At 41.5% G+C, this 71677-nt stretch overlaps 5 protein-coding genes across 6 annotated transcripts in view; 1 reads left to right on the forward strand and 4 right to left on the reverse strand.

The window, feature by feature from the left end:
* Positions 1-1140: 1140 nt before the first annotated feature.
* Positions 1141-9087, reverse strand: ndufs7 (NADH:ubiquinone oxidoreductase core subunit S7). 2 transcript variants are annotated; one of them, XM_085372153.1, is made up of 9 exons: positions 9042-9087; positions 8191-8227; positions 5897-5968; positions 5678-5798; positions 4480-4659; positions 4123-4169; positions 2976-3064; positions 2201-2302; positions 1141-2025 (listed from the first exon to the last, which is right to left on the reverse strand). In XM_085372153.1, exons 1-8 carry the CDS (start codon positions 9055-9057, stop codon positions 2205-2207), a joined length of 660 nt encoding a protein of 219 aa, XP_085228279.1. In that variant the 5' UTR covers positions 9058-9087; the 3' UTR covers positions 1141-2025; positions 2201-2204. The 2 variants fall into 2 exon arrangements, with proteins under 2 accessions (XP_085228279.1, XP_085228278.1); XM_085372152.1 differs by having other exon boundaries at positions 1141-2302.
* Positions 9088-12609: 3522 nt separating this feature from the next.
* On the reverse strand, positions 12610-18268 carry LOC146617895 (uncharacterized). The gene is made up of 4 exons (XM_085373442.1): positions 17995-18268; positions 15327-15887; positions 14571-14784; positions 12610-12841 (listed from the first exon to the last, which is right to left on the reverse strand). The coding sequence occupies exons 1-4, from the start codon at positions 18266-18268 to the stop codon at positions 12610-12612; spliced, it is 1281 nt and encodes a 426-aa protein (XP_085229568.1).
* Positions 18269-22297: 4029 nt separating this feature from the next.
* Positions 22298-41244, reverse strand: ctdspl3 (CTD (carboxy-terminal domain, RNA polymerase II, polypeptide A) small phosphatase like 3). Its single transcript, XM_085372944.1, has 11 exons — positions 41021-41244; positions 38635-38749; positions 38377-38520; positions 38024-38138; positions 37492-37603; positions 26873-26959; positions 25076-25138; positions 24850-24929; positions 24534-24660; positions 24011-24106; positions 22298-22579 (listed from the first exon to the last, which is right to left on the reverse strand). The coding sequence occupies exons 1-11, from the start codon at positions 41150-41152 to the stop codon at positions 22514-22516; spliced, it is 1137 nt and encodes a 378-aa protein (XP_085229070.1). The 5' UTR covers positions 41153-41244; the 3' UTR covers positions 22298-22513.
* On the forward strand, positions 30099-32414 carry LOC146617897 (uncharacterized). The gene has a single exon (XM_085372824.1). It carries the CDS (start codon positions 30099-30101, stop codon positions 32412-32414), a length of 2316 nt encoding a protein of 771 aa, XP_085228950.1.
* A 9179-nt stretch (positions 41245-50423) lies between the features above and the next one.
* The window catches only part of arid3a (AT-rich interactive domain 3A), a 41958-nt gene continuing 20704 nt past the window's right edge, over positions 50424-71677 (reverse strand). Inside the window, exons 4-9 of the mRNA XM_085372403.1 lie at positions 58550-58622; positions 56247-56430; positions 55242-55489; positions 53415-53702; positions 52245-52334; positions 50424-50999 (exon numbers count right to left, since the gene is read on the reverse strand). Coding sequence (XP_085228529.1) covers positions 50842-50999; positions 52245-52334; positions 53415-53702; positions 55242-55489; positions 56247-56430; positions 58550-58622 — 1041 coding nt within the window. The 3' untranslated portion in view covers positions 50424-50841. The remainder of the gene's footprint in view (positions 51000-52244; positions 52335-53414; positions 53703-55241; positions 55490-56246; positions 56431-58549; positions 58623-71677) is intronic.

Below are 71677 nucleotides of genomic sequence, written 5' to 3' on the forward strand. Positions count from 1 at the left end.
TGGAGGACTTGGTCAGAAGCTTTGCAGCAGCGTTCTGAACAACTTGCAGACTCTCCAAAGAGGCTTTACATAAACAAGTAAACAAAGAATTACAATAGTCCAGACGAGATGAAGCAAATGCATGAATGACAATTTCTAATTCGGAGCGCGACACAATGGGACTCAGCTTAGCAATGTTTCTCAAGTGATAAAAACAGGAGCGAACCAGAGATTTTACATGGGCATCCAAAGTCAGAGCTGAGTCAATACTAACACCAAGGCTCCTGATAGACGGTTTTGCAAATGTAGCAAGTGGACCCAAGTTTTCCATAACAACATTTTTAGGAGCACAAACAAGAACTTCAGTCTTCTCCTCATTTAGTTGATGAAAGTTTCCAGCCATCCAACATCTAATGGAGTCTATGCATTTTTGCAAAATCTGTAGGATAGGTGTTTCAAGATTTAATAATAATAATAATACATTTTATTTATAGGCGCCTTTCAGACCCTCAAGGTCACCTTACAAAAACACAATTTAATTTAAAATCATTTCTTTGCTGTTTTGTTTAGACACAATGTGGGTTCATCCCTCGAGTTAGGTGCCTTTTTTATGTTTGAATGATTCATAGGTCAGTGTTAAGAGGCTTAATCGATAACAAAAAACATTCCTCAAAAGAGTTGTCTACAAGGACTGAACTGGAGATGAATAAAAAAGCCAAAGTCCAAAGAAAATCTTTAAAAGACCTTTGGAAACCTTTGGAGAGCTATTGCTCAAGACCACTTTAAAAATGACAAAAAGTCTGGCTCCCTGGCAGCAAAATAAGTAACCTGCTCAAGAGCTTTACACATGATCACCCCCTGTAATATATCAAGGCTAGTATAGCAATTCAACTGTTGAGGATATTTATTTCAGAGCTTCCTGAAATTTTAGTTTTGTTTTGTGCTGCTGTAACTGTTGATGACTTAATAACTAAATATCAGATGAACCCGTGGACTACAACGTGTTTCAGCTCAGTGAGACTAAACAACACAACCTGCAGAAATGTTTTTAAATGGTTGAGCATCCTGCTGCCTTTTATTGAGCTTCATTATTTTGGTATACGTTATATAGATACACACACAAAAAAAAAAAAAAAAAACACTGCTCATAAACATGTAACCTGTTTTATTTTACTTTTGTGGAATTGAAACAATCAGATTAACAGAAGAACATAAAACAAAGATCCTGAAGTCACAGTAAAGAATGTCTGCATACTTGTGTTTTGATTGCACAGTGGTAGAGCGGTCTCAACAACCAGGTTGTTGGGTTTCCTCCCAGAGTTTAAAAACATGCATTTCAGGTTATATTGTGACTCACACTTGGCTGTCGTGGCTGCACGGTAGATAACCATAAAGTGAATTCATGTTTGAATTTTTAGGAAAAAATTTAGGACACCTATGATAGGCGATTTTCACCCACGTAATTCTCTTTGTTTTAGCTTTAGAGCCATTTTATAGGTTACCTTTCTTCAGTTTATGAGATGTTGTAGAGGCAAAATAAAATAAGAGTAATTCAGCTAGACATGTATTTTAATATATACATTAAAATATTTAATGCACATAAGGGTTAAAAGGGTTATAAGGGTTCAAATATACCTGATATTAGTGATAGTGTTACAAAACTGCAAATTAGTGCTCTAGCGTTAATGTCAGCCTATTCCATTTTAGCAGTACATGCAAACATACACTAACCTTTTTACTCCTTTGTGTGTGTTTTAAAAGACCAAACTCAGAGCGAAACAATCAGCACACAATAAAAGTGCATTTTGATTCCAACCACTGCAGAACATCCACAAACACCAGTGAAGGTCAGGGCTGGCGATCACAGGAGCCCCCTGGTGGCCGAGACTCGGCTCTGGCGTTCACAGCATCAGAAATGACAACAGCTGGCATGGGACTTCACGTAAGCTCAGTTTATTGAAAATAACACTTAAGATTCTGAAATATGCCACTCATATTCTATTTTCATGAATGACTGATGAGATATACAGTTTTTCTGATGGCTACTTGAAGACATGAATTCAATTTAAAGCTGTAATTTAAATACACAGCGTGTGCCGTCTGTAAATTACAACAAAGACTTTAATGAAGTTCGTTCCTGCAGCTCTACATTGAGGAGGAGCAGCGCTCCAAATGCAACCAGAATACAGTGTTTACAAACAGACGCACACACATATACAGATTGTTCACTTCCTGTACCAGATCTTTAATTTCTTCTCACGCTTGATTTTCTTCTGCAGCTGTAAAGTCCCGTAGAGAAGAGCCTCTGCAGTGGGCGGGCAACCTGCAAGGCAAAGGTACTGATAATGCATATTTCAACAGAAACACGAGGCCACATTACTGCACAATGACATTAGCACTGCGCAGTCATCTCCTATTTAAAACAATCAAACATCTATATTTGATTACTGCTGATGACACAATTACTAGTTTTCATACTGCAGCTACAGATCAAGTACGAGTGCTTCTCTCCCCTTCCCCAGCCAGCAGACTCCAGGCTGCCGTGTTTATAAATTATTACTATGAAAAAGATGTTGATCTGGACTAGTGTGGATGGGGAACACAAGACCACAGACTGAACACACCAACAAATGTGAGAACAACATCTCTTTGCAAAATCTTAATCTATCATTCAGCAGCAGAAGCACGAGTGAGGTCAGCCACTGGAGGCCTACAGGCGTTTTCATAAAGGTTGACTTGGTTTATTGGCTCAAATCTAACTGATTGCCAGTTCAGCTCCACTCCAGCAGAAAATATATGAAGATGGAAAAGGTCACAGATTGAAGAGGCTTGCAATATGGTAGCAGAAACCCTTAATTTGGTAATTCTTAATAACCAGACTACAGAAATGGCAATCCACAAATATCTCTCCACTAACTGGGTGTCTAGACTACATTTTCCACTTTCATTAATAAGAAAATGTGCAAATTTTATCCTTTCTCTGTAATAAACTCTACCTGGAACATAAATGTCCACCGGTACGATTCGGTCACAGCCTCTGACGACAGCGTAAGAATAGTGGTAGTAGCCTCCTCCGTTAGCACAGCTGGAAAAGAAAAGAAAAAAATCCAATCAGCTCTCTTTAAACGTTACACCACATCAGCAACATTTCACGTCAACGTCACAGCAGTAATAAAGACACTGCCGAGTTTCACGTTCAGCCAAATTATGGGTTCCTAATGACACAGATGTGTTGTGTCCTAAAACCCAGCGTTGCTTTGATTGTGCTCGACCTTTTCCTCTGCAATCTCTGATTGTGTGATTGGCTGAGCCTCAGAATGCAGCTCAGTCTGCTTCCCAGCTGCTGTCTGAACACTGAGTGGAGACAAGCCCACTCCAGCTTTTCCACCACACTCATGTTTGCTTTATTTACATAAATCATCTCTCTCCTTTGATTATAGCGATAATCCTGTTGTTGTAATTAGTGTTTGTACTTACACGAAGTACTCATTTCACTACCTGGGACAGGCTTAGTTTTACCTGGTTGACAAAGTGTTGTTAGGTGGTTAATTTTATTTCTTTTCAATCACTTCTTCAGTTCTTTAGTGCTTTATTAGTCTTTTGACTTCCTTTACTCTGATTTTGCTGCAACTTTTTTGCCTCTTTCTTTGCAATTAAAATAAAACCTCTGCTAAGACAGCTGCTTTTATGCTTCTTCTCTCATTCCTAGCAGAGCTGATCATTAAAAAGCTCATTGTGATGATCCGAAGATGTCGGGATCCTCAAATCTTTTTTCCCCCCACCCACCTCAGCCTGCTAGTGTTGCAGTGAGGGTCTGACTCTACGACATCACAATTTAAGAGTGTGCAAGAGTAAAAATTACAAACGTGCCAGATTATTTGTCTTTGTAAGACTGAAAAGATGGGTGCACACACCAGCTTCTAAACATCGTTTATCGTTAAATCAAAAGTGAATAAATTGCAACTCAAAATTTCATAGGTTGGAACGAGCAGCTTCAGCACTTTGATCCTGTCTCTTTATCACAGAAGCCTAATATTTCTTTAACTGCCCCCCCACCCCCCACCAAAAAAAAAAAAAAAAAAAAGGAACGACTTGATCAGTGGTTGGAATAAAAAGATTAGAGGAGATCTCTTCAGGACTTACCTTCCCATGGAAATGACATATCTGGGCTCAGGCATCTGGTCATACACCTGTTGGGAAGAAGAAGCGGTTCAGACACTCTTATATAATGTCTAACTAAGTCTAATCTGTAGATTCAGCTGGAGGCGGCTTCATGCCAGTCACTCAATCCACCGGCAGGCTGCTCATAATCCAGCCAGCGTTTGCTCAGCTATCCTGCAGACAGACAGCACTGACTATGTCTACAAGCTGTGAGTGAAAACACATTTTTTGTTTCTCCTTCAATTCCCAAACCCAAGTCAAACCTCACACTTCAGCTAAACAGTTAAACTGCAGTTAGGTGAAAGTGATGATGATGATTAGTGGAGGCCCTTTTCTCACCTTGCGCAGGGCTGGAGCCATCTTATTGGTCAACGTTCCTGCCACGATCATGACATCTGCCTGCCGGGGACTGGCTCTGAATACGACTCCAAAACGGTCCATGTCGTAACGGGGAGCCGCCATGTGCATCATTTCCACCGCACAGCAAGCCAGGCCAAAGGTCATGGGCCACAGAGAGCTCTGAGGAGGAAACAGCAGTTATCGTTTGTGCAGTTTCTGGGCAATAGGCCGCAACGTTCACAGGGTTATCAAGTTTTTGAGGACGTTTACTGTCTCAATCTGTACTTAGCTCTGTATGTGCATTATGTTAACGTGACAGCAACAAGTCTGCAAGTTACTTTTGGCCCTTTAACCCCCATAGTCACGCTGTAGTGTCTAAATCACGTAACTGATTTAAGATGAAATAGCAGCAAGATGCAGCCTCGCTGAGTCTCTGTTTCAACTCGTTTTGAAAGCCTGGACTTCAAACTGTATACTAGTTTTTAAACTCTGTTGATAAGCCAGAAAAAAAACAACAGAGTTATGATAAACAACTTGCACCATACTTTCTCCTGAATACTGTTGTAACAGATGTTGCATCAAGAAAAAAGGACAGCCCTCGAACAAAGACAAAAGAAAAAAAAAAAAAAAGGACACCCCCTTTCCTATTGGTGGGAAAATGCACCACATCAACCAAACTAAATTATATGACAACACGTGGCATTCGGTTGCTTAGAAAGAGGGGAAAGTTTGGGGAGTGACGGCAGAAAGCAAGAGCAATATTGATAGTGAGTTTTGAGTGTGTTTGGAGTGAATGGTTAGTGTGTAGTATTCTAGTCATTTGTTTGATTTTGTGTGGCAAAACAATAAGGTCACTGAAAATAAGAAAATAACTGAACAGAGAAAACCGAGGTTGTACTGAGACGAATGATATCAAACAAGACAAGCTCAATAGTTTTTAAAGGTGAAATATAAACAGAAAATCAGAAGTAGTCGACCCCAGGGGGTTAAGATCCATAATACCCCAGTTACAGTGTCACATTTACAACGTTCTTCAGCTGATGGTGGGGTCACATCACATGCTGACAGAGAACTTGGTTTTATTTCTAGATGTGTACTTTATATCAGACTGCTTTGTTCTCCATTTGGCATGTAATGAAAACACAGCGCACATACTCATGAGCATGTTAACACAGCTCACGGTTTCTCATCTACTCACCCTGCGAGCCCAGTTAACCAGGTCGTCCAGCTTGGTGATCACATACTCGCCCTTGCTGCTGGCTGCAGACGTCGGTTTGGCTGCAGCCACCGCCGTGCTTTTCTCTCTAGCCGGCACCACGCTGCAGCAGCAGGAGGAGGGAATGAGAGAGAGTAGAGTTTTACCATGCGCATTAGTTTGAATGTATCTGTTACCACAGAATCTCTCTCATAAACTCACCTTGTGCTGTTGTTATCATTTTTAGCAGTGCTGTGCAGGCTCTTGTGCTGAAGAGCAAAAACTGAAATGGGCCTGCGGGGACAGAAGTAACAGTTAGACATAGCGGGATGTTAAATGTTAAAGCCACTCCTAACAATAAAATAATGCACCACAAAAGCTCTCAGCTTCACAAAAAGACAACATTTGAAATGCTATCATCATTTGATGGTACCGGGTGACGGACAGATGGGGGGGATTTCTTTGAGGGCGATGCGATGGCAATTTTGCCTGAGCCTTCAAAACCTGGTGGTGCTTTAAAGGATTAACTCGCAGGCTGGCTGCTGCTGCTTGCCAGTGTGGAGGAATAAAACCTAACAGCAAATGTTTCAGTCTTTGTTTTTTTCTGGAGGTTGCTTCATCTTGTTATTTTCTCCAATAACAAATTCAGAACGTTGAGAAGTAAAATCGGGTCTACTCCAGGCACGCGCAGAGGGGGGGGGCTAGAGGGGCTTGAGCACCCGCCCCTTTCCTGATGGGTGCCCAAAGTGCCCTTTTGTTGAGGCAACTAAAATTTTATTTATTTATTTTTAATGTGTGTGTGCGTGCGGACTCCTGTCTGTGCCCCTCAACAATAATATTTAACTATTAATCACAGTTTTGCTAAATACGTAAAAGGATCTGGCTTGCATCAGTCACATGATCACATTTAACCAATGATCGCCCTTGACGGCAGAACGCGCTGGTTATGAGCCGGGAACGAGCTCATAAAGAGCACGCGCATTTTTTGTTGTCCGGAGCTGTAGGAGAAACACAAGTTTACTCAGAGACACAGACTGATGCAACAAAACCAGTAAGTAGGTGTACAGCGTACACTGTAGTGTGTAGCACACAGGAGTATCAGCTTATTACGTACACGTTGGTAAGCTGTCTTGTTGCAACTGACGAACTGAAACAAACGAGCGTGCTGTGTGTGCAACAGCGCGACAAACATTACCTGTCCTTTTATTAACTGCACATGTAGTGCTGGTCATAGCTGCTGGCTACCTGTGTAAGGCTGTCATGGGTCTGTAGCTCTGTCACCGTTTTAGGGAACATATTTAGTTTTAAAGTAAGTTTCCGGGCTTTTCCTGCCTTTCTGGAGGGATTATATTTCACTAAAAAACGATCTAATATGCATGTCCACATAATTATGCATTATTATAATTATAATATATTAAAAAACACACGCTGTATTTTAAAAAACATACATTAAGAAGCAGATTATATTAGATTTATATTTTAAATAAGACAAAATTTGGATTTTACAGCAGTAAAATTATTGTATCTCTACAGTTTAAAAAAGTAATAAGCTTTGCCCCTGCACAGAGTGGATAGTGAAACAAATGGAATCGTCATAAATACATTACTTCATATTTATTACTTCCCCCTCCTCATTGCTTTATTATTGTAGCTCTAGTAATAAATAATAATGTAAGGATTCTGGATCAGCACCGTGATGCCCATAGTATATACAGTATTCTGAAGAAGGTCTAAAATGTCACTGTGTGTGCGTGCATGTGTGTGTTTTATGTATATGGATTATTTTAAATTATTACTCATGATATAACATTGTCCAGACATGCCTGGTAAGGACATGAGGAGGAAACAGCAGGAGCTGTGTGAGGCTACTAAAGGCAGGGCTATAACATTTTTCTGTCATCATTTTATTATAGATTAAGTGCAAGAGTTGTTAGGTGTGGATAATTAGATTATAGTTTATTGCAATAGCAAGTTGTGCCTTGTTCTCAGATAGACAGCAAGTGGAGAGTGATAGATGAAATGATGGGATGGAAGGAAGAAGAGAAGCAAAGAGTGATTCACAGGCAGAGCCTAAATTATTTCTCACAGTTTTTTTGTTGCCTTATGGTTCCAAGTGCTGTCACCAATCTTTGCATTTTGTTATTATCTCATGACACTTGTTTAATCAGCTACCATCTCTCCTATGGACTTTTTAATGTCTACAGTCTCAGATCAACACAGCCCTGCCCTCCCATATTAGATTCTTGATGAATGTGTGTTGTTATTCAGCCTGGTTCAATGTGCCCCTTTTTAACTTTGAGCACCCGCCCCTTTAAACCTCTCTGCACAGCCCTGGTCTACTCTATATGTGTGACTACCTTTTGTTATTTGTTTTTAAGATGACCGCATACAGAATGCATTTGTACACAAGTATAAAGAGAACCTCTTATGAAGTGTGATGCTGTAACAGCTGTAAGCAGGACAAGGCCAGATTAGCATCGGTTTCAATACAAGGAACCAGATTAGAAGGTTCTTACCTTGTTGAAAAAGAGCCAAATATGGCCAGGCGAGGTGCTGCAAAATAAATACAGAACGCATTATTACACAAGGTGAAGAAACTTTAACAACTAGAGAGAGTGCAAGAGCTAGAGGTGTATAAATGGGGCCTTTGCTCAAACTATGCAAAGAAGGATTTTTGCAAGCTATAGGAGCAGCACCATGTCTGCGCACGAAAAACACTTTCTCTGCATGCCAAACTACACTGCAACATCTGTTCACTTAAAGTAATGTCAGCACCCAGCTGTTGACAATCCACCAGAAACAAAGTGTAACAGGAATAGAAGTAGGAATAGAAATGTATTAGTTTTCTTGCTGTCTGTAACATATCAAATCAAAGCCGAAAAGTAGTAAATTTCTGCCTCTTTTCAAAAAGTCTTTAACTTGTGCTTCTCAAGCTGTGGTGATCGCAAACTCGGGTGACAATCCTAAAATTGTAAAGTTTTTACACCAAGTTTGGTTCCATGATCAGCACTTCGAACCTGTCGTCTTGCACTGGGAGGCACCAGCTTTAATCCAGTATGGAAGCAGTCGTTAGTAAACTAAAATAACAGCAGTCTGGGTGGTTTAAACACGACATTTGTCAAAGCCTGTTTTAATACCTGTTTAATGTGACTGCTGCACGCTAACATGGCTAGCCGTTATGCTAACACAGACAGAGCAAGGTCAGCGGCGCTTTCCTTAAAAGTTACAAACCGGCCGTCAAACGCAGCCAAGTCGCTGTGCAGTTCACTCCCCTGGGCTCATTTTTAAAATACTCAGAGCAGCATGAGTATAAAAAGACACCAACGACTACAGAAAAGCGTGTAGTTTCAGTCAAAACATCACTCACCTACCAACGCCGCCATCTTTGGAGGTTCTGGTTACGTCAAACGGGCTCTTGTCGTGTCAGAGCGCGAGCTGCTGAGGGCGCTACTGCTACATATTCGAGCTGCGCACTTTAAACCAGCTCAAATCCTCAGAGAATCATAATCAAAAACCAAAATAACAGACAAACAATAATCCCTAAAAGTACTAATACAATACTGGGGGAACATTTTTGGACTTTGACTTTTAGAAATACTGAATTTTCGTGTCTAGATGTCTATATATTATTAAATAGACTGATCACAGTTATTGAGTCTTTAGGTAGCTGTTTGGCGCCTCCAGTGGAGGCACATTGCTACTGACAGACTTGAACGTCTCCAAGGGTGATTTATGACTGTGGTTTCTCATGTATATGTGTATGTATGCATTTGTAAAAACCTCTGCGATGCTAAAGAGTATCCACAGATACTGTCACCGTGACACATTCAGACTGAGGTTAACTCACTGAGCCTCACACGTTTTCTGAAATGCCCCACATTTGATGCAGGATTTTATCAGTTACATCCCACCCACAGTGGCTCCATGTCCCATCACTGGGGCCCACCCCACAGTTTGAGGTGCAACTTAAGTTTCTGTGCAGAGGAAACAAAAAGTAAACCGTTTGAGGGACATAATTTATGTCATTAGTCAATAAAACATTTCCATTTTATTTAATTTATTTATTATTTTATCTATTTTTTAGAGCAAAACCACACAACACATTTCTGTTTCATTACTGGCCAACTACACTGTACTTCAGAAATCGTGAAAAACACCAGTGGGGTTGTGGCTACTCTTACTTTGGAGATTATTAGAGTGCATTAACAGAGCTTTGACTTTCACTTACATGTCAGGTAATCAGAGCAGCAGCAGGAACAGCCTGGCTCTACTGGTTGAGCTGCATTCAGGAGCATGTTGTCATAACAAATACATTTATTAAATCAAATTTATCACACTCGAATAACGCTGTCATGTTACCAGGGCTGATTTATATCTGCTGCACTAACACATATGATTGTGTGTGTGCTTGATCATATTTAAAATATGTCCGTGTTGACTCTTTTTTTTATTACTTTACGATCACAGATGAAGTTGAACTTATTGTCTCCATTCATGTGAGTGTTGCACCATGAAAACAGAGCACAGCCATGCCAAAGGTTCGCACCAGCATGAGAGCACAATAACATCAAACACTGCAGGAGCGCCTGACTTATTATTGGAGCTGCTCAACGGCTGAAAGCAGCAGTCTGTGGTTTCAGTTTGATAGCAGAGAGCGAGAGGTCCTGCACGGTCTAACCTGTGTTTCATTAATCTCCTGATCCATCTCTGTAAACAGATTTAAATGTCTAAAAGTGTTTAAATGGTTAATATTCTGTTCATTTGCTGACCTAGAGTGATGGTTTGTTTCCTCTTGGTTCCATCAGGAGGAGGATGGAGATGATGAATGGGAAGCTAATCTAACATCTTTATGTGCAGATTTAAAATAATTTATCTCAAATGAAATGAAAGCAGAACAGACGAGAAGCAGCGCAGCAAGCAGATCGTCGATTAATCTCCAATTTATTTTACTATGAGTGTGAAAAAAGAAGCTCAAACTTGAATTACTTTGCTTGCCAAAAAAATCCAGAACTTCAGCTGACTCTCAAAGCAGCTTGCAGGAAGTTTGTAACAGATGAAGTTTATTCAAAGTTGTTTGGAAACATGTTGAGGAAATCCCCAAATTTGATGTTATATACAGTCCTGTGCAAAAGTCTTGAGCTAATTTCTTTGTATTTTGCTCGGAAAATGGGAAATAGGTGAAACATCTGCAAACATGCATGGAAATACAGAAGACAGAAAACAGTTTGTACAATTCTATTTGGTGTTGTCTCATTTCACTCTGTACTGTACCACTGTACATGGTTGATTTGACTTATTCTTCAACACAGTCCGAACTCTCAGGCAAACTTTCTTTCTTCTGGAATATTTCTCCAGACTTCTCAAAGCTCTTCTTTGGATGTCGACTTTCTTTCGTTCTGTTTTCTGATTCCATAGAGTTGACATACTTTGACATACCACTGCCTTTTCTTCCCGTTTCCCTTTCTTAAGAATGGTCCATCCTCCCACTGAGACCACGTCTGATGGTCAGTAGATGGACATGACTTCTTCTTTAGTCCCCCATTTGTCCTGTTTCTGCTCACCATGCCCAGTTTCTGGCTCGTGGCTCTTTGGGATTCACTTTGTTATGGCAAAAATGTTACTTTCTTTGGATTTTTTTTGTGGATTCAACTAAAGAAACTGGAACAAATTATGAGTTATTGTAACATTCTGCTACTAAGATACAATTTCTTTGCCAAGTGTTACATTTAAACAATGCAGGTTCATCTGCTGAGTTAGGTGCCTTTTTATCACTTTGAAAAATGACCAGACAGTCTGGCTGCTTGGAAGCAAAATATTTTGAAGAAAAACAAAAGAGTGGTGGCTCAAGACGTTTGCACATTAATTTATAAGAAAGGAAATTAAAGGTCTTTTAATAAACAGTCATTTGTAAAGTAATTTCAGGCATTCATTCTGAAACGCATCAAAACGTCTGTGTTCCCCTCTCACCGTGCTCTGTGCTCAGATACCTTTAGAGCCGGTTATTTAGTCTGACGCTGACAAACCTGTGTGCTGGTTGTTTGTAACGTGCGTGAGTGTGGTTCAATCTTTACTGCTATTTGGAAAACTCAAATAAATCTCTGGATTTGACGGTGAAAAATATGCATTCAGATTCAGTGAATACCTCGGGTCAACACTGCTGTAATTATAGTAATCTGGATCCCTGGGTATTCTTCAGTTGAGTGTCAGTTGTCAGACGAAACGCACTGCGTCTCATCTCGTTTTTGTTTTGGCCCCGTTTTGGTGCCACAAACCGAGCAAGTTCATCAGCAGCAGCGAGGACGCCAGCAGGGTGGAGATGGAGCACGTTATTATCACATAATGACAGTCCCAGCTCTGAAAACGCGCGCCGCCGTCTCTCCAGGAATAGACGCCCAGCCAAGGCAAAAGCAAAGAGCGGTCAATGGAAAACCAACAACGGGAAGACATTTTTTCATTTGGTTTTTTTTTTGTTTGTTTGTTTTTTACAAAATGGCTTTTATTCTGTCTTCATCATGTACAAACTTTGTCAAATAATAATAAAGTCTGACAACTGCAGCTGCTTTGCTCGTGTTTCGGTCAAACCAAATCCAGCCATATATATGTATGTATATATAGCTTTTAAGTATTTAGAGTTCAAAACATTAAATGTAGGCACAGGAATAGCTTAAAAGGACAAATGTTTTATGACTACAGCATTGTTCAAAGGCGTCCCCAGCCACTAGCAGGCGGAGCTCTTGCATTTCAGATAATAAGCATGAATCCACATAAAAGGTTGTGTATAGGGAGGAGCAAGAAAACACAAGTCAAGCCGTCACAGAGTTGGAGGTTGCAGTGGCAGCACGGGTAGCTGTGCTGAACTGCAGACCACAGGAATGGGCTATTTTTGGAAAGATCTCCTCCTCTCGGAGAAGGAAGCAGGCAGCTCGCCTCCCTCTTCACTGAGCGTCCAGGATGTCTGGTGTGGCACTCGGGCTCTGTGATGACCAGGAAGAGGGGGTGACCTGATTATAGAGGACGTCCTGAGAGCCAAAAAGTGGCTCTCTGAGATGGAGCATGTACACAAGGAACAGATTAAGAGCCACCATGGCGAGGAGTGGGAAGACGCTCAGGCCGGAGCCGAAGCCTCGCCAGGAGACGCACGTGTTCAGGGCGACCCAGTAAACAAGCCTGAGGAGCACGAAAAGAAAACATCAAACAGGAAATCAGACACTCACAGCTTCCCCACCAGCGTTACCTCCAATCGGCTAAGCTCAGTCTGCCAGACATGTTTAATAACTCCATATTTTTAAATAAAGTCTCCCAAAATACATATACGCCTTTCACTGCACTGCAATAAATGTTGCTACAATCGATTTGTAGGCTCATAAATTGACCTTTTTTTGGGAGTGGGTGCAATAACACAAACAGCTCTCAGCAGTTTATAGCAACTTTCGAAACCACAGTTTTACTGGGGTGTTTTGTACTCTCGTTTTTTACTGGCCACAGCAGACAGCTGCTCAGCTTTAAGAACTAACTGAGTAATACCCGTCCAGCATCAAACAGCAGTGCAGACGCAGTCAGCGACGGGCTGTTTAAATGAGCAGGTTAAGAGACAGATGCTGCATTTCACTCAGATCTTAGAGACCAAAGTAAAGGAGACAAAACTTCAGGAGGTCACAAATGAGGCCTAACTAATATCTAATAAGAGGGTTGATAAATCAGATGCACAAACCAACTTCACTTTGTAAAACTGGCAAATTTTGAGGCTCGCAGTCTGAGCTCTGCACCGCTCTGTGACGCAGAGCCAGAGCTTCTCTTTGGGTTTGTTAATGACAGTGGTTGTGTTCATTTTTAGCCCTGTCAGTGGCGTGGCTCTACAAACGGCAGTGTCAGCCTGTCAGTGCATCGCTTTGGACTAAAATAACTATCTCAACGCCATCGCCGTCATTTATGGTGCACAGAGGATAAACTCCTTTTGGAGAAAACGTGTGTGGTTGTCACACTTTTGCGTGAACTACTGATCACTGAAACATCTTTCAATAACCTTTCCTTAAAGTGCTGGCTCAAAATGGGTTTCCTTTTTATTTTTGCAACTGTAACAAAAAGTCATTAACCTTTTGGTCTTGGTCCCCTTTACCTCTGTCTAGTTTCAACATGGGGTTGGCATTTTGCACTCTTCCTATTCAGTGTACTAACTCTGGACTTTTCTCAATTCTGGTCTGTGAAGCAGAAAAAAGTGTCACTAATTAGCACGTTTGCACACTGATGACAACACTGGGCTCACAGGAAAGCCTGGCTGCCAGCATGGCTAGAAACTCTTAGGTTGTTGCAGGTGTAATATTCAATAAAGCCTGTCTTTATCGACTTTTCTGCCAAATAAAAAAATAAGATATTAAATATTAATCTCCATATATGGGTTTTAATTTATATCGTATTTGCCAAATCCACTATTTATTACTTAAAAATGTGTTACTGGTGATGTAGAGGTCTCAAAAAGTCAAATATGATACACGTGGCGTTACAGGGTTAACTCTCCGTGGGGACATCACGGTCTCATCTTAAAATGTCAGAGTTCTTTGCTGGGAACAAAGTGATCTGTGTGTAACAGTTTGGAGTTATTCTAGACCTGACTTTTAGGCGGATTTATTGGTCCTTATTTGTGTAGCACTCCGGCTACGCAGATAGAAGGATTATGGAAATTCAGCTGACGTGGAGGCTGCTGAGACGTTTATGTAAAGTCCTCCAACAAGCCAGCAGCTAGCAGGCCCATCCACAGTGGGTAATTCAAATGGCTAGAATGGGGAAGAGAGTGACCACAGAAGGGGAAGAAAGGAAAAACAAATCGTGCATCCGGTAAGGTCGGACCAACCCCACTGGCTCACAGGAGCTTTCCACCTTTCTCGCTTTTGAGCCTCACCTTCCAAAGATGAACATTATGACCAGGATAGGCACCAACTTCAGCTGGTCTTGAGGCAGTAACGCAGCCATAACAACAAGGTTCAGGACATAGAGGAGTAACTGCTCCAGGGATGTGGTGACGAAAAGCTGCTGAACCGCACCTCTTCTGGGAAACGACTCCTGCAGATCGAAGGAGCCGTTGCAGAACTGGCAGGCTGCACCCATGAGCATCGCTGCGAGGGATAAAGGAGCAATAAGTCAGTTAGCATCTTGAATCTGGGCCATCTTTCCGCAAACAGCGCGCTCATCCTGACAGCACACTTTGTTTTTGCAATTCCATCATTTGAATGTGAAGCAAACGCCAGTAGACTGGCCCACATGCAAATGCTCCTCACAGCTACCAGCCTGACCTTTTTTTTTACCACCTGCCCTCTTATTCCGAGTCACTCTCGGTTGGGAAGTGATTAAAATGTTCTCGAACAATTAGGCCACAGCCTGGGAGATGAAGGACACAGCCAGCCTCTTACTGTAGTTTCCATTTAAAGCTATGTGAAGGAGAAGGAAATTATGCTTCTCCCCAGAGGCCTGGGAGACGTCTGCTGCTACTGAGGCTGAAAGCGCATGAAATTAAAGAGGACAGGAGACACTGAAGCATTCCAAGACAAAGCAGCCAGACAAACCAAATCCTTTCTTAATCATTATCTTTCATTCAAGGCTCTCACATGGCTGTTTTTGAATGTCAGCGTGCAGGTGTGTGTGTTTGTGAGACGCATACCGAGCAGGATGGGGACAGCGGCCACCACACAGCAGCACAAGGTGAAAACGATGCGGCTGGTTACGTCAGGGAAGTCAGGGGGTTTGATGGGCACGTAGAAATAGAGTGCATAGAGGATCCCGGACGCACACAGAAGCGAGGCCAGCACCGAGAAGAAAGCGGGGACTCGGCTGCTCTGACAGCATGTGCACTGGCAGCAGCGGCATTGCCCCCGATCCGAAGCCTCCCGCGCAGCCACGCAAGTCTCTCCCCGGCCCTCGGAGCTCCACACAGCCAGCTCCACGCTCTCCGGCGGCGGCCCTATCAGAGGCCGACCCTCGTCCACAGTGCAGTCCAGATTGGTGGATTCTGGACTCCATCTCGGTGCGTCTGTGCCGTTGGGAATGTCTCCCTGAGAGGCCGGGGTTGGAGGGCCGACGCAGTTTTCCGTGGCGGCGTCCAAATTGCGCGCCGTGATGATAGGACTGGAAAGAGTTTGATCCAGCTCCCCCTCCTCCCCACGATGCGCTCGAGGCTCTTGTGGGAGACTGACGCCAGACTGCTGGTGGCAAGGAGCAGAGCCTGTTCGAATCAGAGCACATTTAAAAAAAAAACATCAAAAGCAATCAGCTGCAGACTTACTCCAATCAATCATTCACTTTCTTACTTTCAAAATACAAAGCAGAGTCGAAATACTCATATAAACTGTTCTTACAAGATTAGCAATTAGTGGCACCTCTAGTTTACGTGGTTGAACTGCGGTGCTTACACACTAATTACATTTACTATAAGGCTGGATTTCTGCAGGCTGTTGGCCTGCTCATAAATGACTGTTCATAGTTTAGTATTCGAAGCATGTAAACAGTAGGTAATATTAGCCTAATACACAGTGTCCTTAACAGGCTGGCTTTGTGTACACATTTGTGAAATCTATATTTGAAAGGTTTGTTATTATGTTTTATTTATTTCTCTAGTCATTTCAATGCTACTGAAAATATGTGTGGAAAAAAAGATATATCAAAACATTTAAATGAACCAATAAAGAGTCTAATAATTGCTTTGAACTTTAATTCATCTTTGGTTGAGCTGTAGTAATGATATATGCATTCACGGGCCATTTTATTAGGTCAATCACATGGCAGCAGCTCAGTGCATTTAGGCGTGAAGACATGATCAAAACCACCTGCTGAGGTTCAAACTGAACACTAGGATGAAGAAAAGGTGATTTAAGTGACGTTGCATGTGGCAGGATCGTCGGTGTCAGACAGGCTGATCTGAATATTTCAGAAACTGCTCATCTGCTGGGATTTTCTTGCACAACACAATGGTTTGACGAAGGGAAGCAATCCAGTGAGCAGCAGCACTCTGGATGGAAATGCCTTGTTGATGTCAGAGGTGACCTTTTAGAGCGCTCCGAGCTGATAGATAATCAGTTCACTGCACTCAAACAGCCTCCAGAGTCACCAGATCTCAATCCAATAGAGCACGGGAAATTGATGTCATGGATATGCAGCCAACAAATCTCAATCAAACTTCAGCACCTTGTTAAATCAATGCCCTAAAACAACCAGAAGACAAAAAAGGGCCCCAACCTGGTACTAGCAAGTGTCCCTAATGAACTGGCCTGTCTTACACCGGAGCCAAAGAGATCTGAAGGTCCAGATCCAGGAAGGAGGAGAAGGAGAGCCTGGACGGGTCAATGTGAGTGTATTTGCATTACTGTCAAATAATCTAATGAAAAGGACCAAAACAACCAACAACCAGTGAAAGGAATTAAATTTTCTGTATACTAAAAGTGTGACATAGTTTAACCAAAGGGTTGTGTTTTAATACACAGAAAATAGTCCTGTACAGATGCTTCTTTAAAAATCTATCTAAAGTGTAGACGGTCGCACCAACTCGCTGTTGGTTTTGGTCTTTAAATGGGATTTGTTTATAAAAAGTAAAGTCGTACATCATGAGGTGCATCCCGACTGCCACAAAAACCACGTGTCATCTTTAATTTTCATTACATTTCATTCACTTCTAATTAAGCATCTGACGGGTGCGATATGCAGAAGAGAGCCCAAAGACCAACAGAAGCCCTCAGACACAAATTAAAGCTCTAGAAAAATGGTTTGGACCGAAACGTAAAAACATCCAGACCGCCGCTGCTGCAAGGACACAAAACAGCACACATTAAACACCAGAAGCTGTTGAGAAGGGTTACAAACATCTGGACACTTCACATTACAGATGGGAGTCACACCAACACCAACTTTAACTGTTTCCCTCACAGCTTGGACTTGGTTCTCTCACACAAATATTAAATCTAACTATAAGAATGTTTGTCTTGTTTACAAAAAAAAAGCTCCTTTTCCTAAAACACAACTCAAGTTTTTATGATATTTTACCCAGAATTCAAAGCTGATTTTTCCAAAATCTGACTAAAGTCAAGGATTTTAAAAGTTTTTTCTCTTCTGGAAAATGACTTAACTTGTTTTTTCTTAATGTTTTTGTGATATAATTGCTCTTAGCTTATTCCATTCAACACAAACAATGCTTTTTTTCCTCTGCAGACTCTGTCCTAACTCTATTTGGATCCAGCCTGTACTCAATCCGACTTTAGCTTTTGCTAATTTGCTCTGGCCTCCCTTCAAATCCTACAGCTCCGACGAGGAGACAGTAAAAAGCAGCGGTAATAACTCACTCCTTGGCTGATCCGTCGCTGGTGGCGGTTCCAGCGAGCGCTGGGAGCCGGAGACAGAGTGGGAGGACGAGTGCAGCTCCTCCACCGAAGACTCGGGGCTGTCTGACACCGGAGCCAAAGAGATCTGAGTGTCCAGATCCAGGAAGGGGGAGAAGGAGAGCCTGGCCGGGTCGATGTCCTGGAGCTGGTTGATGATATCGCTGATGGATTCCTTCATGCTGTCGAGCTCCTTTGCATTCTGCCGGTTAGTGGCCTGAAGCCCCGAGGTGCTCATAGTCACAGAGCCTGAGAGGAGCAGGAAGAGGTCCAGGTGGAAATCAGGCCAAGATCAGTTTAAAACATCAGACTGCAGAAAGAGACAAGAGGGAGAAAATCACCTTAATTCCCCAAAGTGTCAGAAAAGCTTGATTAATACACACGTCTGAAAAAATATCCCCGAGAAAACACAGTGATTCATCTTTATTTTCCCTTAAATATCGTCAGTAATCCGCTTTCTTTCAAGCCTCTGCTGTCTTTGCGCTTTTCTTCTACCTGTAAGGCCCAATTTATATCCTGCTTCAGGAATCTGTTTGTCTTGACCAGAACAGCCCTGACCTCAGGGGAAAGGTCAGCGCTGAGGGAGACGCTAACACTCAAAAACTTCACTGGGACTTTATGCGGGCTTTTTTGGGGGGGGAGGATAGAGGAAATTATGGGTTTATGCACATGGTTATACAATAATCATCACTGACAGGATGTCAAAGTTTATCTTCCCCTGTTTCTGTTGGGAACACTTTCTCATCAGTTTTGAATCCCTGTCAGTAGAGAAACTCAGCAAATCAGCACACGAATGCGTCACACTCTCGTGCACACCGAAGCACGTCACAATAATCACAGACTCCAGCTTTATGATCTACAGCGGGAAGTCCAGAAGGTGGCTGGCGTGCACCGTGCTGTTGCCCTGCATCCTTTAAACATATCACACATGAGACTGTGTGAATCTGCAGGTTTCAACACTTTGGAGGAAGCTTATTGTTAGTTAAAATCTTCCTTTTGGCTCGTATTTCGCAGCAGGATGACTCAAATATCTATGTAGTAAAATGGAAAGCACTGCAGAGGTGTAATAAATATGCTTTGACCGTTTTCACCTAAAAGGAGCAAATCGATATTTTGGGAGATAAGAAGTCCAAAACCATGAAGCTACAGCAAACAGCTGACCTGCCGAGCAAAACTGAAACAGGGAGAAATGTTAAATGTGTATTTACTCACATACTGATTAAACAAATGAGACATAATGTGTTTATTAACAAGATTTAAAGGCACTGGAAGTATTCACATAACGTCCCCCCTGTTTCTAATCTTTCTTGAGCAAAGTGCTCCGACTGCTCAGTGTGTCACCATCAGGGATCTCTAAAGTTATATTTTGAAGTGTGGATGTCACTACACGTCCCTTCAGTACTGATAATCAGTTCTCGGCATCTTGTGAAAAGTATTTCCTGTCCTGGCAGCTTTGACCAAAGTTTTAGAAGCTACAAATTTTAAAAACACATATTTCAAATCCAAAAAACACAGGATTATAACACTGATGAGATTTCAATTCAGAAACTCGTGGATTCATGGAAAATCTTGTGTTACATTGCTACTGTGAGGTCAGACTTTAGCTTTCTTCTAAGAGAACTCTGGAGGATGAAACAGGGCAACGTTTCACCTGTTCCCATCTCATGATGTGAAACTGAACCAGAGGTGTTCAAGTTAGTTAAAAAGGTCTAAAAAAGCACAGAAGCAGCTTACTGGAACATCTCCTTTATGGCTCTTCATGGACTACTTCAACTCCACTATTGATATCACAAATAATCCTAAGCAGTTATTGTAACACTGTACCTTTTCCTGTATTACAACAGTAAATACAATCTATAAATACATATTCATTTATGACTGTTTTCTACACATATGCATACACACGGACGAATGTTTCCAGCACTTATGAACTCTAAAGCACATAAAATGCACTTACTGGACAAAAGCGTCTGCCAGGTGTGCGTAAAATAACATCAGTCACGCGCCTTTGTCTTCAAAGGCTTCATTAACATCTGCAGATTGAATCTGGAGCATTTTTCTCTGGGTTTTCTTGGCGCACAATCAACTGTGGCGCAGAGCGGGCGCGCACGGCGACGTTTCTCCAAACAAGCGAGGACCTTACCATGTATAGAGATCAATTAGGAGCCACGGGGCTTGAAGGTCTGGAGGAATAAATGTCGGTGGCGGTTATCGGAGCTGGCCTGGATGTGGCGCGTAGGGGGCGGAGAGGGGTATGTGGCTTTAAAACCCGCTGAAAAATAACTTTCCCTTCAGTGTTGAGCCACTCTCTGAAAACAAAAACTTTATACGATGCCTCCTCCACGAAGCTTCTCGGGCTCAGTGTAGCAGCTGCAGGAAACACCTCATTTATTGATAGATAAATAAATCAAATGAGGGGAAAACGCACGCGTGAAAGCTACGCGTAAAGGACGGGTCATTCACAAATCACGAATCGTGTATTTTGTGGCATCCAGCAGCAATTAAAGCGATTCATTTCATTTCACAGACAAACCTGCCTCACTTTGGCGAAACGAAATGCCCAAATGTGCTGATGAGCGGAACAAGAAGCGTTACTCTTATAAATGAACTTACTTTAGTCGGAGGTTGCGGAGTATTTGGGTGAGTTTACTCTCCTCGCAGTTTAAAAAAAACCCTCCGTCCTCGTCTGCCTTTCTTCCCTCCCCCTCCGTTTGCTTTTTGTCTTCCAGGATCCCGAACTTCTGAATCAAATTTCAGGACGGACAAAATACTAGGCTTTTTCCTCCGCCCACACAAGTTTTTTTTTTCCTTCCTGGGTACCATGTCAAACACCATATGGAGCAAATAAAGGCAGAGGAGCGGCAGCAGCAGGAGGAGGAGGAGGAGGAGGAGGAGGCACTTACTTTTAGTTTACCTTCAAATTCAACATGAACAATCACATCCATCACGAACACGAGTGCATCTAAACAGGGCAGTAAATATTTACAATGAAACCAAACCTCGGCGCGCCTCTGATATTCATATACAGGATGAGCGCGTGAACTCCAAGTATATTAATGCTCACTCAGACAGCATCAGCTACTACAGACAACCCGTTTATAGAAAGTCTTTTCACTCAATAATAAGTGATGAACTTTTCAAAATTAAGGTTATAGAGACGTCATTGTGTTTTTGCTGATTTTGTTGGGCTTTTCATTATCAGTCACTCCAACTTCCAACAGTCCACTGATAACTCCTCGGTGGCCTCGGGCGCGACGAACAGACGCCAAACATTTTCGGATTGTGTGTAACTTTACTGCACATGCCCCATTTTCTCTAAACATCTGATTCCTGGAATTTCTCACCAAATAGATAAAGAAAAGCGTTTAACATCTTTGCCCACAAACAATACATAAAAGCCACTGGTGAATGAAGTCTGTGACTCACACATGGATCCTGGGATGCTTAATGTGCTGTCAGTGAATATCAGATTACCAATGGTAATAAAGGAGTGATCTAGGAAAGGTGTGCGCATGCGTTACCATCTTTCCACTTGCCCTTGTGATACTTCCATTTCCTCCTTAACAGGAAGTGATGAGCAGGGTTTGCGCATTAAGTTATTGTGAATAGAAACAAGTTTAAAGCTCTGCTGCAGCGGTGCAGATGTTCAAAGGGTTACAGATACCTGCAGAGGCAGTGCAGAGAGCAGCTGAGATTTTTGAAAATCTATTTATTTCATGCCTGAGAAACAAATCTTTTGAAAATCCTATTACAGGATGTTTCCTTAGAGGAAATTCTCACATCGCTGCTTTTCGCTATGTTGAGGAGCGTTTCCTGGAAACATAAGACTTTCACCCTTGAAAAATAGGGAGACCTGAACGTGGAATGATTGGAATTCAATTTCCATTCAATCACCTCAACTTTATTAATATTTCTTTTTGTCTGACTCTCTTTTAGTTCAGCCTCCTTGAGCCCATGTGTTCTCCAAACATGTAGCTTCCTCCTCTTCCTCACAGTCGTCTGTATGCTCAATGAAAAATTTCAACAACTGAAGATAAGGTGATCATATAAAATAACATAATCTAAATATGAAAATCAAATGACACCTAGGCACGAATGCTTTATTTTCCCCAGTTATTATCAGGGATATTTTATTGTATAAGAAAACATTTTAAAATATACAGATAACAGCTGTAGATTTGCAATATAGTTAATAAATTAAAAAAAAATCAGGACTATAAACAACATATTTTGGATTCTGAGCTGTAAATATATATATACACAGATATGAGTTTATTGCTTGTGTAATCTGTTGAGCGACCAGCAGCATGTCTGAAACACCGCTCTGCTGTCATTTCAAGCCAACGGGAGGACGGGGGAGGGCACACAGGTCCACCACGAACCAACAGTCTGCAGGTTACCTAGGTCCAACTGGCTTCTGCCTTTTCGCCAAAGCAAACATGGGCTGTGAAAGTCACATTAAGCAGTCAAAGTGGGGGGTTTGTCAGTCCTCTGACAGCAGCCTGTGGACGTGATCCTTCCTCTTCTTCAGCACCTCCCGAAAATCCTCCTGAAAAAACACCAGCGAGAGATATTCAGATATTCAGAGTCAATCATGAAACCGGGAGAGGAAAGACATCAGGCAGATGCTTCTGCAGATAACCAGCTGTTTCACTCACAGCTCACTGACCGGGGAATCAGCAACAACCCTAAAAGAAAAGGAAAATCCATTTTCTCTATGACAATCTGAGTCTGTAGCACTTAGCCTGCCCGGCATGCCCAGAATATCTTTTCACTATCTGTCCTCACCAAACCACAAGCACGGTGACGCTGAGCAGCTACACGACAAGGTTATCAACTCAGCGAGCCAGCCCGGGCCTCCCCGCTCCAGCCATCAGCATGTTCACATAAAACAGGACGCGAGCGCAGCATGCGACTCATCCCAAACACGGACAGGTTTATGCAGCAAAGTTTTCAAACAAGGGGCCAAATTATAACGCTGACAATAAAAAAAAACTAAACCCAGAATGGATCCGCCCAATATTACAACATGTATCCCACCATATTCACGTGTCCAGTCTGTGAGGCACAAATGAATGCGAAGCATAAATGAGACTTGTACTAGGGCTAAGTAGAAATGTGCTGTAAGAGAACCACACCAGTTACCGTGCATTCTTACAGCCTCAACTATTAATATAAATCAATCATTGTATTAAATGGTGAAGATTTTCTAGTTTATCGAATGCGAGCATGTGAGAACTCTTTGTTGTACATGATAGATTAATAGTTTATGACCATTATTAACTGCAGCTACATAACAGACAGAAAAAACACACTAGCATGTTTGAATCTCGTGAGATTAAAGACAGACAAACGCTTGCATCTTATCACAGGCACCATCACACATAGACACGATTAAACATTTGTTTAACAAAACCGATGCAAATGAGCTCTGAGTCGATTAAGTGTCCGCCTGCCACACATCTAAACGCCTGTATAGATCGCAGGAAGCAGGCTCACGGACGAGAGGCATTCACTAAAGCTGACGATCAAAGCTACTTATCTGAATTTTATATTCATTTTAAAATCTTTTTTGTTAACTGTAACTCACGTAACAAGGTGAGTGGCCACTTGGCGGCAGCCGAAACAACGCTAGCATACAGTTCGACTTGATGCGGACCTTAAAGCTCAATCCTTTTATTTTGGTTGGCGCTTGTGTCCAGCTGACTACTGTAACTCACACTTTTACTCTCAAAGATCTGCTCTCGTTCTCTCATAATCTCTAAAGTAAACGTGAGGCACTGATAAATGCCATCTGTATGGGTTTGCTGTCCGGTGCAGAGCAGCACCTGCAGAGCAGCGGGGTTTTTCTCTGAAAACAGCCGCCTGCCGGGACCAAAAACAATGATGCTGGTGCAGTGAAGGAGGAAGCACATGTTGTTGCCTCTGAATCCATTTTAAACAAGCGCACAGTAAACACAGAAGATGTAAGCAGACTTACAGCTGCAGACAGTTTCTCCATGTAGGGGATGAGCTTCTGCAACTCTCTGTCATCAGACTCCCCAGACCAGCTCTTGATGGGAATCGTGTTCAACAACTACAAAAAACAAACAAACATGTTATTAAAAGTTAGTAACAGCAACAAAGTGCTGACAGAGCAAAACAAAGTAATTAATTAAGGATGTGTGCGAATAGTCAACAAGATGAATAATCGCCACTACTGTCAGTCGATGCCAGACGTAGTCGTTTAGTCTAATTATTAACATTTTAATTGATGCCCAGTTACCATAAGTTGTTGTGCCATAAATGTTATGCAGCCATCTTCCACCAGATGGAGCTAAAGTCCCAGTATCTAAGCCTGGTCTCATTCTTTATACTGTTACTGTTAGCTCGAAGAATGAGATAGTGGATACAATCGGTGCAATGAGCTTTCTCCGAAGGGTGGACGGGTTAGCACAGGGTGAGAAGTTCAGTCATTCAAGTGGGGCTCAGAGAAAATCAAAGAACACAGCCTTTAAACTTACATTATATGGATATGTGTGGGGTGCATTATCCAGAACCACCGTCTTCTTCAGATCCCTCCCGAGGATGCTGAGATCTTTGATGTAGTGGCCAAGAACACAGGCACAGTCGTCCTGATACAGCCGGTGTCTACCAGAGAAATCACAAGTGAAACTCACATTTACCGTCCTCATTGTATGGCACGGGCAGAATGTTAAAGGGAACATTTGAAGCAGGCCATGTCGAATTTCTGAGCACGCAACACAGCAGCAGTGCGAATCCGCACGTCTCTGCACTCAAGCACCGAGTTTACAAAACACAAGTGGAAGCAGCTCATACCGAAACAGCTTTCTCTGCGGGTCCAGGATGTCCAGGATCTTCTCGGCATATTCCTTCTTCGCACACGTGTAAACGAACAGCTGGAACAGAGCACGCACAGCAGTTGGTACAATTCCACACTTTTAACTGCTCCACGTTAAAGCAGTGACAGAAAAATAATTTGTTTAACGTGTGAATGAGGCTCAAAATAACCAAACTATTTGCTAATCTACACACTGACACACACCTCGTAGATTTTTGCCATGGCCTGCAGGAACTCCTTCACATGTGGTCGCAGCACCATGTATACCTGTTGAGAACAGGGGAAGAATAAGTGGTCAAGTCAGTAACCTCAGATCTGCTCTGCTGACTGAAGCTCATCTTTTAACTCTGTTCCCCATCAAGACATCTGACAACCTTCCAGGTACCCTTTATGACGAGCTTTGACACCTTGGTATATACACACCAATAAAAACGGTTTGACCACCTCTAGAATGGTTTGTCTGCATCAACAGAGGCCACCCTCACCAACTGCTGATGCACACTCAGTCATTTTGTTCTATAAGCCTGAGAAATGACAGAAGCCACTCAGTTCATAAAAGAGCTTTGAGGGTTACACGTAGTAGGCTTTAAGGGGTAAAGAGTCAAGTGCAGTTGTAGAGTCAGCTCCTGGACTCACAGCGTCCCAGATACCAAAATTTGTAGTTTCAGTAAAGATCCAACTGCCTGGTCTAGTCAGATGATTAAGGTTAGGATCATAACTTTTGGCAATTAACTCAAAACCACCAAACATTTCAACTAACTGCACAGGGTTGTGAAATGTGTTGTCTCAGACGCTCTTGGCTCCTACGTTATCTGCGCCCCACTGGGTGCTTATTAAAACCCATTTCACCCTCACCTTTAAACCTCTGCCAGTGTTATGTTCGTGTAATGACAGCTGTGTAGCCTGCCTTGGAATGACATATCATTATTTATAACTAGGGTGACTTCACTGACCCTCCGCAGCATATCATCTTCAGATCCCAGCTAGATAACAAGCTTACAGACAATTTTTAAGTCTGCTCAACCTCGTGAATCCTTTTATCCACAAAGATGCCTTGATGCTGCACTCGATTACAACACTTTGCAGAATAATTTCTTTGTGGGAACAGAAAGAATTTAGACCATTTTAGCCCTCGATGGAAGCTCCCCAGTTGCTCACAAAACAGAAGAGAGGTCAAAGAAATCAAATGCATATTTCAAAATTCATAAAAATGTGTGTGTGTGTGTGTGTGTGTGTGTCTGTCTCTTTTCAGTTTTCCAAAATGGGTTTTTGCACTTCATCAACTGCAGTTTTTAATTTTTAGAGTGAGTGAAAAATGGTTTCACAGATGCTTGCATGCCACACTTTCTACTAGTTTCCTAATTCATGCATCTTGTACGTAAATGAACCACGAAGGAAGTATGAAATAGAGAAGTGCACAATTTCCAAATACAGAAACCCAACCGCATCAAGTTATTAAAAACAAAATCCAATAGGTTATGTGACTTTCAACTGAAATATACATTTCCTTTTGTTTTTAACGACGTTAGGAAAGATAACATAATGTAGAGGTCCCCTGAAAATATTGGCTGTTTGACGATCTGCTGGTATCAGCATTTATAAAAGCAGATTAAAGAGTAAAGACACGAGAAATTATCCATGACTTGTGACAATGCAGTTAAAAAAAAAAGATCAATATTTTTTTTATTATTGCCACATCATGTTAATAAGGACTCCAATAAGCAGGGGTAACAAATATTAGGGAAGCTTCTGTTTCATGTCTCTGAAAGAAAAATAAACCTGCTGATATATCAGTAACATCATCACCAGCTCTGTGATATAATGCACCAACATGTGAGGCACATGTTAAGTTCTCAACAGTGAATCAAAATGAAAGATCTTGTTTGTTGTTAAATAAGTTGCTGTGGTAAACATCTGGTCTGCAGAAGAGAGTACCACAGAGGGTTGTGAAGAGTGGCTTTCAGTGAGGGTTGTGAAGAGTGGCTTTCAGTGAGTGGTCACCTTGTACTGATGGTCCTGGAAAGCTGCATGGAAGGTGTACTCTGCGTCTTCGATCACATTCAGAGAGCTCAACATCAGGGTCTCCTCCTGGAAATAAACACGACCACATGCCTCAGATTACTTAATATTTTAAATATATAACTGACTGCTTTCACAAGGGAGCAAGGTGAAAGTGTCCAGTTTATGATTTTAACCATGTTAAAGCCACAGAAAGTGAATCTTTAACAATAAAATGTAGACCATACTCTATTCTTGCTAAATACAACATCCAAAAGGAATTGCAGATACTTAAAAATCAACTAGAAAATGCATTTTCTGAAGAAATTGCTGTGTGAATGCTGATAGCTGAATGTTTTGAGCTGAAATGAAATAATTGCTTCACTTTATTGGTACAATAAGGTCAAAGACATTATGCTCAAAACTGGTGGTAAAATATCACAGGTTGATCCCACAGTGTTCTATTGGCAGAATGAACAATCTGAGATTACAGGAGTGCTTGCATGTCACGTTGATGATTTCCTTTGGGCTGGTTCAAGTCACTTTGCAACTCATCATTCCTGTACTGAAATCTACCTTAATTGTGGGCCGTGAAGAACATGACAGTTTTTTTATGTTGGTATGGACATTTGTACAGTTAATGATGTAATAGAGGTGCATCAATAACTTTGCATTGACAACCTACAACCGGTTCAGTTACAAGCAGCACGGGCTGTACAGAGGGATGCTTCCTTAAGTGAAACAGAACGGGAGCAACTCGGGTCAAAAATAGGACAGATTTTGTGGGTTGCCAAACAAACGAGACCAGATGTTACGTTTGACACATGCAGCCTGGGATCTAATATCAAAGGTGCAATTGTGCAGTCCATTCATGAAGTGAACAAAGTTATCCATAAACTTAAAGTAGAGAAAGTGACTCTTAAGTTTCAACACTTGGGTAACAGTGAGGATTTGGCATTGGTTGTTTTCAGTGACGCTTCATTTGGCAACCTTCCCGCTGGCGGTACTCAAGGAGGGGCATTAATCATCCTTATGGGTAAAGGAGGAAAGTTTTGTCCTCTCTTTTGGCAGTCTAAAAAATAAAAAAAAATATCAGACGTGTGGTCAGAAGTACACTGGCAGGAGAAACTCTTGCCATGTCAGATGGAATAGACCATAGGTGTCAAACTCTGGCCCGCGAAGCCATACCAAATTACTATTAGAGCTGGCCTACTGGTATTATACAGCTAATATATATATTGTTTAGTATTAAGCTTTGCTTGTTCCATATTCAGTTTTTCAGCAAAATGTGTTTGAGTCCATAAGAAAAGATTCATTCTTATATCTGGAGGAATAAATGTATTTCAGTAAATATTAACGTTAGCCCGCGACTTTGTTCCAGTTTTGAATTTTGGCCCACTGTGTATTTGAGTTTGACACCCCTGGAATAGACAGTGCTGTCTTCCTGGCAACACTTTTTTCTGAGCTTAAAACTGGTAACACTGGTCTGAATGCTCTTCTGTTGATCTGTGTGCCTGACAATCATTCCTTGTTTGATGCACTCAAGTCCACTAAGCAGGTTACAGAGAAGAGACTGGGGCTGGAAATGAGCAGCATTAAAGAGCTCATACAATCCATTAAAATCAGACAGATTGGTTGGTCAGATTTCAAATCCCAACTTGCTGATTGTCTGAAAAAAAAAAAAAAAGGGAGTTTTATCCAGAACCCTTCTAAAAGCACTAGATGAAGGACTCTGGATACTGTGATCCTTTGTTTACGAAGTTTTCTTTGCATTAAAATGCACTCTTGTTTATTGTGTGCAGTGATAGTACGCTTTGAGTAAAGCAAAGCACATTGAAATGTTTCCTGAATGTTCTATAATGTTGACAATGTTTTTTTGTTTTGTTTACATATATATGTATACAAATGTTTAAAAGGGATATTTATACTTTTATTTTTAAAAAAGAAAGAGGGAGATTGTTAACTTGTCATTTTCTGTTATATCGCGAGAGTACTGTTGCCTGCGGTGGGTTGTTCTTATTGTGGGTGAGCGGAAAAACAAGACGTAAGGAATAAAGTGCTTGAAGTGAGACTACGACGTTGTGTATTTTGACTTTACAATATTCATTTATTCACCATATCACTGAAATGTGGGAGAATCCACTGCAGAAAGATCAATGCTTTAAGTTTTAATGATCCAGTCAGAAAAGATGATTCTAAAAGTCATCAACTGACTCCAAAAGCCCAGATCTGAACCACCTGTCTGCTGAAAACAAATGCACCAATCAAACAGAATCCTGAATTTCATGGGCCAATCGGAATGCTTGATCTAGTTGTCCAGGACTAACTACTGACACACTATTACTCTGTGGCAAAACCCTGTCAAATCTGCCTCGGTGCACCTGTTGAACAACTGCTTCTAAATCCAAGACCCTAACTCCCATCAAAATCATTTTCAAATGGTGACGATCCCGAGGACCTGTTCTATACAACAGTGTGTTCTTCATGTTCCTGCTGTCAAAACTTTGGCCGCAGGAGCAATTTAAAAAGTGGGGTCTTTCCTGCTGTTGAGACAAACTCCTGTCTGAAAATATAATGTATTTCTATGGGTCGGTTAGAGGATTATCCCTCCACTTGGATCCACACAGTTTAAAAACGTTTACATCTGTGAGCTTTGAAAGACATGCTGTTGGAAAGACAACAACGATGGCTACGTGAGGATAAAATGATGGCTGTAGAGCAAACACTGTGCACACAGCAGCAGTCGAAACACATACACACACACACGCTTACCAGCATTCACACTAATAAAGAATAACAGTGTTGTCATTGTTGATTTTGTGTCTTCACCCTGAGTCCATCTCCTGCCAAGCTGCACCTGTGATTCTGCGGCTGCTCACTGATGATGAGCTGACCGATAAGTAAATCTTATCCTGGATCTTATCCTCTGCATCCTTACCCTATCACCTCTGCGTCCCATAGGGCGCCAGCCTGCCCTGTTGAAACACTATTTTTTTTTCAGTGTTTCAACTGAAAAAAATAGAATGCCTTTGATCCAAAATAGAATGCCGTTGATCCTTTGTTATGTCATAATCTTGCTGAGAGGCAAAGCCTACAAATAGGGGCTTTGCTCTGTTAAACTTCAGTGCTTAACGGACGTAGACCTGACAGCAACCAAAAACCTTTTGGAAAGTTTTGAGAGAATTTCACGTTTCTCAGCAATTCACCGATCAAGCCGACACATTCCACCATGTCAGCTAACCCATCCTTCAGCTCAGATGAGCTTGAAATAGTTAAAGGGAGCATTTTGGGAAACCACTACAAGGTAGAGGGTTTCCTCGGAGAAGGGGGCTTTGGTATTGTAGCCAAATGCCGCGATACCAAAACCAACAGAGCTGTGGCTATTAAAGTCAACAGGAACCACCCTGATACTCTGCAACAGGCAAAACTGGAAATTTTCATCCTGGAGCAGCTGAGAAGGTTGGATCCAGATGCCGCCAACATAGTTAAATGGAATGGCTTTTTCCATGACGGAGAGCGGGTCTGCTTAAACTTTGAAATCCTTGATCAATGCCTGTGGGACTACATACGGGACCGGAAAAACCAGGGTCTCCCCATAAGCGAAGTCAGGCCAATTTTACATCAACTCACAAATGCCCTGTCACACCTGGGCTCTGTGGGAATAGTGCACGCTGACCTCAAATCTAGAAACATCATGGTTGTTAACCGCCATGAGTCTCCCATCAAAGTCAAACTTATAGACTTTGGCCTCGCATGTCCTGCGTCTGCAGTAATGCCTGGTGACCGTGTGGGGACGGTTGGTTATAGTGCACCTGAGGTTATGCTTGGCATTCCTTATAATGAAGCAGCTGACATGTGGTCTTTGGGGCTGGTAGCTGTGGAGCTTGGTACAGGGGTGCCACTCTACCCTGGGAGAAATTATTATGATGTTTTGAAATTCATCATACAGACCCAGGGACAGCCACCAGATCATGTTCTGGACTCTGGCGTGTACACTGAAGACTATTTCATTGAAGACAACTACAACCAACAGCGCTGGACATTTAAGACTGACAAACAATTTCAGTGCGAGACAGGATATGAGTCCCTGGAGACTCGATACATGAAACTTACGCGTCTTGATGACCTCGAACAAGTAATGGTGTTTGGACGAGGACCTGAAAATGGCCAACGTTTATTTGTCAGCTTAATTAAAGGGATGTTGGCCTTGGATGCAAACCAACGGATAACACCCTCGGAGGTTCTCCGGCATCCCTTTTTCAACCGTAAGAGTTCCCCTTGCACTAACATGAGTGTTGAACGACCACAAAACCCTGTGGTCTTTCAGCACCCTTCAAACTTGGAAAGCAAGAGATCACAGAAAATCAACTGCAGTTTCCGAAACTCGGTTGAATTTTCTCAGCAAGTATGCGTCCACACGTCAGCCAGCTCATCCTTCAACTCAGGTGAGCTTGAAATAGTTGAAGGGAGCATTTTGGGAAACCGCTACAAGGTAGAGGCTTTCCTCGGAGAAGGGGGCTTTGGTATTGTAGCCAAATGTCGCGATACCAAAACCAACCGTGCTGTGGCTATTAAAGTCAACAGGAACCGGCCTGATATTCTGCAACAGGCAAAACTGGAAATTTTCATCCTGGAGCAGCTGAGAAGGTTGGATCCAGATGCCGCCAACATAGTTAAATGGAACGGCTTTTTCCATGACGGAGAGCGGGTCTGCTTAAACTTTGAACTCCTTGATCAATGCCTGTGGGACTACATACGGGACCGGAAAAACCAGGGTCTCCCCATAAGCGAAGTCAGGCCAATTTTACATCAACTCACAAATGCCCTGTCACACCTAGGTTCTGTGGGAATAGTGCACGCTGACCTCAAACCTGGAAACATCGTGGTTGTTAACCGCCATGAGTCTCCAGTCAAAGTCAGACTTATAGACTTTGGCCTCGCATGTCCTGTGTCTGCAGTGAATCCTAGTGATTGTGTGGGGACGGTTGGTTATAGTGCACCTGAGGTTATGCTTGGCATTCCTTATAATGAAGCAGCTGACATGTGGTCTTTGGGGCTGGTAGCTGTGGAGCTTGGTACAGGGGTGCCACTCTACCCTGGAAATGGAGAATATGATGTTTTGAAATTCATCATAGAGACCCAGGGACAGCCACCAGATCATGTTCTGGACTCTGGCGTGTACACTGAAGACTATTTCATTGAAGACAACTACAACCAACAGCGCTGGACATTTAAGACTGACAAACAATTTCAGTGCGAGACAGGATATGAGTCCCTGGAGACTCGATACATAAAACTTGCGCGTCTTGATGACCTCGAACAAGTAATGGTGTTTGGACGAGGACCTGAAAATGGCCAACGTTTATTTGTCAGCTTAATTAAAGGGATGTTGGCCTTGGATGCACACCAGCGGATAACACCCTCGGAGGTTCTCCGGCATCCCTTTTTCAACCCTGGCCTCTCTAAGAGGTTCCCATGCATTGACATTGAAAGACCATACAGAATCAATCTACAGCATGGCTTCCTCCACCTTGGACAAAAGTGACAAAAACACAAACTGGGGTTGGAAAAGGATATTAACAGCACTGGAAAAATTCATTAAGCTGCTCCAATAATGATCACTTTGGTTTTTTGTTTTTTTTTTTTAATTTTCACTCCCCCCACCCCAACCAGTCGCGGCAGATGGCTGTCCCTTCCTGAGCCTGGTTCTGTCGAAGGTTTCTTCCTTTTAGAGGGGAGTTTTTCCTTCCCACTGTTGCCAAATGCTTGCTCATAGGGAATCGTCTGATTGTTGGGGTGGCCAAAACTCTAGGGGAACTAGCAATTCTTGTGAAAATTAAAAAAAAAAAAAAAAGCCTACCAATATTCAAAGCAGAGCAGCGGACACCTTACCATCACATCAGTCCTTCAATCAGACCAAAAACACCATGTTAACAGAAATAAATTCAATAAAAATTGGAAATAAATAAATTGCCTAATAATTGTTGTTTTTGATTGTTTATAAATATATAGTGCTACCCTTCAGCCTCCTAGTAGACATACCTGTGTTATAAATGTGAAACTCCTCTGATTTTCAAAAAAGTTGGCCTCTGACCTTGAAGTCAAGGTCACTGAGATTTGAGCTTCACAGAGATTTTCAGCAGATGCAACCATGGTATTGATTTGAAAATTCGACACAATCACAAACTTGGGTGTCCACAGCGCCTCGCCATATACCAAAGATTAAGAGGTGGGTTTTTTTTAGGTTTTTTGTAAAGATTACAACATACAAATAACAAAAAATGCCAACGCTATTGTCATTTTTGACAACGCTATTTTGATGTTGTCTAATGTAGTGAAAAAAAGCGAATAAATAAAATAAATATATATTACATACATATATATATACTAGGGGTGCAACGATATTCGTATCGATATTGAACCGTTCGATACAGTGCTTTCGGTTCGGTACGCATATGTATCGAACAATACCACATTTGTAATTTATTTTATCAACTTTCCTTCTGACGATGCTGTCTGTGTTGAGCGCTCAGTGAATCTGCGTTCGACTACTCCGCCTAGGCTGCACTGTCGAGCGCAGATCCACTGAGCGCTCAACACAGACAGCATAGTCAGGAGGAAGAGCGCAGGGCAAGCTAGCGAGACAGAAGTTAAGCTCTCCTTGCAAGATGGACCTCCCCCACTCTCATTCAGATCTGGCGTTTGGAATTATTTTGGTTTTCATGTGACGTATGACCCTGAAGGTAAGCGAGTCATGGACTAAAGTAAAACAGTATGTTGGATGTGCCATGCAATGCTTAATTACATTGGTGTGAACTAGTGTGTTAGCGCAGTTAGCTCGTTAACGTGTTGGCCGTCTAGCCCCATGCACGGGGCGATCGGCGGTAGCTCGTTAACGGAGATTTGCCGTGTTGTGGCGTTAAGGTCATTTCAACGAGATTAACCTGAAAGCACTAGTGGGAACACAACGAATATGACTGCACATTTACGCCGACATCATCCTAGTGCAAAGACAAAAACAACAAGCATGCTACTAACTTTAGCCGAGTCATTTAGACAGCTGTTAGCACGTGATTCTCCTTATGCTGCTGAGAATATAGCCCAGAAGAAGCGGATAGTATAGCTTTTATTTTGGAAAGAGACATTTCTCTGTAATAAACTCTCTTTTCCAAAGATGAGTGATTCCTCAATCAGATACAGGGCTTGCAAAATCGCTAGCCCGACGTCCCGGAGCTAGCGATCTTTCCAGTCGGGCTACAAAAATCTCTGCCCTGCCCGTCGGGCTATTGTAGGAAAAATATATGTCAATGCTTTTGCATTCTTTCAGAAATGTAGCTGGGTAATTATGTCATTGGCATCGGTGAGCCACTGTCAATATGTGACATATTAAAATCGCGTTTGAATTTGCGCTTGTTTTTTTGCTTTCACTTTGCAATGACAGCACTGATCTGTGAGTGATGATAATTTGTGCACCAATTCCTCTGACATCGTCTTATTAATCGTTAGCTTACTATGCAAACATGACAAGTGAAATCTCCCGCAGCAAGCTTAAACATGTGAGAGGTTGATCGCGCAGAGAATCGCTGAGCTTATGTGAGTCCGTGTGTAAAAGTAGCAGTATATATATTTTAGTTCTGCTGAGCCAAATAAGACAGGTCGGGGTGAAGAAAAAAAAAATATATATATATATATATATATATATATATATATATATATATACACACACATATACATAATGGGGTCAGCGAACAGAATGAAGGAAGAAAGTCATTGTTACATGACAATGGTGTGAAAAAACACATTTCTATTTTTTTTTGTATGTTTGTCACACTTAAACGTTTCAGATCATCAAACAATTATTATTTTTTTTAATGTATAGTTAGCATAAGATTAGCACAGTGAAACTGGAGGATGAACGCTAACTTTTTTTCCCCACTCAAAGTTAGAGCAGCTGCGAGAGAATTCAAGATTAATGAATCAATGGTACGAAAAAGAGGAAGCAAGAAGAATGAGTTGAGTAAAGTTTGACTTATCTGACTGTTTTGTTTCGCTTAATGCGCCTTATGTATGAAAACAGGCCCGTTATTGACAGTCAGCCTTGTGGCCCGAAAAATATGGTATGCGGCACTGAGTGTGCAACAGAAGCAGCAACGTCCAGAAGAAGAGGAATCTAACGGTGATTGAATGGTTTTTCTAAGTTGAACAGTGTTGAAGGAGATAGATGGCAAAAAAAACGTATAGAATAGATAATAAAATATTATAATAAGATTTGAATAACAATACTGTGAATGCTTACCAGCATTCACACTAATAAGCAAAATAAGCAAACTATTCCTGACCTTGAAAATATAATTAACACACAAAAAAACTCAGTAAATATTGTTTGTGATTTTTCTTTAAGATGTCCTCAGTTCGTGTTCCACAGTTGACATCCATGGCTGTATCCCAATTCAGGGTCTGCAGCCTTAAAGTACGCAGTTTTGACGGTCCACAAGGGTCGCGTACTCAAAGACCGCTAAGGCCTTAAGTGCGAGGCTTGTGAAATGGGACGGTCTAGCCTCCGTCGCGCTGCCCAGGTTGCCTAGCAACCATGATACTGGAAACGTTTCATACAGGATTGTTTGACAGAAATGAAGGAGAAAATCTTTTGTTCATTTGTTTGTTTTTTTCTACATGAGCTTTGATTTGATAAGTATCTGAGGCTGAGACCACAGGACTGTAAAACATGACTGTTGGGCTTCATTTCTGTACTGAACAGTCATTTTAAGATTAGCTAGTAAATAACAATTAGCTAATGTTGTTCATGAGACTAAAGTCATCTCATGTTGGTAATGTAAATATAATATGGCCAATATTAAAGTTATTATTTCAATCATTATTAGTTATTATAGCAGTGAATGAACTCTGTTTCAAATACTGAGATTCAAGCTGCATTTATTTATATTTCCTGTCACCTTAAATCTTCATTTAAAGACAGGTTCCTTTGACACTGTACATATAAATGTATTATATATAAGAGACAAATATATGTTCTTTCAATATGTTGGCATTACTAAATTTGTCTCAGTGCTTACTTTAAATATCCATGAAATTATCACATTCTCTGTAAGATTAACGTCAACTATTGAACAGCGTATATTTTAAAGTAAAGTCTTTAAAACCACGTTAGTACAAACATCAGTAATGTCACATAACTTTGCCGACATGTGGCCAACAGTAATGTTTTAATGTTCTTCGTCATTAAACATTTGCACATAAATAAGTGACATAATATTCAGTACTTTTAAAAGTTTACTCTTCGGCCCCCCCTCTTCCACCGTCTTTTTTCGGCAAAATTATCCACACCCACCGCCTCGCTATGCATTCTGGGATATTTTGGGCCACAAAGTCTACACCGCCACATCCTTAAAATTCAGGGAAATGAAGGACACATTTGAGGGCCGCATTTCAAGCAGCCTTTGAATTTGGACAGCCTTCGTCGCTGTGACATAATCGGCATTAAAATGCGGCCTTTAAGGCTGCAGACCCTGAATTGGGATACAGCCCATGTGTCCGAGCTGCATATGTGTAGGGATGGGTATCGTTTAGGTTTTATCCGATACCGGTGCCAAACCGGTACTTTTGAAACAGTGCCGGTGCTTAAACGGCGCTCGAACCGGTGCTTAAAGAATGGAGAACACAAAATTGGTCCAAAAACTTCTCATGTTCAGCTGTTTTTTTGTAAAAAGATAACAATGTTAGCCTTTTCTGCAGCTACAGGGCATATATGGTATCACTCTTGGCTGGAAGCAGTGCTTAATCAATGGAACAAACACAAACTTTGTCCAAAACCTCTCATGTTTAACTGTTTTCCACTTTTTCTTTGTCATTTTAGCCTTTTTGGCCAGGGTGAAGGGAGTATCTGCCATCAAACAAGAAGACAGCCGGATGTAGCTATGATGATGTTTGCTAGTTCACCTTACATGCATTAATGTAATAACGTGGTTAGCCTACTCAACGTAAATTACACACGAACAACATTAAGCTACTCACGCAGAGAAGAACGGCTGCTGCTGCATCATCATCCTCATCATTTCTGCTACACTGGCAGGGCTAGGGGCCAGGACTCTCCTCTTCGGGTTTTTGGGGGATATTGCTAACTCCGGGTCCGATAACAGGCGCCACACCCGCAGTAGATGTGCTCGGTGTGAGGTCTCGCAGCAAGCTATCAAATACGGCGCATTTTTCGGCTTTTAAAAAAACGCTATGCGTCGCCAGGTGTTTCATCGGATTTGAGGTATTACATCCTTTGCACAGTATCACCTTAAAGCACTTGTTGCTGCTGAGTTTGCATATTTTGCTGTGAAGTACAGCCAGACTTTTGACCGCTTCGCCCTGGGCATTTTTAATCTGTAGCTCTGCTCTAAAAGAACGTACGTACCTGGACCCGCCTACTATCCTCGGAAACGTAAAATGATTGGCTAGAATCTAAAGTGTATCACAGCTCAGGGAAAAAAAGCACCGAAATAAAGCACCGAAATGTGCGCTGCTTTTCGGTCTGGTTACTACCGTTTATGTCAGAACCGGTACCCATCCCTACATATGTGTGCAGCGAGCAGGAGGCCAGGGAGGATAAAACTCACCAGATCGACCACCAGCGTTCCCTCTGGGGTGCTTCTGGTCTTCGGGGGAATATCTAGAAGAGCAGGTCTAGAATGCTGGGACCGCGACGGCATGTTCTTGATGAACGTAAAGCTGCAGATGAAAATGATGCTCAGCAACAGAAACTTTCAAACAAAACTTTGTGTCGTTTCTCAAATAGCTAAGTTACCAAACCCATATCCACTGCCGGAGGTTTCTTCCTGTTAAAAGGGAGTTTTTCCTTCCCACTGTCGCCAAAATGCTTGCTCATAGGGGGTCATATGATTGTTGTGTTTTTCTCTGTATCTATTATTGTACGATCTACTGTACAATATAAAGCGCCTGGAGGTGACTGCTGTTGTGATTTGGCGCTATATAAATAAAATTGAATTGCCGACATGATGTTACTGAAGAACTAGAAAAATATATTTTTGGATTTTGTAAACTGATTTTGAATACTTCCTTTAAAATAATCTATGAGATGAAGTTACATCATGGTCTTCTCCTGTGACTGTATGTAGAAAAACAACTTACGGATCAAAGATGTCATCGTCCTCGTCTCCACCCAGAAGGTCAATGGAGCCACAACCGAACACACCGTGTTCTGGGCTCATCAGTACACTGGTCCCCGTTCCTGCGTACTTCAAATCTGAATAGAAAACACACACACACACACACACACAGACTGTAAGTACCAAGTCTGACTTTATGACATCACATAAGACTTATATAGTTGACTCCCAACCAAGTAGTTTAAGCAGGTCAGCTTGTTCAAGGTGGAGTTTATCACATGGATCACAAAGCTGCATTCAGTTGTATGGTGATGTCTCTCAATGAGAGACTTTTGTTACATGTAAACAAGTTTCAAATGGATGACTGGTACTCACTTTCTTTGCTGGGTGTGAGGAAACGCACAATGGGTGAGTAGATGTTTCTAGCTGTTGTCGCGTTACGCGGAGTCACAGGGTCGATCTCTGACAGTATGCGCTCGTGGTGCATGATGGGACGGACTGGAGTCTTGAAGGTCAAATCTAGACAGTAAAATGAGAGTCATTCAGAAAACACAACAGAAAACGATGAGCTTTTCAACTAACAGGTAGTGTAACTGTGCTTTAAAGCAGAATCAGCCGATGGCGCTAAAATACCTGATTCTTGGTCATTCACAGCAATAGCCCTCTTTCTCGCCCGGCCACGAGGCAGCGGTCGCCTCACCATAGTGGGAACTTCATCCTCTGAGTCTTTATTCACAGTCTCTTCATCCTACACAATAAAAACAAGAAGAAGAAAAAAACCCACCTTCATTATTACCCCTAAGGTCCATTTAAAACAGCGTAATAGTGCATTACTTCAGGATGTCTCAATCAGTATTCCACGTTTATAAAAAAATTCTGTTAGAGAAGACCCAAAAGCAGCTGCACTTCCAGAATAACCTGGACCAGAAGATGCTCCTGACCTTCTACCGCTCCTCGATGGAGAGCAAGCTTTCCTACTGCCTGGGTGTTTGGTACGCAGGGGCCACGACTGAGAACAGGAAGGCCTTCAGGTCAATCAGGTCCTACACCTCACAAACACCATCCCCCCACCAATCTGTGCCACGGTCTGAGTAATCCCCATCACTCAGGCCTCACATACGGATATACTCAGACCAACCCCTTTGCACTGCTTCCAAGCACTTTGTTCTTCAATGTGTCCCCTTCTCTTGTTTTGCTGACATGCCTCTAGCGTGTGTGTGTGTGTGTGTGTGTGTGTATATATTCCAATTACTTCCACGGGAACACCTAGGCATGCAAATTGTTTCAACAAACGCATAGTGCACAGAGGTCGCCAATTTTCAGCAGAGTCAATCATTACAGACCTCCAAACTGTGGAATTTACATTAGTTCAAAAACAGCGTGTAGAGAGCTCCATAGAATGGGTTTCCATGGCCAGCAGCTGCATCCAAGTCTTACATCACCAAGGACAATGGGGCTTTGGAGTTCACGCCGCAATGCATTGTGGGAGCGCGGCACCATTTTAGTAGGCCACGAATCAAAACAAACACACTGTGTTGGAAGGAAGATTGCTATGAACCATACTTAAAAGCAGCTCAAAAGAAAGAGGACGTTATAGAGACAGATTGTGTCCAGATGCAAAGAGACGGTACTTGCAAAAAATTGCGCGCATTGGAAATGTGGACCCGTATGAAATACGGCAGTGGAGTAGAAACCCTGAAGACCAACCGCCATTTATTCTCGTACCTTGTCTGAGGAGTCAGCACATATAGGGCGAACCAATTTCGCAATTATAAATCTCTGGAGGCACACACCCAATTCACCTAGGATGGATACAAGATTTGGCTATTTTTAAGCCTTCACATAGTGAATACGCCGTCATTCAAACGCCGTCATTAAAGGTAAGTCAGCTTGTATTTTGGTGACCACACAGTTTCACAGCTATTTACAGTACAATTGTAATATGGTTATAAACCTTTCTTCAAGCAGCAGTTTGCCCCATATTTCAACCTGAGTATCAAGTTGATTTAACCAACAACCAAAGTCACCACATATGTTGCCCTGAATAGGATTCTGTTCTGCATGGCCTCTATCCACACTAGTCTAATGGGTCTAAACAGGAAGACGTGTCCTGGTGACCTACTTTACTGCGACCCTCTTCCACATGCAACTGGGATCTTTAATCCTTGTTGGCATCAATCCTCTTGGAATCCAGTGTTGTGATGTGATTAACGCTGCCTAGTATGTATGCTTCTTCTTTGAGATGTTCTCAAGTTTCTCTTATGGGTGAAAAGACCCTCAATTTTAAGGTAAAGGATTAAACTTGAAACCAAAGTTAACTCACTGTTTCATTTTAGTAATTTAAAGCAACACACAACAATACGACTCGGTGTAGAGGTTAAAAGAAAAGAATACAAAAAAATAATACTAATGATAGTTTCATTGATTGATTGATTTACTTAAAGACAGCAGCTACTAAGAATGAATTGGATCTGTATGAACAACATTGTTTTCCTTTGTTCTTTTCGACACCCAGTGAATGATCTACAGTTTAAATCTACAATGCAAACAGTGGTTAGTCACAGTCATGTCTGCCAATCCAACACGTTTTAAAATCTAAACTTGAAGTCATAAAGCTTAATCAGTAGCTCGAGGTTTTAACAGTAGCTTATATTTACAACCACGATGGTTTATTTTCAGGTCTAAATTGGAAACTATATCCCTACCAACCCTCCTTGCTGTATTTAACCTACCAATTAAAATTAACCAAAAAAAATTACTTAAATAGGTCCAGACAGATCCAGATAGAACTAGAGAACTGTGGCAAATGCCACCTACCATCGAGAAGGTGCTAATGTTAGCAACTCTGTTAGCTGTTTTGTTATGAGAACGCTAGTAGCTAGCTAACTAGCCTAGCATCCTAACAAAGGGACGATATTCAACATCCAGCTCTGTATGCTACCATAATGTTTACCTGTTCCACCAACATTAATAACAGCACTATCACCATAGAGAAATAACCCGACAAACAATAAATTACCTTGCTTTGAAGCGGACTTTCAATCTCCGACCCCGACAGGCGCGATCGACTCCTTTTTCCGTTAGACCGTCGACGGGAGCGCCTCGGTGTCTCTGGACAAACAGCAACAGTTTTCTGAGACCTAAGTCTCATTTTTTTTCTTTACGTGGGGGTTTGTTATCATCTAAACGTAACACTTGCCACCGTAACGAAGATAATCGCTCTCAATCCGACGCTTCGCTGTTCAAGCACCAAACAGAACCTAGAAGTAGCTCCGCCCCCACTCGCTGAATCAGCGCGTTCGTTTGAATCTACCGGGCTCCGATAGGTTTAGCACCGCGGAGACGCTTATTGGGCGGTGCTTTGTAAAAAAGCCAGCGTCAACGTGATACGCCCGTCACGTTGCCCTCACTCCCACCCCCCTTTGAATTTTATATGCAAAGAACCTCTGGGTGAGCACGATTATTAAAGAGCAAAGAGGCAATTTCTGCAACAGCATACCTTACTTTTTTTTAAAACTGCATAATTTAATATACACGGTGAACTTAAAATGAGGCATTTAAGATGTAGAATTCAGACTTTAATTCAATTTTATTTACATAAATGGCAACAACAGTGGCCTCAAGATGCTTTAGGGCAAAGACCCTACAAAAGAAAACCCCAACAACCATACCCCATGTTTCTAAGACTCTTAGGGCCCAGTAAGAAATTAAAGGCCACAATGATACAGTCAATGGGAAGCATGTGTAATGTGAATATAAATGGTTCTAGCACAGAACCCTGTGGAACTCCATGATGAAACTTAGTGTTAGGCAGACTCTCCATTCACACAAACAAAGTGGAGTCTGTTACAACCCCTGCAGCACAGTACCTTTAAGTCCTATTGCAAGATTCTCTGCCACCTATTCTATGCCACATCAACATCTCCTCCTTCACTACATCCATTAATCTTCTCTATGTTCTTCCTCTTTTCTTCCTTGCTGTGCCATCTTCAACATCCATTGTACAGTATATCCACTATCCCTCCTCTGGACATATCCAAACCATCTCAGCCTCTCTAACTTTATTTCCAAACTGCTTGTTCAATCTGTCTTCCTGAGCTACTCATTTCTAACTGTGTCCAATCTGACACTCCACATGAAAATCTGAACATCTCCATCTCTGCTGTCTGTGCTTTTTGACAGTGCCATCATCTCCAAACCTTGTACCTCCCCTTTCACTTTTACTGCTCTTCTGTCAGAAATCACCCCTTACACCCGTCTCCACCCTGCCTGCACTCTCCCCTTCATTTCCTATGTGCTTGAGTCTGTTACTTTTGATAAGTAACTGCAATGATTATTTTAAATTTGGATGCAAATCTTGTGCATCCATGCACATCAGACCATTCTGACTTTCCTCCCTTGGGATGCTTGGCCAGGCTTTTCCTACAGCTGCCTTCAGTTGCTGCTTGTTTGTAGGACTTTTCTCCTCACACCCTCAGACCAGCTGACTTCAGGAGACAAAGCATTTGCCTATCAGTACTGCAAGACATCATCCTATCGGTTTGGCTGCATCCAATGCAGTTTAAGCATACTGTAGTTGTAATTCATTCTGCTGCATCTTCAGTCACAAGAAATAGCACATGGTAAAGCCATTCCATGTCCAGCATCTCTGGGAGAGGATATTTGAATCCTTTTTACATACCTATCCATCATTCTTGCAGAAAAACCTCTTAGCTTTTTTTTTTTAAAGATCCACTGAATTTGTGTACAGAGGAGAAAAAGCTTTTCAAATTCTTGTGGATCTGGCCGTCAGCATGGCACTTTAAAATACTCCCACAACCACCTTTGTTAATACAAATCTTGTTGCTTATCAAGATATTTCAAATAATAAAAAAATATAACAATTAAATGAAAAAATAAAAAAACTTTTTTTTATGCTAAATTGTTTTCACTAATGTAGAAATAATTTCCAAAGACTATACTGTGAACAGGTGGTAGGCTCATAACCATTAGTATTTGTTTATTTTAGGTTGCAAGTTTCCATAAGATGTGTAAAATGAGAAGCTTCAGTAAATGGATTTTAACAACTCGATGCAGTCAAGGTCAAAGACACAAGTGCTGCAGCAGCGTAAATGTACAAAGACAACTCAGAATGAGACAATCAAGTTCAAGTTCAAAGTTTATTTGACACATGCAGTGGCAGGTTGCCCTGCAGTGGAATGAACCCGCCCCCGACCTTACACATACAACACAGACATCACATGGGGATACAAGTCAGAGTACGGTTGATTACAGAAAAAACACTGAAATGTACACTACAATGGGAAAGGTACAAGAGGAACATTATTATTGATCTACTCATTTTAAGCAGTATCTTAAGATTTCAAGTAATAACCCTGGTGTTGCTTTTACAGTCTTTATATTCTGTTAGATAGTTTGCAACAGTTTCTTGAGTAAAATTAATCTAAAAAATAAAGGAAAACCTTTTAACCTTTTCTAATTAGAGGATAACATCATCAGTTAAACATCTGGGACAGCAGAGGGGGTTGTTAATCAGTTCCAGCTGTTTTGGTGTTAATGAAATTAACAACAAGTACACTAGACAACAATGAAAACACAAAACAGAAAAGGCTTTACAGGTGGAGGCCACTGACATTCTTTCCAACTCCTTCAGGTGTCTGCCAACCCAGTCTCAAGAGCATGGGGCAATTCCAGCAGACATGCAGTTAGTCCAGGAGAGCTGGGCAGGGCTGCAGAAGGACCCTAATCCACGAGCAGGACCAGAATCTGCTCTTTTGTGCATGGGCACTGCCAGAGCTACAAAATGACCTCTAACAGGCCACTGGTGTGAATACCCAATCAGAAACAGACTTTCATGACGGTGGCCTGAGGGCTCCATGTCCTTTAGTGGGCTCTGCCCTCACTGACTGGCACCACAGAGCCCAAGAATACCAGAATTGGCAGGTCCACTACAGGCACCCTGTGCTTTTCACAGATGAGAGCAGGTTCACCCTGAGTACATGTGACAGACGTGAAAGGGTTTGAAGAAGCTGTGGAGAACATTATGCATCCTGTAACATTGTTTAGCATGAACCGTTTGGTGGTGTGTCAGTGATGGTCTGGTGAGGCATATCCATAGACGGACAGACAAACGGCCTACAGGCTACACAATGGCACCTTGGCTGATTTCTAACACATATTACACTCTGTCATTATTTAGTTAACGTGAAATTAGACTAAATGCAGAAGCGGTGTGTGGAAAACTAAAGTACACCCCACAACTCTTTAGCTTGTAAAACCACCTTTAGCAGCAATAACCTGAAGTAATCATTTACCATAGATTTCAGTATTTCACATCATTGTGGAGGAATTTTGTCTCACTCTTCTTTGCAACATTGCTTCAGTCCACAGAGGTTTGTGGGATTTCGTTTATGCACAGATATCTTAAGGTCTGACCACAGCATTTCACTCTGGTTGAGGTCTGGACTCTGACTGGGCCATTGCATCACCTTGATGCTTCCTGTTTTTTTTGCCTTTTTGTTGCAGATTTTGCTGCAGTGCTTGCGATCATTGTCCTGTTTCATTTCAGCCAAGCATTTGCTGGACAGATGGCCTCATCTTTAACTCTAGAATCCATTGGTCTACAGAGTACACGGTGGGTTTGCCCAGAACCTCAGCTGTTTGTGACCCACACCCGTTTCCACACCTTGGCTCGTATGATTAAGTAGAGGATCAATAGGGGGTCCATGTCCCTCTTGGTGGACACTCCCATAGGGCTCAAATCTACTACCGAGTAGTTCATGGTTGACTAAGTGATTGCAAGATGCCTGGGTCTAAACTTCTGCTTTTACTGAGCTCCTCACACCTGAAGATGATCAATTAATCTGGTTGGCAGCAACTGGCTCTGCTATCTCTTAATTCCTGTGAAACCATTAGTACTTAGTGGTCTAATTTTTGTTAAATAAATACTGACATAGTCTAATATTTCCCCTGAGGCTGTATAATTCAGGATAACTGGCTGTTAAATCTTAGTCCCAAATACTTAAAATAACATCCAAAACACGTCTGACATTTAACAAAGGTGATATTTTATTAATTTCAGATTCAAAATAAAAGTATTCACACTAACATATATTGAGTAAATAGGCAAGAACAGATCTTCACCCTTCAAAATAAACAGTTGCATTGCCCCGCTGCCACATCACTGATGTGGTGGCCATTGGGGAAACATCCCACTTGTGAAAAAATGTGATCATTGATAGAAAAAAAAAGAAAAGAAGGAATAAGCACACATTAATAGAGCAGACTGCAAAACTCTGAACTGACAGTGGTGCGAGAAGCAGTACTTGTCAGAGTACTGGTAGTAGTTAGCTGTTGAGCTGGAGGTTCCCTGTTGTTGGTACTCAAATAAGCTAAACAGCAGAAGTGTTACGAAAGTGTAACGACAAACAAGAGGGCGGCGGACGCCCCGGCGTCAGAAATGAACCTCTCAACCAAGAATGTCTTGTTTGTATCTAACACAAGCACGGCGTTCATATCAATCGAGGTCGGCTGAAGTTCACTTCAAACGCCGGCGCCCGTTCTCGTGTCCTCTTCCTGCCAAACTGTAACTTGAGCCCTCACCGGGTTAAATGCATCAAACTGGAGGTAGAGGTAGATTTTCCTGAGAGGTTGTAAGAGACAAGAGACAGAGTCCTGTTTCTGTTCTGAGGATACACGTGAAGCTCTCTCTCACACACACACGCTCTCACTTGCTCACGCACACACACACACACACACACACACACACACACACAGACACACACACACGCTTCCCTATAATAATCACATTACCATTATAAGTATCATCACTGTATTCAAAAATCTGCTCTATAAGTAATCTCTGTGTCTCCGTTGCTACAGCATGTCTAAAACAAGGAAAAAAGAAGCAGGGAAATAGCCAAAAAAACAAAAAACAATAAAAAAAAAATTTATATATCCATAGCCCTAAAAGCCATTTTCAGAAATAATCTACTTAATGAGTCTTAGTAATACATGTTAATTCATACAATTGTCACAGCAGAAGGCATCTTGTTATTTTATCATCATCATCATCATCTTCCCTATCCACAGTCCCCCTGATTGAGGTAAGGTGAGTGGTGAAGTCCAGTCAAAAGTCCTCGAGCCCCACATGCGCCTTAACCCGTAAATGTTCTAGCAAAGTGTCCATGTCGGCAGCAGGTGGGAGCAGGAGTCACGCTCCAAGCAAGACCCTCAGAACCATGTTTTTCAAGCAGTTATTTTATCTACAGCTCTGGTTGGGATCAAAAACAGCTGAGATTCAGACACTTAAAAGTTACGAATGAGACAGAGAGCGAGCGAGCCGATCGCGATAGACTCTGAGGGTTTGTGCTGATATTAACATACTGTTATCAAAATTGGACTCCAAGACAGGCAAAATAGATGAGTTATGTTGCTGTTCAAGTCTGTACAACAGTGTCAAACGAAGCAGGCTTCTGAAAACAGTCCAGGGCCATTAAAGACAAATAAAATAATAAAAAAGCCAAACATGTTGCGCAGGCATTGTCTAATCTAATGATGGAAAACATCTGTAAGCTATAGGAGTCAAACTTCCTACCATACAATAAAAAACGAAAGCTCCAGCCTGAACAAAAATCTGTTTTTCACAACTCTACAGGCTACAGAGTTAAGACTGATGCAGTTTTCTTAGCTACACTGTGCCTTAAAATATCAGAGATGAACTACCTCTGACCAGAGGATCCTACATGATTGCACTGATACAGGCCAGACTGCATTTTCCCTGTCTGAACCACTTCCCTGTTTGAGTGCCTTGCAGAGCTACTGATTCTAAAAGCCTGTGAAGTTTGGTTTTAGTGTTCCGTGATCTGAATGCTGATTCTGAAGCTTTTACATCCCCCACAAACATTAAACTCTGGAAACACCACAAGGAAGTAAAGAAAGGAAAAGAAAGTAAATGGAATAGTTGAAGCCTTCATATCCTTCCATGTTTTTTTCCCCCCCATACAGGAAACTTTGACTGATTGTGCGCTGTAACAAAAACCTTCCACTGAGGGGAGCTCTTGCCAAAGAGCTGCCTCTAAAATGGTCATCGTTAAAGGTGAGAATTGCATTTTCAGCTGATTGTCTGTGGTCACTACAATCTCTTTTAAAATCCTTATGAACCGGCACCACCATCACTTGAGTGGGGTTTTTTGGCCTGAGCGCAGCCTCCAGCAGGATTCTCCCAGGTGTGGCCCTGCAGGAGAAATCTGCCAAAGCTTTTAGTCCTTGAGGTAGAAACGGGGTTTGATTGTGGTTGAAGGGATGTCGAGAGTGTTTGGAGGTATACGGCATTGTCTTTACGTCTCATGATTGTTGCTACCGCGCATGTTAAGAACATGTTCCTTGAAAATGCTGCCGTCCACAGAGAGAGCGAGTACAGTCGAGTGGCGGTACCTTTGTTGTTCATGTGCAAATATCACACACAAGCAGTCGATAGTTATACGATAAATATGGATTCACCGAAGGGGGGGAGGGTGCTTTAAAAGCTGCCTTGGGGGCCAAAAGGTCACAGGGTCAAATGTGAAAAAGCAGTGTTGATCCTTTAGATTGGGATTGATTGAATTTAGCTTCTCTCCAGCCATCCTCCCCCAACATGCTTCCAGCCGCAGTACGTCTCTATTTGATTGTCAGCCATTACTGGCAACTGTGACACCTGCTACTCCTGATACAAAGAAAAACAGCCCTCGTATCCACTCATACTGCAGATACAAGGAAGCAGGAATACGTGAGGGCTGTCATTTTCCCCCCAACATACCAACCCATTACTGTAAGGGCATGAAAAAAAGACAGATGACATTCATGGAGCTGAGCCTTTGAATCTCACATTCACAAAGTGTTTACTGTGTTTCTAAGAGATGCACTTATCAAACATTTAAATCAGCTGTACGCCTGAGTTAATGAAGAGCAACACATTCTACACGTAGACACTCTCTGAGCCTGACGGCGTCCTAACACATCAGCCTCATGTCTGACTACGTAATTTCAGTCACTTTTTTCAGAAAGGTGTCCTGCACGTGCTCATGGGTTCACTGGAGAATTCGCCAAACAGCTGAATGTTTTATCATCGTGTCTCAGCAACCGTGTGTTCGGTTTACGGCGTCTGTGTGGAACGGCCTCCTCGAGCCCCCGTCTGAGAACCAGAAGCAGCTACTGCTTGATGTTGCACCATGCACCAAACGCAGACACACACTCGCAACTCTAAATGTTCAAAAGTGTGGTTTAACCTCATCATAGTTGACATTGGCAATCGATGCCACAAATGCAACACTTCTTGCATGTGTCTGGCAATTATTGCAAGGTTAGTGTGGCTGTCGCTGCCTCAGCCATGGGCTCATCTTTGAGAAGGAGGAGGAACTTTACGGTAAACAGATAAAGCCGGCAATGTTTTGTATTCCGCATCTAAAAGGCGCTTAAGCGTTTTGCGGAGAGAAACGAATTTAGTTATTCGATTTGCAAATCAAATGGTTTCTGAAGTCTCGAGCAGGGTTTTACATAAACCTGAAGTCCGCCTTTGCTTTCCTGTGCCTGAGGATGGACAGTTCAATCCTTTGTGGACATTGCACTGAAATTCAAGAACGCCACTGTGATGACTGTGAGGTCCGTTACAAAAAACATAAAAGTAATGACCAGTTGCTCTGTAGCAGCTGGTGGTAATTTCCCACTGAGAAGTGAGTCCAGAATCAAAGCCACGACAGCCATCTGGTGATATTTGACTTGAACGGTAAAAACTGATTAAACTGAGGTACCGCGCGCTCTCTGGTCAGCTCATGCTGTGTTAAGGTCTCTGAACAGAACCCACGTACAAAGCCTGATTTACTTCCAACGTCAGTAGGAATGAAGCTGCTTTGTGAAGTGGGGTGACTGTGTGTGTGTGTGTGTGTGTGTGTGTGTGCGCGTGTGTCGGGGCTGTGGGGAACAATCTTTAACGGTTAACAGTTCAGAGAGGTAACAGGTTAAAGTTCAAAAAGCTGAATTGATTGACTGACTTCAAAAAGCACGGACACAAATGACACAGATTCTCCTCTGTGTTTTGTAAAGCTAACAGAGTTTGTACAAAGACGCGAGGCCACAAGCAAACGCCGCAGCTGCGATCACCTCTCAGCCATCGCAGGATCCCGGACAGGTTGCAAGCTAACCTTAATGAGACCCTGTTCGTCTCAAGGCGCGGGATAAGAAGCACTTGGATCAGAAGACACACAAATTCATCAAAAACAAAGCTGAAAACGCTAAAATAAAAATAAAAAGCATCTGAAATCTATAATACAAAGCCAAAAAAGAAAACACAACACAATGTCACATACGAGCTGAAAAAAGCACTCGTCCGAAGCCCAGATAAGCATCTCCTGACACCTGATTGTCCATTTGAGCAGCTCTGCAATAATAAAGATTCAGTATACGCTCGACTCCTGCGAACCTAAGATGGGAAATCACTTCATATCTCATTAAGGGGGCTTTTTATCTACAAATACATGCATGCATCTTTTCTTTTTTTGAAAGACAATCACTCCACTAAAGGCCAAGTTAGAAAGAAGATAAAGCAGATTTCAACACGTGGAAAAGCAGTGCTCTGTCAAGTGGGATATTTGTTTAAGAGCGAGAAACACGTGAGAACATTCACCTAAAACCTGTGTTTTCCCACATAAATCTGAACCCTAAACAGGAAAAGGAACACTTGGTGTGGACAGCATTGAGAAAGTCCATCCTGTGATGAGGTGCAGGCAGGTGGGAAAAAAAACAAAACAAAAAGAAACAACTTAATTTTACCGCCTGTACAAACTGACCTTACTCTTACAAAAACAGCCATTTTGAAAACTCTACCAGCATAATGGAGAGAGAGAAAAAAAAAAAAAGGTAAAAGGTGTATTTAACAAGCCTCGTGTCAACAAACAGGAGTGGATTTTCTAGCTAAATTAGCCGAGCGTCACAGGAAGAACAACTATACCCGCCTCCAATGCGTGCTCCTTTGCATTAGTCTGAGTCGGGACGCCGACGTCACTCTGTCTATTCACAGGAGAATCTGTGATGTAATGCATACGTCCCCACACGACAGGAGCACAGACCTGCGTTGTTATCTCACACAGACACTCAAAACGGCTGCCGTGTGTATAAGGTTTTACCCAAAATGAGGTCACAATGGTACAATTTATATATATTTATATATATTTATATATGCCCTGAAGAAACAACACTTATCCTTAAAGTTATTCTGATTAAAAATAGATGATATTCTTTTTTTTGGTATAGAATTCTTAATATAGATTTTTTTCCTGCAGTGAAAAGATTGTTAAAGATTTAAATGATAAAAAAAAAAAACAATAAAGAGAATAAAATAATGACAATAATGACAATGAAAACTTAAAATAAAATCTCTCCCCTGAAGGATAAAACATCATTGTCAGTCAGTAGCTGTGTTTGTGTGTGTAAACAATGCTTTCCTAGTTTTTATCTTCTCTTTTGTTCTCCAAATAATCTGTACATTGATGCAGAAATAAATAATTCACAGGCTGTGCATATGTCTTTGTTTAGCATATACTGGCTCTCAGTTGGGAGATTTTGCTTTTTCAAGATCATTTTGGCGATGAAGAACAAAAGAGTTTGTGAGAGGAAACCTGAGATAGTGTACTTCAAGTGAAAAGAGTTCCAGTTTGTGTCTTTCTGTATGGTTTATGGTTCTTCTCTTTTCTTTTCTTTTCTTTTCTATTTTTGGCATTGGTGAGATAGAAAATGAGGTTGCTTTTTGGCTTCACTTAGCGTGGTAAATAAAATAAAAAAATGAATGAAGGAAAGGCTGGGAGTTTGTTAAGACAATGAGTTGCTGGAGTTTGAGGTAGGTGTGTTCTGCAGCTGCTGCTGCTGCTGCTGCGGAGCGACGCGACTGCTGGGAGCCTTGTTGGTGACGGACGATGCAGATGCACCAGACGAGGCTGACCCTGGTGCTGCCTGAGCAAAAAGAACGCCTGGATAGAAAACGACAAGAGGGAAAACAAAAAGGAGTCAGAGTACAAAACATCTGTCAAATGCTTTGAATTACAGTCTGTATATACTGATCTGCAACCGCTTGGCGACCACTTTTTGCTAGGAAAAAAACTGCCTTTCCTGACCAACTGGCGAGTGGTTGCTCGAGGGGGAAGGTGCTTCAACAAAAACCTCCTTGCAACTGCTATAGTCGCATGTAGTTTGTGTGGAAGAAGCTGACTTGTCTGCAGACACAGGTGCCAACTGCTCACCTGTTAGTAGTCAAACGGTGAAAAGCGAACATTCACTTTCAAAGAAAAAGTTGTGCCATTTGAAACGCATTGTTTAAGCTGCACCAGAAGAGACTTGCTCTTCACGCATCAATCTGAAGCTGACAGCTGGTCACTAACAACATTCAGGCTCTAGTTACCTAGGTAACCCTCTATTCTATTTACTACCGGCTATCAACGCTTGATAGATACTTCAATCACATTGCCAACTTTGTCTTCGCCCCGTTTTTATTCTCTTAACGCAATTCAATGCCTCTGGTTACTGAGAATCACTTCATGTGTGAACACAGCTTCAGATACAAATTTTTAGTTTAGTTTTTAGTTTCAAGGTAAACGTGCTCAGTTTCCCATTTGAGTCACACTGACGTTTCACTGCAGCTCTGCAAATAGTCAGTGAGAATGTGCAGACAAGCCGGCACCTGCCATTTAAACTACAGGAGACAGCAGCGTTCTGCTAGTGACTAAAGCAGTCCCAAAGAGCTCTTTGGTGCACAACTGTACACCTATTTCTGACCAATTTCACCTAACGACATTAAGCAATCTCCAACAGCCAGCTTATCCAAGGGGTCTAGGCCCACGAGACTGAGGTCTTACCAAACTTGGTAATCTTCCCCCAACAACAACACTCTACGATGTTACTGCACAACTCTGCTTTGCCACAAAACAGGAATAATCTGCTCTGTGTAACATCTCTTACAGCTATAATCATTTCTCCATTTCTTCACAAATCAAATAAGCAACGAAACAACATATGAAACAGAAACAAAAAAGGTGCTGATAGGAACATTCGGAGGAAGAAAGGGGGCTGGTCTCTATACCAATCTGATGCTTCTCCAGATCTGTAAGTCAGCCAAGAGTCTTACTGGAAATACTTAACGTTTCATGACTAACTGCGAAGCAGCGAGCTCATATCTGACATTTTGTTGTGTCACCTTAAGTTACAGAGGAGCTGCTCACCAGTGTATACCACTCCATTGAGCTCCACGGACATGCTGATGCTCCCTGTGCCGTTGGTGGTGAGGTTCAGAGCTGAGTCTTGTCTGCCATCTGGAAGAAAGCAGTTTTCATCCTTATTCATTTTTGGATCCAGATTTGACTTAAGAATACTCAAACCAAATGGAGAAACAAAACCGTCCCACAGTAGGAGCAAAACTGAATTTTTCAAAAATGTCCCAATGAACATTTCTCATAAGTCACTTACCGAGAAATGGTTCATGTGCACGATCAGATAGACAGTAACCGAGACAAATCCTTCTATAAGATCAAGGTGCGTGCTTACAGAAGGGAATCCCCACACAGATAATCATGCATGTATGTATGCACGCACGCTGCTTCTATAAGCTAAGCAGGTCAACCTATAGCCCTGCTAGGTGTTACTTTCTCGCAGTTGGGTGCTGTGGTTTGTGGTGAGATTACAAGAATGCATTGAGATACTAACTGTCATGAAAAGGGAAATGTGTCAAACCTAGCTCGCACTGGCAACAATGAAATGTAAAAACCTGTGATGCCAAGAGTAACTGTGATGTCGTAATAACTCCAGATTTTTATTTTTAGTTCATTTTGATTTGCAGTAAAGACAAAAATAAACTTCAACTCTGGAATAGTTAAAAACAAACAAACGAATGTCCCTAAAAATGCACTCTAATAACCGACCGTTACCATTTGAAATACATTAATTCATCTTCTTCTTTTACTGTTCATTTACATGTTAACCACTACCAGAGGTGACATTTTCATTTTCACGTGGGTGTTTTCATACACAGATCACTGCTGCTAGCGCTCACGCTGACATTATCGACTTAATATTTCCCAGCAACCTTAATATTGCTTTTTTATCTGGACTTGGCCATTTGCTTTTTCTTGACAATCGAGAATAAGTGAGAAATTACAGTTTCATTTCACATCAGCAAAATCAGTGTTCTTGCATCTTTGAGCTTTTGAAACCAGGGAGATGTAAAAAAGGTGGTGTACTCTTTTATCTCATGTTGATTAGATAAAGGAGGAATTTCCTCAAACGAGAGTGTAGAACAGCCTGCAGCTACTGTGCAAAACATGAAAGTCATGTCTGACTGGTTGTTTTGTTCCTCTCTCTCTACCCGAATATGTCAGAGCTCCACTGTTCAGTACCTTGGTTGTTGATGCGAATGTTCATAGGTATCTGAGCAGTCATGGCTAGCAGGTTCTGCTGCAGCGCTCTCTGCAGCAGTCGCTGGTGTTCCTCGGCAGACAGCGCCATCTTCTTCTCTGGCGGCTCGCCTGCTTCCAGTTTGTCCCTCAGCTGCTCCAGAGCGGCCACCTGAGCAGCCATGGCGGCATGGGCTGCTGCTGCCTGCACAGCAGCCACTGAGTGACCTGCCAAGCCCCCCGCTGGCAAACGAGCCATGCTGACGCCTGCCAGAGGCTGGCCTCCCTCTTCTTCTGGCCCAGCAGCACAAAGAGAAAGGGGAACTCAAAGTCAAGCAAACTCATATGATGCATTATAGTCCCCAGACATAAATTTCAGCGTGACCACAGAAAACAGATAATAAATAAGATGCAGTGTGTTAGGGGAAGGTCCCAGGGTTAAGCTCTTTTAAAGAGAGAGATGACAGCAAATCAGATTTGATGCTATTTCTTTATTTGAAGATCGGAGTTTCCGTTTAAGAGATAAATTTGGCAGAAATGATCTCTGATCATAAATGTGCTATCAGTAAAATTCTCAAGATTTCACAGTGGATCCTCATTTTAACTTAAATTTTCAAAACTTTGATCCAACACAGTCAAGAGTAAATCGTTATACTGTCACGTTATACTGACAAACCGTATACTTGACTTGAATTTGTCATTTTGACCTGAGAGTAGACAAAGTTACTGCCATATCCATGTATTTTAACCTGATTCAAAACCAGTAATCTGATTACTTTTTTCAAGTAACGAGTAAAGTAAGGGATTACTATTGCAAAAACGGTAATTAGATTACCGTTACTTTCCCGTAGGAACGCTGCGTTACTGCATTACTAAAACCGTGATTTTTTTGCGAGAATGTCTCATGACAGTGACGTAAGCAAGTGCAACGTTTGTGACAACAGCTGTGTGCAGATCAACAGTGGATCACATATCGATTGTGGGAGAGAGTATGAGCGTGCAGCGTTTAAAGCGTGGAAGTACTGACCTTACTTTGAGTTTGATTCCATAAAAAGTTACAAAAACAGTGTCCGTTGTGCGTGGGAAGAAAACTTCTTTTTACAGCGAAAACCCCCCCCCCTAAACAAGCACCGAGTGCGCAACGACGTAATGGGTAATTCACAGAGAAACTCACGGATTCTTCCACTGACCGCCTCGGCACACCTGCACCAGGGTAAACCTCCGCCTACCCTACTCCTGCTTTACAGGTGAAAATAGAGCAACAGGACCGCTGAGTCTTTGACTTTATTTATTTTCTGCTGTGTTTCACTTGCATCTATTTGAAAGACTGAGTGTAAACACAAAAAATATTTTCTTTTATGTGCTGGAATGTGTAGAAAATAGGTTTAAATGTTAAACAAATTTATTCAAGTCAGAGAACGGTGCATATAATTTTATTTTTGCTTCATGCATGAAGTTAAAAGATTAAAACTGATAAAACAAGTTAAAAAAAAGATACTTTTCCATTTGATTACATTTTGTATGATGGATTATGCAGAAAAAGTAGAATTGGGTTGACAGATCTATCGCTTTATCACCTCCTCAGGTTGTAAATCATGTTTTTAAAAAGTAACTAAGTAGCTAAGTAACTAAGTAATTAATTACTTTTGAAAATAAGTAATCAGTAAAGTAACGGGATTACTTTTTTGGGGAAGTAATCAGTAATTAGTTACTGATTACGTTTTTCAAGTAACTTGACCAACACTGTTCAAAACAATCAACATCAAAGAACATGTCCCTCAAACAGTAAATTTTCTTCGATGTGCATGCAGCGCAATAAGCAAATCTCACCTTTCTTGATCTTGTGGATGTGACCCAGCGAGGTCCCGTTGGTGCCCACTGTTAAGCCCATGCTGGGCGTGGGGAGCTTCGGCGAGGACAGCATGGTGGGAGTCCCATTGGGAGAGTAGGTGAAGAGAGAGCTGCCAAAGCTCTGTCGCCGGCCCTCCCGTCGATTGCTGTCGATGGCTGCTTGAAGCTCGTTGGGGTTGCTCAGTGCCCTCTTTTCACATTCATATGGGTACAGGTACTTCATGTATCTGAAATCAACAAAGTGCACAACAGGTGTGCCCTTCTGAGTTTTCGAAGACAAAGTTTGGCCCAACTTCAGCTAACTAGGACTGATCGGTCTTAATACAGGGATTAATTTCTACAGCAACAAGTATGGAACGATTTAACTTTAGCTAACTCTTGCTTAATTGCTTAATTAAGAAAAAGGGTGCTATTAAGGGTATTTTCACACGGTATTTTGTCAGTTTAAATCGGACACTGGTTCTGTTTCCCCATTTGGTGTGTCTGGTTGTGAACACAGTAATCACACTTGGGTGTGGACCAAAACAACAGCACCGAGACCCTTTGGAGAAGGTGTGAAAATGATGCGAACCAACTATCAGGTGTACGTTAAACGTTTCAGGTTAAAAAAAAAAGTCCCGTAGCCATGTATGCTTTGTATTCTTAATGCGGAAAGGTACTATGGATGTGCTAACAACTAACCGTGAAATGAAAAGAAATTCTCCATGTTCTCCAGTAGACCAGAACACGGCACCTTCTTCCTGTATTTATTTTTCTTGCTCCCGCCTCAGACACATCCGGCAAATGAGTGGACTGAACATTCTTACATGTTTTGTAGTAACGGATGCATTTTGGACTTCTGCATGTGAAGTCAAACCAAACCAAAGGAAAAACTACAAGTTTACAAACTCATGACCAAAGTCGGGCCAGAGTAAACAAACTACAGGTGTGAAAACGCCCTGAGTAACCTTTAAGCACCAGTTAAACGAGTGTTTTTATACTGACTGTGTGCGAAGAGTGAAGGCTGCACTGGTGATTGAGGTAGGCAGGTTGAGTCCTTTGGTGATCTCCCTCCACAGTTTCTTGTTAATAACCTCCACCAGGCCACCCTTCTCTGTTACCAGCTTGTACAGCATGTACAGATCCAGGACCTGTTTGGCCATGATGGGAATACGATTCACTGGGGTTCCTGCAGCAACAGGAAACAGGAAAAAAATACAGTCATGCTCCACCAATAAAATACATATGAAATAACATCAAAGACAAACAACAGTACCTGAAATAACAGTTGTCTCCCTTTAGCCAATAAAGGTGGTGCGCGGTCACACCCATTCATTTTACATGTTTAAGACAGTGCTGTAGCTCACAACTTAATTGTAGCAAAACCTTCTTTGGCTCTTTTGTCACGATTAAAAGACCACACTTTTACCATTCAGTATTAGCAAACAGTAATTTGCCAGTGCAAGGTGTTGTTTAAGTGCTCAGAGTGACGGTGCTGCGGTCGAGTGGCGGAGCTCACCAACGCGCAGATCTAATAGATGCTTCGCCCGTGCTAGGAAACTACACTAGGTTTGCTTTTACCCTTGAGCTGAACCAACGAACTTGGCATCCAGGCAACCCCACAAATAATCAACCAGATTCAGAACAATTTACTGTCTTTTGGCTAGATGTTAAAATACAAAACAATGGGCAGAGTAAGACCACTTATGACATTAACGGCTTTACATAGAAACGAACAAGCATCAAATATATCAAACTCCTGTGAGCGTCAGTGGTTTGTGTCCTTGTATGACCACGCTTTTTTCCAGTCCACTCCTGATGGGGTTCAGAGGTCAGCCCTCACTTTTTAACTTTGAATTCTTATATTTCAAAACCTGGAACTATTTTTCCACTGAAAACTGTCATTTTTACAAGTATTTACCTTAAATATCTAATATTTCAATTACAACAACACGTTATTATCATTAGATACTTTTCAGCTTATTCACAAGGGCACGCCACTGTGGGCAACTCCACGTGTTTAGCTTTTACACTTGCTGCCCTCCCTGACACAACCCCAGAGAGATTTGTGGTTCCTCTCAGAACTGAAAAGGGGATCTTTATCTAATTAGGGGAATTAGAAACTCTACTACTGCACAATAAACTTTGTCTTTTCCAAATCCACATTTAAAATACTACTTGGAAATCTTCTTTAAAATAACTTTTCTTTTAAACCAGAGGGCGGGGTTAAGGGGGTTCAGGGGATGTCCAAAGAAACAGGTTTTTATACCCAAAGGGCAGTTTATCAAAACTTAGATGTGTGACTCATTTACGGCTAGTAAAGATAATTGGAAACAAGCTAAGACAAACTGTGATGAGAAAGAAGTTGCTCTAAAAATGTCTGGAAAAAAAGGCAGAGTAATTGTGACAGCTATTTTGATTTTATTTGAGAAGATTATTAGAATTTAGTTATTGCTCAAGGTCAAAGTACGGAATAAAACGCTTTCATTTACATTACTAATATGCTGTATAATTGCTATTATTATATTGGCTGAAAAACCAAACCAATCAAAGCATTTTTTTAATCAATTTGTCTTCTCAGTGATTATAATTCTCACGTCATATTTCTTATAATGGCCTAGAGATGGCGCTTTCAGAATCTAGGAGCACACTACCAGAGGCTGTGTGAACATCTACTACTGCTTGGCTTTTTGTTTTTTCAGTCATGAGCAAACTTTTCTTTTCTCCCATGTCAGTCGTCCGCCCACTGATCTGATCATATCAGCCATTGGCATCCTGTGAAATCAACACGGCTTCAAGAAAATAATTATCTCAAGTTGGCAGTCTGGCGTTAGCACACTGAACACAAGAAAATACAAACTATTCACTTTTCTTGTTAGGTGTTTAGATAAGAAGAGTGAAAAGTGGTTATGCATGTAGTGTTAGAAGTGGGGGTCGAGCTATGCGGACAGCCTGCAGGATGGGAAGGTAAACTAATCCATCCTCAAGCATCGATACAGTGTGTCCCTTCTAGTTATAGCCTGGGAACGCCGACTTGCTGTGTGACCATAAAGCAATTACCGCTGAAATGAATAAAGACCCCACCCATGCCAGTGAAAGATGAGTAGACAGTGCTGTGTCATATATCAGAGAAAGAAGGGGGTGGGTGATCATCCTCTCTCCTCATCACATTAAGAAGCTGCCAACGACAGCGGCCGGAGATAAGGCGGGGATATGTGATACAGCAAGATAAGAAATGGAATAAATAGGACGTCCTATAGTTAGTGAAATCAAATTTGACACAGGGGGACAAGGATATGAAAACATACCTCGTTTTTGCATGAAGCTGAAGAGGTCATCCAGAAACTCTTTCCTCTTTGGGTCTCCATCCAGTTCATAGAGCTGTGAAGAGACAGTGGATAGATGGTGTTTAGGGCTGAACGATATATCGCATTTGCGATAATATCGCGACATGATCAAGTGCAATTTTCTAACCGCAAAGGCTGCGATTATACTCTGGACATGTCCAAATTCATGGGCTGCATCCTCCTGAGGCCGCATTTGTAGACCGATTACGTCACAGCGACGTGCCGAAGGCTGTCCAAATTACTACCATATCCCAGAATTCATAGCGCGGCCCAGCCAAACTCCAGTTTCCAGCAATGGCGGCCGCTACTAAGTTTTAAAATTACTCATACTAATCTTTCTGGGTCACAAAATAAACTTTTAACATATTTTCAGGCGAGAAAGTAGTTGTGTAAACATCAAATATCTGCTCGGTTTATCAAGATATCCCATATTTGCAAAAGTGCTTCGACGTTTTCAGAGGCGTCTGCTACCCACCAGCTCGACAGCTAGCCGGGAGCTCGAGGGTTACTGATGCGGCCGAGAACGGCACAACTCCCGGCACATCATTTTCAGATCACCGCGGAGTTTCGCTGCTCGGGTTAAACGTAATATATAAGTCACTTAGACAACCTAAAAATGTTATTGTTGGGCTTTTTTCAGTGTTTTGTTTGTTCGTGAGTAAATCGGTTTGGCTGAGATTAAAGTTATTAGATTAGATAAAATAAAACTTTATTAATCCCCCGGGTGGGTTCCTCCTTGGTTTTCACACAGCTGACTAAACGTCAAACAGAAAACTTATTAAACAGAAGTATGAGACAGTCGAGAATTTACACCAGTGTCTGGTTATATTTTAGATAGCAAGAAGCAGACGGCCGAGTTTATTAAACTCCACCGAGACAGCGGTGACGCTAATCAGAACTAGCCTTCTGATTCAGAAGGCTAGACCGTCCAATTTCACGCCTTTAAGTTTTAAAGGCGTGTTTGTGTGTGTGTTTATACAATTGCTATTATGTTTGCACTTTATGTGTAATGTTACTGACTGCAGAGATCAGTAAGATGTGTGTATTTTTTATTTATTAGTTTTATTTATTTAATATTATTTTTTAATTGAATGACTGTCTAGTAGTTCACAGATGTCGAAAAACTGAGTGTGGTAAAGCCACTGATTTTTTTTATGTATATTTCTGCAATCTGCACATTGTACTGACTTTCATTTTAATGTTTACACCAGGGTTCCTTGTCAGCACTTTATGCTCAGATGTTTGTAAGCTAAAAATAAACTATTGTGTATGTTCAAATATACTGTTGTGATTGAAGAAGTTAAATAAAAATGTCAGTCATCAATTCATGCATCACCTCATGTCATCATAACAGAGGTCTGTCTTCCAGGAAAGAACAGTTTAAAATTAATGTAATATAGTATTGGCCATACTATATGATGTATTGCTTGTCTTTGTTTAATAATACAGAAGACAAAGACCTTAAAAAATAATCGCATATCGCATCGCAATCGCAATATTGGGGCAAAAAAATCGCAATTAGATTATTTTCCATAATCGTTCAGCCCTAATGGTGTTTTTAAATTCTGAGACTACAATAAAAGTATTTTTAAAATATGGATAATGATTAGTCAGTGCTGTAATATGCAACAACAAGACGGGAGGTGGGGGTCTCCGTCTGATAATAAGAAGATCTGAGAGACACAGTAGACCTTGTGGCCTGATGAGGACTTGATTAGGTACAGCTGTTAGCGGGGCCTGGGGCCTCGGAAACGTCAGTGAAAGTTGGCAGTAAAAGTGAAGGGGGTTACTCGAGGGGGTGACAATGAGGCCACCGAGCCTGTGGATGTTTTTTTTCCTGCCTAGTTTCTTCAACGTGACTGTGAAACATCCTCTTAGAGTTCTGTTTACTACACGCTCGCATTTATTCGAAAGCGAGAAAGCAGCAGGCACACATTCGCCATCTTCAAACTTCAGCGGCGTCCGCAGTTATATTTACAAGGCTCGATAAAGCGCGAGAGTATCGACAACTGTACATCACACCGTGCATAAGTGAGGTCACGGAGTTTCATAATGTGTTATTGAAAATAGAAGGTTGTGAAACACAATGTACAACTGAGCACCACCAAACAAAACCACAGAAAATAGCACCAAGGCGTATTGTTACTACACAGCCACCAAAACAGCAGCCAAGCCACGAACCCTGATGTTGCAGACGCCCGTGAAGCGCGTTTGATATCACGTCAGGAAATCACTCGGCTCAGCACAAAGCTGACGCAAATAACCATTGTGAACATTTTGTCTGATAGCAAATTGCAGCTCTTTGGATTTTGGTGTGTTGGTGGACAAAACAAGCAGCCGGCAGACGCCTCCACATAGTTAATACGCAAAACAAAAAAAACACAAAACAAAAAAACCCACCATTGCAGAAAAGTAACAAGTCATGAAAGCAGCATTCCCATAGGAATGCAACACAAAGCATCTAGGGTGTGTACAATAGGATACGTGCCATTAGACAAAATGAAAGCAACGCATGATTGACTTGGGAAATTCTCATGACCTTCCTGCTCCGGGTCAAAGAGTAATATGCAACAAAGAATTTATCAAACGAGTTAGTAAAAAGATGTAAAATAATCCTCCATATTGTCCTGTAACCTGTGCTTGCTACATGAAGAAGAAAGGATAAAAGGAAAGCCTTTATCGCACAATGTTCCTGTATCTTGCTACCAAATTTGCCCCTCTCTGTGGCATTCAGCTCTAATTACTGACGCCAAGCAGTCGTGAGATCTTATTATCTAGTGGGTAAGGGTTAACAGAGGGCCGGAGAGGGCTGTGGGGGATGCCAACTAATGTAGACGCCTGCTGGAGGCAAAGGGGGAGTTTTAATTACAGGATGCATGCATTTTGTGAAGTGCCGCGCCATAAATCTTAGAAATTACCCTCTCCCCAGCTACCACCCCCTCCCCATGTTGCTTTATTTGCTCTCTCCTGCCTAATCACACCAATAAATATTTCTCTAGAGGGAAGCATTCAGATTCCATTCCCCATTTAATGCTCACGATGTGGTAACAAAGCAGGACAATGGAAATCGCTACTGTAGATTTAAATACGCCACACATGATAAATGAAAAAACTGAAAGGTCTCACCTGATGTAATAGTTAAAGGTAACATTTTCATGTGTTAGTGTTACAGCACTCAAAGACCGTGGCGTGCTTATTTTTGGCAGTCTTTCTGCAAACTAATCAAGTGAGTAATCTTTAGTGAAGTCTGAAACGTGTTAACAAAGTATGCTTGTGCATATCCAGGTTCAGGTTTCATCCAGGTTTCACTGATGATAGATGTGGGTGAGGTAGTCTGTCCTGCTTAGCAACAACGAACAATTTAACTATACTTTAACAATATTGTTTTAAAGCCAAATAACCAATCCAGTTAGTATAAAACTGCATAAATGTCTACTTGGACTGCAATACTCTTAATCTAATAGAGGCAACAATCCACATTTTAAGATATGAGTTATTTTTTAGTTCTAGTTCACTCACATCATAAATCATGATCGTAGTTTTGCTGTACTCTATCTACTGACTTGGTATGAGTGAGTATGGAAACAATGCGATTGACAGTAAACCTATGGGAGGGTTTGCTCCACCGTGCTACATCTAAACACCAAATGAAAGAACGGCAGTAAAGTTGCACAGACTTGAAAAAACAACTCTGTGCTGCACTGAAGTTACTGTGAAACATGTGGTTGCAAAGCAACTCATTAACTCTTTCTGTTGGCTTTTTCCCACTTTGATTCAGCTTCTGTATAATTTTCCATTTTTGCTGGCCTGTGTCTTACTTCCTTAACACTCTTCTGTTTCTGGCCATCTCACGGTTTTATGTATATATAACCCTTGTGTAGATTTACCACCCTACCTACTTACATATGTAGAGTATCTATCAGGCTGAGCTGGGTGTGGATGTTTTAGGCTTGTATAGACTTTCATGTCTATAGTATGCACACCGGGGCAGGGGCCTCTCCTGGATTAAAGCGCTGTTACTAGAAACTAGATAAACGACTAGAAACTGGGCCAACTGGTAGCACAGGGTTCATGCCCCTTGTTCCAATCCTCTAGAAAAAACAAAAAAAGACAACTGGGATTGCAGAGATGACTATTGTGTTTTGAAACTTGCACTAGCTCTTTGAAGCTCTTTTAAGTGGGAATTCATATAACTGTACTTATAGCAGTAAACTCATAATTACAGCTAAAGACAGGAGTGTTATGGGGGTAAATTGCGACAGTAGAAAGGTCACCAAATGTACTCTACTCTGTTAGTGATTTATTGTTTTACTGCTGTCTTGATAGTTTCCCACCCTGACACCCTGTGTATGTAGGTCAGTGACAGCCGGCTACATATGAATTGAAACTAGGGTCGGAACAAAAACAAAGTGGTTTTATACTACAAATAATCAGTAACCAAAGAGCAGCCTTTGCAGCCCTCGCTGAAGTGACAATAACAGTGCAGTCGGAGTGCATGTGTGTGTGTTTTTAGAGGGGCTGGCCGCACCACTGTTAATGCAAATGGCAGGTGTGCTGGCACACAAGTGTCACATAGCAGATAATAGAGGCTTGCAACTGAAAACCAAAAACTGAGAGAAGTCAAGGGTATCACCTACATGCTTCCTTACACCTGCTCATCACCTTGGGGTGAGGCTGACACACAAACACATGCACGCTAACCTACACACCTGTAACACACAGTAGGTCAGAGCAAGACAGAAGAAAAAAGTAGTAACGTTTCGTGCTCGTGGTGGCTTTCTATTCTTCTCATCTAACCTAAATTGCATCACTTTGACAGTATTTTTTTTCCAGGGGTGCAGCAGGTAACTTAACTATAAAAGGAAATAATTCACATAATTTTTGAAATAATTCAAAAATGGGCACATACACTTTTTTAAAAAAAAATAAAGCCCAATAGCCATTTGATCTTCCTTTTTTGAATGATCCTACTGTCAAATCATACAAGATAAATGTTGATGTTTGAAATGGACAAGGTGGGGTGTGGTAGTACATAAGGCCATTTGTTTCAGTCACATCTTCTGTATGGTCCCAATACAGTCCTCACTGGTTACCCAGTTATCACGTATAGCCACCAAGAAACTTGTTGCATATGTTAAAGCACTTTACTATTCAGAAGGTTGTTGTCAGTTCTTGTCTTTACATATCTGAAATGTCCTTGGGCACTATAAATCCTACCATCAGTCTGTGTGAGACGATGTTAAAGTGTGTCTCCGGATGCAGACTGGAGTGCTAAACATGCTTTAAGTGCTAGGTAAGATTAAAAACACGATATAGAAAAAGGTAGAACACTTGGATGGAAAAAAAGTAACAATTTTCATACCCAGTGAGATTAGTTACATGGGGTAATTCTAAAGTAGCTGTTAGTGTGAAGGCAGTGGTCTATGCTGTCCAGGGTGTACCCCACTTCTCAGCTAATGTCTGGGAAATGTTCCCAAAGGTGTCAGCAGGAGAGCGCTGAGTGTTGAAGGGAATAAATTGGCAGCGGGTGAATGTCTGAACCTAGCTGAATGCATCACAATGTTATTAAAGAGGTAAAAGGCTAATTGGTCCAAAACAAAGAGCCTCTATAAAAGTCATAAATTTGACTTAAGATAGAAATAACAGACAGGTTATCATCAAATTCTTCAGCTTTCCAAACAAAAAACATTCCATGTTAAAAATGCAAACATTACTGTGTTGACTAAGTCTCACAATAAAACATTTTATTTTCCTTCTTTAACTTAACTTCATGTGCAATAGGTCAGAGACGACGTGAGGGTTGAACTTTAGGCCATGATATAACCTATTATATTGTTTAAACTAACAAATATATTGTATACTTCATGACAGCTGAGGGTTGAATGCATTGTTCTCATTATATTATGCAAAGGAGCTTAATAAAGTGAATGAGCTTGTTTGGTTTTGTGCAGCACGACATTATAGCAGCTCATAATTCACTTGAAATGCACAGTGATAACCTCGTTGTGTGTGTTATAACGTTCCCTTTGTATGCATTTCATTCAACAGCAATCTTTGTTTTTCAGCAGCTATGGATGGCAGTACTAACCCCTTCAGCCAGTGTCAAAGGAGCAGTTTCACAACATCATATTAATCTTTGTCTTTGCATTGCCCCACCTAATCTGAATGGAAGGTCTAGTATGGCGTAATTTCTAGAAGGCTGTGTTAAAAGGAGTATACTGTATATGTAACCGTGGTTGAAGTGCTCAGTCAGCATGCATGTGTTAACACTGGTTTGCTTTATTTAGCTCCCTTTATATTGATAAACTGCCTCTGTGAAGCACAACCTCTGGTTATCATCTCTAAAAGCCCAAAAGTTCAACAGAATCTCATGAAACGGAATAAGGCATTTAGAGCACAAGGCACTAACCTGGCCTTCAAACTCCTTAAATCCAAATCTAATGAGTGTGTGCAAGATGCCCCTGAATAAGCCTGTCGGCAATCAACAATAATCCAAGGACCCACTGCAGACTCCCAGTGTCAGATACCACAGGACAGCACTTAAAAAGTCCTGTTTTGACAGCACAGGGAAGACCTATACAACATTAGGTGTTGGTATCTAAAATTGGCAGTTGGGTTGACAGAGAAAACAAAAATAAAGGATGTGCTATACTCAAATTAGGGATGTTCCCGGCAGCTAGTTTACAATATGCTTAAATGAGAAAGGCAGAAAAACTGAGTTCAACATTAACTATACACTGTTTTTGCTTTAATTACTTTGCTATACCAGATGATATTTTTTAACAAGATGACTAGAACTGAAAATAACTGTTTTCAGTTATTTGACAAGGCTTTAGACGAGATGAAGTGTTTCCTCTTGGTTTTTGGTTTGTCACTTGCAAAGATGACAATGCGTGAGTACTAAAGTTGTCATCACAGCAAGATCATTAAAAAAAAAAAGAAAAAAAAAAAGAGCGGCCTGAGACATTCACACATTCAGGATACTGCTGAGTCTTCATCACCATTACAGGCGACCAAATGCCTCCCCCCTACCACCCATAACAAAAGAAGCACACGCAGTAACACCTAACGCCTAATTCAGAAAACACAACATAATTTACTTACGTTTGGATTATACTCTTTGTTATTTTCTGTATCACTGTGTTCAGCTTGGACAGGAATTTTATTTTAAGATGGCCAGCTTACAGGTTTTAGTGGGGTATGGAGGTGGAGGTGGATCACTATTTTTATAGGCTGAAACGTGTTAGAGCAGAAGTCAGAACACTATGTACAGTCAGCCTTCATTTCCTTATAGAGCAAGGCTGGAAGACTGAGGCATCGTCCAACTTAATAAGCACAATACTGCTACAAAACACAATACCCTGCATTGCATTTAATCAGCACTAACACCTTTACGGTAATGTTAATATTCACTGACGCTGGTTAAAAAACACAAAACAAAAGAAAGGAATTCTGTTTTTACTGTGTGACATTTGAAAGAAAAGGAATCAGATTCCATTCGTGTTCTTGTTTACGATGACACATCCAGCATTCATCTGCTAATCAAACAATGTCAGCACAACTGAAATTATAGTTTCCGTGTGCAGAGTTCACAGACGTGGGCCGTCAGTGCTTATCATGATATAATACTTTTGAAGAGGGAGGATTAAAAAAATAAATAAACTTAAGTGCATTCACACTATTGCTTTAAACCTTGACTCCAAATATTAAAAAAAGCAATGTATGTGCTCTGCATTTAGCAAATCTAATATATTTTGACATAAAGCACCCAGACCTAGTCTAGGATAGAGGGAGCCACCCCTTGTGTCTTCATAATTTGACTTTGACTTCATATTTCATGCCATCTTGGAATTTTTGTACTTAAATTATATTATTATTAAATTATATTATTATTAAATTACAGGGAGTGCAGAATTATTAGGCAAGTTGTATTTTTGAGGAATAATTTCATTATTGAACAACAACCATGTTCTCAATGAACCCAAAAAACTCATTAATATCAAAGCTGAATGTTTTTGGAAGTAGTTTTTAGTTTGTTTTTAGTTTTAGCTATTTTAGGGGGATATCTGTGTGTGCAGGTGACTATTACTGTGCATAATTATTAGGCAACTTAACAAAAAACAAATATATACCCATTTCAATTATTTATTTTTACCAGTGAAACCAATATAACATCTCCACATTCACAAATATACATTTCTGACATTCAAAAACAAAACAAAAACAAATCAGCGACCAATATAGCCACCTTTCTTTGCAAGGACACTCAAACGCCTGCCATCCATGGATTCTGTCAGTGTTTTGATCTGTTCACCATCAACATTGCGTGCAGCAGCAACCACAGCCTCCCAGACACTGTTCAGAGAGGTGTACTGTTTTCCCTCCTTGTAAATCTCACATTTGATGATGGACCACAGGTTCTCAATGGGGTTCAGATCAGGTGAACAAGGAGGCCATGTCATTAGTTTTTCTTCTTTTATACCCTTTCTTGCCAGCCACGCTGTGGAGTACTTGGACGTGTGTGATGGAGCATTGTCCTGCATGAAAATCATGTTTTTCTTGAAGGATGCAGACTTCTTCCTGTACCACTGCTTGAAGAAGGTGTCTTCCAGAAACTGGCAGTAGGACTGGGAGTGAGCTTGACTCCATCCTCAACCAGAAAAGGCCCCACAAGCTCATCTTTGATGATACCAGCCCAAACCAGTACTCCACCTCCACCTTGCTGGCGTCTGAGTCGGACTGGAGCTCTCTGCCCTTTACCAATCCAGCCACGGGCCCATCCATCTGGCCCATCAAGACTCACTCTCATTTCATCAGTCCATAAAACCTTAGAAAAACCAGTCTTGAGATATTTCTTGGCCCAGTCTTGACGTTTCAGCTTGTGTGTCTTGTTCAGTGGTGGTCGTCTTTCAGCCTTTCTTACCTTGGCCATGTCTCTGAGTATTGCACACCTTGTGCTTTTGGGCACTCCAGTGATGTTGCAGCTCTGAAATATGGCCAAACTGGTGGCAAGTGGCATCTTGGCAGCTGCACGCTTGACTTTTCTCAGTTCATGGGCAGTTATTTTGCGCCTTGGTTTTTCCACACGCTTCTTGCGACCCTGTTGACTATTTTGAATGAAACGCTTGATTGTTCGATGATCACGCTTCAGAAGCTTTGCAATTTTGAGACTGCTGCATCCCTCTGCAAGATATCTCACTATTTTTGACGTTTCTGAGCCTGTCAAGTCCTTCTTTTGACCCATTTTGCCAAAGGAAAGGACGTTGCCTAATAATTATGCACATCTGATATAGGGTGTTGATGTCATTAGACCACACCCCTTCTCATTACAGAGATGCACATCACCTAATATGCTTAATTGGTAGTAGGCTTTCGAGCCTATACAGCTTGGAGTAAGACAACATGCATGAAGAGGATGATGTGGACAAAATACTCATTTGCCTAATACTTCTGCACTCCCTGTATATTATTTTTAGGCCCTTTGATACTAGCAGCCTGTCAGAAAATATAACCCCGCCTCCCCCTTTTTTTTGGTTTCTTTAGTTGAATCTAAATCAAAAATGGCAAAGATAGCACAGTTTGACAGATGTAAAATGGTATTTTGGCACCAACAAGGTGACTCCCAATGAGCTATTATCAGAAAACTGAACATATCTTAGCATGGTGTGCATTGTGTACTTAAGAAAGAGAGGAAACTGGACAAGTGTAGGATAAAGGAATACGGAGACTAAAACTATACAGCAGTATCTGAAAATCATGGCTTTAATAATACTGACCCTTTAGTTGGACTATATATACTGTGCACCAGAGCCTCGTCAGAAATGGTCTCTGTGGAGGGCTCGAGAAGCCATTCATAAGGATAGGAAACAAGGAGAAAAGGCTGGGATATGCCATATGGCATACCATTACATACAAAGCATACAGGAATACCTTTATTGAAGCAGTGTGGGATCATCTTGACAGAGAACAAGACTAAAGGCAGCCAACATCCAAAGAAGAGTAGCTTGAAAACTAGTCCTGAAAATGTAAAAACTACAAGTCAACTGGCTTCTGGCTGCGCTGAAGGATAAATGTAATCATACCAAATATTGACTTTCAAACCCATTAGAATTGTACAAACCAATATAGTATATTTCCATGTGTGTTTGCACGTTTCGATAAATTGCTGCACCTATTTTCCATTTTCCCAGGTTGATATGAAGAAATGGGGTGTGGCTCAAGACCTTTCAACAATACTAGAGAGGCAAAGATATTTATACTTTTGCAGTGGCTGAAAACGTACAACAGGTAAACAAAGTAAACCAACTGCTGTAATACATACACACCTTTCTTTTATCAAAAATGAACACATGTGATATTCCTTTTTCAAAAGGCTTTCACAACCTATTCTAGCAAAATTGCAAAACAGATGACGACATGTGCTTAAAACAAGGTAAATGTATAAAACTTCTTTGCATAGTAATTCCAGGAACCTATTTAGACTGGCTGTCTGCCCATCAGTGGGTAGTTTCCTCAAATACATGGATGCAAATAAAACTGCTTTTAGAAGTGTTCAATTATTTTGTGCAGCAGAGGCCAAAGCCAATGCCCCATGGCACAACTATAATCAAAGTGATCTTGGTCCTTTGCTCCAGCCCTACACTTTTAAGATATTCAGTTGAGTACGACACCGTCGCGACTCTTACTTTGGGGGCTCTAACCACCACTCCTTATTTCCCCCCACACTGTTCCTCAGTCTGACATCCAATTGCCTCCTCATCTGAAAAATGACTTAATCGACTGAGGTGACAGTCGTACAGACAGTGTGCTGTATGCACTGACATGCCCCCATGGACTGACATCTTAAACGAATCCATCTTTGCCTGCTCTGCCCTCCGCCCTGCCTTTCGCCATCCCCCCCACAAGCACACAATTTACAGCAACAATAGAGCTGTCGCCCTGCTGATGCTCGCAACGCTGTTTTATTGACAGACTGGATCAAAGGAGATCATAATCCGAACTGACCTCATAAATTCAGCTCCATCGATTGAGGACAAGGAGCTGACAGCCTGCGTGAAAACACCAGCGCTGTGGCTGACTGTAACTGTTGTTGCTTTATCTGCAACAGTCATATGTGGCCCAAAAAATGGCAGACAGCGATAAGAGAGTTAGAAAAAGAAACCAAGAATGGGACATGAGTAGTTTGCATAGCTACTGAATAAAACCCATGTTTTTTTGAATGTGCCAACTGTGGTACAACACCAGCAATATTTAACTCCTATTTCTTCTGGACCCTTAATACATGGGAATGATTTAAGATTAAGGGCATATTTCAAAGCTTTCCATGGCTGAACTATATCAGTTTGGAAATGCAGTAAACAACTAAATAAATACTTGAAAAGCAAAACTAGGTAAAGGTGTTTTACTACAAAATAAAAATGATTCCACTTCATTTCCATGAAACCACCACAAGCTTTCCTTTTGCTGGGAAACACCTGTAGAAATTCAGCAAACAGTGAGGGCATAGTTTCTTTATGGTGTGAAAGGCTGTAAGCGAGACCACATCTTCAGGGCTTTGCCAAAGGATTTAATGCTCAGCTTCTGTTGGTCGTTATTGGAGACACACTATCCCCTGCTGACATGAGAAAAAGGTGAAAGGCAGTTGATGAAGACAAGACATTAAACCAGAATGAGCACCCTCCCGCGATTACACAAACTAAATTCCTTCCTGCTACTATCGGGTCAGCTGCCGTGGCTTAGGGATTTGGATAAGAATCAGAAATAGCAGCCAGGTGGCCCCCCAGAGCCTGATGTGTAGTAGGTAGCTGTAAGCAATCCTTTGTAACCGCACTGCTAATGAGTAGCATTACGTTGATGGATGCTCGAAACTGAGGAAGGCAAAGCTGCATGGGCGGAAAAGCAGGGGAAGTGGGTGTAGCAGCAATTTAAGCTCATAAATTGACTTCTTAGCAAACAGTAGCTAAGTAACTGACACAGAGCATTCGGTCTTTTCAATTTGGCTCAAACTATTATTTTCCTATTAAGTCTCCATAAGTGAACACGCAAACCAGCCTTGCCTTAAAAAAAAAGAAAAGAAAAAAATAGCAAAAGCGTGACCTAGATAGTCTTCTAATGAGCGCCTTACGAAAGATGAAGGTATTTATTCAGCGCCAGAGCAGATGCCATGATAATGCTCGCGTCTGAAGGCAGTAAGATAAGGACAAAGATGGTAAGCAGGATGTCTCAGAGGAGGGTTTATACCTTTGTTCCAACACACTGAGACAAAGACATAAAGACACATCATCAGGAAACAGAACTGGACTAAAAATAGCTCAGTGTGGAGCACCTTGCTGTGGGGGGGGATGGACACTTGGCTGGGTGCTTGGGCTGTCAATCAGTATGATTGATAGGCAAGGCAAAGGGTTTAATGGTTAACAACAGTGGCCTTAAAAACTAATATGGGCCACTGTGCCCACATGGAGAGCAGATAGCTGTGCGTGTGGCTCTTAAGAGATGGAGTAAACCCACTCCAGTCAACATGGGGCTGGGCTGTGGCCTGAACAGGAGCAAGCCTCTCTTTCTTTCTCTTTAGGCACTGACTGATGTCACTTTTGGAAAAATCTGAAGCATCCATGTTTTCATGTGAAGATATCATCACATGAAAAAAAGAAAAAAATCTTGTCATGGCAAGTTAAACACAAAGACTAACAGCCTCAATGGCACTTCTATCACCACGGTAAAAATCATATTTTTTTATTTGACGTGGCATCACGACTGCCTTAAATACAAGGCCAAACCGTGTAAGATTTATGTCACATGGCCTACCTAAAGCATCACTGCCTTGTAATTACTGCCCAAGATTGCTGACTAAGGTGACCGTGAAGCATAACAGGCGCTCATGAGCTCTCAGCTGGTCTTTGCTGATTTAAAAAAAAAAGTCAATTTTAACTATAAAGAGCCAATTCACAATAGCTGTGCTTTATATTGTATATTATACAATATTAAAGAGAAATCCCAAGGATCAGACGGCCCCCTTTCAGCAAGCACTTGCAAATAGTGGCAAGTGAGAAAATCCATCCTCCCCCTTATTACTAAATATGAATACAACTG

This window comes from Diplotaxodon limnothrissa, linkage group LG15 (genome assembly GCF_057381915.1).
Source record: "Diplotaxodon limnothrissa isolate DT_005_m linkage group LG15, D_limnothrissa_male_GT1.1, whole genome shotgun sequence".
In the NCBI taxonomy this organism is placed as follows: Eukaryota; Metazoa; Chordata; class Actinopteri; order Cichliformes; family Cichlidae; genus Diplotaxodon; species Diplotaxodon limnothrissa.

Coding starts and splice junctions, on each gene's coding strand:
- LOC146617895 (XM_085373442.1), bottom strand. CDS start 18,268: ATGAGCACCTCGGGGCTTCAGGCCACTAACCGGCAGAATGCAAAGGAG. Junction 14,785..15,326: donor CGCTGTCCCCATCCTGCTCG/GTATGCGTCTCA, acceptor TATCCCTCGCAG/CGATGCTCATGGGTGCAGCC. Junction 12,842..14,570: donor ATAATGTTCATCTTTGGAAG/GTGAGGCTCAAA, acceptor CGTGCTCCTCAG/GCTTGTTTACTGGGTCGCCC.
- ndufs7 (XM_085372153.1), bottom strand. Junction 4,660..5,677: donor TGGTTAACTGGGCTCGCAGG/GTGAGTAGATGA, acceptor TTTCCTCCTCAG/AGCTCTCTGTGGCCCATGAC. Junction 4,170..4,479: donor TGGCTCCAGCCCTGCGCAAG/GTGAGAAAAGGG, acceptor TCTTCCCAACAG/GTGTATGACCAGATGCCTGA.
- ctdspl3 (XM_085372944.1), bottom strand. CDS start 41,152: ATGAGACTTAGGTCTCAGAAAACTGTTGCTGTTTGTCCAGAGACACCG. Junction 38,521..38,634: donor TGTGAATGACCAAGAATCAG/GTATTTTAGCGC, acceptor TTTACTGTCTAG/ATTTGACCTTCAAGACTCCA. Junction 24,661..24,849: donor CCGCAGAGAAAGCTGTTTCG/GTATGAGCTGCT, acceptor TTTCTCTGGTAG/ACACCGGCTGTATCAGGACG.
- LOC146617897 (XM_085372824.1), top strand. CDS start 30,099: ATGTCAGCTAACCCATCCTTCAGCTCAGATGAGCTTGAAATAGTTAAA.